General features: G+C 49.9%; 3 protein-coding genes across 14 annotated transcripts; 2 read left to right on the forward strand and 1 right to left on the reverse strand.

Annotated features, from left to right (window-relative positions):
• Positions 1-8757: 8757 nt before the first annotated feature.
• Positions 8758-15241, forward strand: LOC122392695 (elongin-C-like). Of its 11 annotated transcripts, none has more exons than XM_043387863.1 (4): positions 8758-8804; positions 13630-13672; positions 13958-14148; positions 14514-15241. In XM_043387863.1, the coding sequence occupies exons 2-4, from the start codon at positions 13649-13651 to the stop codon at positions 14653-14655; spliced, it is 357 nt and encodes a 118-aa protein (XP_043243798.1). In that variant the 5' UTR covers positions 8758-8804; positions 13630-13648; the 3' UTR covers positions 14656-15241. The 11 variants fall into 11 exon arrangements, with proteins under 11 accessions (XP_043243798.1, XP_043243796.1, XP_043243804.1 ...); XM_043387861.1 differs by lacking the exon at positions 8758-8804 and adding an exon at positions 9053-9108; XM_043387869.1 differs by lacking the exon at positions 8758-8804 and adding an exon at positions 9089-9324.
• Positions 15242-15484: 243 nt separating this feature from the next.
• LOC122392696 (adhesion G protein-coupled receptor L1-like) lies at positions 15485-55363 on the reverse strand. Of its 2 annotated transcripts, none has more exons than XM_043387874.1 (19): positions 54029-55363; positions 52899-53039; positions 52231-52485; positions 42449-42783; positions 41647-41772; positions 41033-41181; positions 40626-40802; positions 39541-39771; positions 39085-39202; positions 38518-38612; positions 38101-38346; positions 37740-37838; positions 37421-37484; positions 36835-37044; positions 19189-19308; positions 18697-18818; positions 18125-18270; positions 17622-17781; positions 15485-16822 (listed from the first exon to the last, which is right to left on the reverse strand). In XM_043387874.1, exons 1-19 carry the CDS (start codon positions 54999-55001, stop codon positions 16780-16782), a joined length of 3810 nt encoding a protein of 1269 aa, XP_043243809.1. In that variant the 5' UTR covers positions 55002-55363; the 3' UTR covers positions 15485-16779. The 2 variants fall into 2 exon arrangements, with proteins under 2 accessions (XP_043243809.1, XP_043243808.1); XM_043387873.1 differs by having other exon boundaries at positions 52228-52485.
• Positions 44927-47168, forward strand: LOC122392697 (macrophage mannose receptor 1-like). Its single transcript, XM_043387875.1, has 2 exons — positions 44927-46040; positions 46430-47168. The coding sequence occupies exons 1-2, from the start codon at positions 45026-45028 to the stop codon at positions 46936-46938; spliced, it is 1524 nt and encodes a 507-aa protein (XP_043243810.1). The 5' UTR covers positions 44927-45025; the 3' UTR covers positions 46939-47168.
• Positions 55364-63166: the final 7803 nt, after the last annotated feature.

Below are 63166 nucleotides of genomic sequence, written 5' to 3' on the forward strand. Positions count from 1 at the left end.
CAACGATACAGATCGACTGATATGCATTACGCATTACGGCATTTTCTGGTCAAGACATGACCTGGAAATGAGGTAAAATTGTCGAAATGACTTTTTGTGGTCAATTCAAAGTTTATTTGACGCGTATTGACGATAGGAGCACGTTTATCTGCATTTTTCCGGCGTAAAATCTCATGGAAATCCGTTGAATAAAGTTTAGGTCTGCGGAGTCGGAGTCGGAGTCGATCGGCGTCGACAGTTTTGCCCGGATTCAGAGTCTTAACCCGCGCGGGGCTGGGGGGGTAAATTTCACCCCCCCTCGCGAATTTTTGCGATATCTCAAAAACGGCGGCGCGCAGCGCCGCCAAACTTTCAGTACCTTTTCTTACATCAATTTGACACGTTCCCTGAAAATTTGAGCGAAATCCGTCGGAAAATTTTTGAGAAATTGACGTTTTAGTGACGTCATGTTCGCCATTTTCGCCTCAAAAACGGCAAACGTTCAAACGCCGCTAACATCTTCATTTTTAAAGGAATCAAGACGTAACAAAAAAGGTTATACGTAATTTTACTTTTTCTATCAAATGGCTATCTCGGTTTTTTAAAAAATTTGGATTTTGGCCTAAATTTTTTCAAAAAACTGATTTTTTTGGGAAAATCATTATAAAATCCAAAATTTTGAGTCTATCGAAAAAACCGGAATATATGTCAGAGAAGTGGTCTATGTGCACCTACATACCAAATTTTAGAAGAATCGGTTCAAAAATGTGGGAGTTATTCAAAATTTTATGACGTCACGACACACAAATTTTTTGAAAAATGACTTTTTTGGAAGTTCTAGACCTCGTACGGAAACAAAAATAGCACCATTCGATTCGTCGTGAAAAACTGCATCAGATAGATACCTTTTTAGGCCATAACAACCAATTTCAAAATTTGACCTCACTTGACCTGACCTTGACCTGACCTCGACCTGAAATTCATCCAGAGGTGGTCCATATCACTTATTGAGTGTGCTTATTGAATTCTATGAGTAAAATGACCCATAAAACATGTGTCGCACATGCCCTTTTCTATATTTTGTTTTTTGGTGACCTGACCTGACCTGACCTGACCTTGACCTTGACCTCTGAATGATATTGTATGCAACGAATATTGTCTTGGTAGCCTAAGAACACGTTTTGGGCGATCAGTCTCAGTCCATGACTCCATTCTTCGGCAACTACGGTGCAAGGCCGATACTGTAGAAACTTGCAATTTGTACCCTTGACCTGACCTTGACCTTGACCTCAAACTTTAAATTAAGTACATTTTTTTAGTAGTTCGTGATGAGAGCTTTCGATTGGCGTTTGAATTTTCCAAATCGGACCATTAGTTCGGGAGATAACAGGGGAGGGTAAAATTTACCCCCCCCCCCAGCCCCGCGCGTTCGGCTGGAGACCCCAGCCCCGCGCGGGTTAATCGACATGTCATTGTTCAAATTTGTGGTCTTCGTCTGCTTGCGGAAAAATATTACGTTCGGTGACCTTTCCAAGACCGATGTTTAAGCTGAGTTCCTGTTCATCTTCCTGTTTTGGACGAGCTTTTGAGTAAGAAAAGCAAAAGGGTGTGGCTGCACCCGAAACTGCTTTTATTCACAGACAATAACGGGTGCGTATTATTTAGGCCAGGGTTCATAATGTCCAGGGCATGATGTGTCCAGTGCTCGAAATGGCCAGTGCCTTGAATTGGCCAGTGTTCATATTGTCCAGGGATTACATGGTCCAAATGTGGCCAACTGGCTGCAGATAGGGTAAATTCAAAGAGACCAGGGTTCATAATGTCCAGGGCACGATGTGTCCAGTGCTCGAAATGGCCAGGGTTCATAATGTCCAGGGCACGATGTGTCCAGTGTTCGAAATGGCCACGGTTCATAATGCCCAGGGCACGATATGTCCAGTGTTCAAAATGGCCAGTGCCTTGAATGGGCCAGAGTTCATAGTGTCCAGGGATTACATAGTCCACCCAACCCAACCAAACCTAACCTATCCTAACCTAACCTAACCTAACCTAACCTAACCTAACATAACCTAACCTAACCTAACCTAACCTAAGGTAATGATGTTTGCCTACCGGGGATAAGGAAATAGTTTCTCGCATGAATAGATTGCAAGCAATAGTAAATCAAATATTTTTAGGTTAAGTGGTTATGCATCAGGCTTCAGGCCTTCGGCCTGAAGCCAGATACATAACCACTTAACCTAAAAATATTTGATTTACTATTGCCTATAATCTCTCCTAAGGCATTGCCTTCGGCACTGCACTGCTTCGCATTGAGCTGGTTCCGTGTTTAGTGACTATGTAATCCCTGGACACCATGAACTCTGGCCTATTCAAGGCACTGGCCATTTTGAACACTGGACACATCGTGCCCTGGACATTATGAACTCTGGCCATTTTGAACACTGGACACATCGTGCCCTGGACATTATGAACCCTGGCCATTTCGAACACTGGACACATCGTGCCCTGGACATTATGAACCCTGGCCTCTTTGAATATACCCTATCTGCAGCCAGTTGGCCGCATTTGGACCATGCAATCCCTGGACATTATGAACTCTGGCCCATTTAAGGCACTGGCCATTTCGACACTGGGCATAACGTACCCTGGACATTATGAACCCTGGCCAGAATGAATGCTCCCCGTTATTTATACATAACCACAGTTCTGACCGGGGTCGGAGTCGGAGTCGATTTTGGAAACCAGAGCCGGAGTCAGTCGGAGTCACCGAAAATCAATCGACTCCGCAGACCTGGCAGGGTCGCGGAGTCGAAGTCGGAAATAGAGTCGGCTGGAGTCGATAGGTAATGTACATATGCCCGCAGTCGGAGTCGAAGTTGGTTTTTGGAAGCCGGAGTCGGAGTCGGAGTCGGAGTCAGAGTCACCGAAAATCCATCGACTGCGCAGCCCTGGACTTATAACGGTACCGGAATGAGCTGCTGTTGCAGAATGTCAAGTGTGTTCACACGATTTTCAGACACCAGAATCTGCATCTTAGATCGTGAAATGGTCATTTCATGGCTCTTCTTCAGGTTTCTAGTCAAGATCTGGTAGCCAGCGGTTCCTTAACCCGCGCACCGACGGGGGTCTGCGCCAACTTCGCAACGACGGGGGGGGGGGGGGCGGATGACCGCCCCCCCTGAGATCTCGAGAACGAAGCAAGATAGCGACAAGCGGTAAACGGCATCGGATATGCACGGCAAAGATCTACAATTTTTACTATGGTCATTTTCAGGTCAGGTCAAAGATGACGTCACAGGGGTCGAAAAAGTCAAAATGGCGGCGCTAGATATGGAGAGAGTTTTCTCGAATAACTTTCGAATTAGTCAAGATAGGAACAAACTAAGGGCATCATCGTGATCCTCTCGTCAATCCGCATCGAATGATATATATGTTGACCTCGAAAGGTCAAGGTCAAAGGTTGACCTCAGGTCACGTGACCTCGAGGTCATCATGTATATCATTCGATGCGTCTTGACGAGCTGAACACAATGAGACCATCCACGCGTCTTTATCTTGTTCCTGTACGGAGTTATTGGCCAAAAACCTTTGGTGACCTTTGATGACGTCACATGACCTCACAGCTGCCCAACAGCAAAACAGACCTCAAGGTAGTGAAGGTTGATCGTATATGAAGTCATGTAAAGTATATGGGGCCATTCCGACCCGTTTTAGTGGTAAAAACAGGGAGTTGATTTTTCCCCCATTGACTTATAATGGGGAGGTCGCGAAATTGACCTGACCTTAGGTCACCGATATCAAAATTCCGAGATATACAAATTGTAGCTACTAATGACCTAATAATATCCTGCGACTTTCAAAGGCCTCCGACATCTACTGTAGCTGTGGCACGGTGACAAAGTTGCAAAAAAGTGACTTGAGGTTGGGTCATTCAAATTGACCTGGTGACCTGACCTTAAAAGGTAGGAAGTTCAAACTTGCACACCATGTGTAAAATTGATGAGGTTATAGTCATACCAAATTTCGCGTAGCGCCGCGGTTTTCCCGCTATTCGCGAAAAACCTCAGGGGGGGAGGGGGGCGGATATCCGCCCCCCCCCCCGTCGGTGCGCGGGTTAAATTTCCCAGGCATCTTCTGGTTCTCTGGCGCCTCAGGTCTCTTGATTTCTCAACCTGTCGGCTGTCTCAACCGTTCACGGTTTTCTGAAGGCTTCTGAGTGGCGGCTCTTCCACCAGCTATATAGCTAAGCTGGTTGTTTCGTGATTCTTGACATATCGCTTAACTTCTGATTCTCAGACAATTTATGATCGATCACACTTAGATCACAAGGATGCTTCTACCGGGATAAAAACAGATATCTCTGTGTATCATTCACTTTACCACCAGGGACTGGCGACTTGCATTCTGTATAACATAATAAGTCTTTATTCTTATTTCTTTACGCGCTGAAATTAAAGGGACCCTCTCACCTTCAAAAAAGTTAATGAATTGGCATGAAAGTGATGTCGCTCGGTTCAGAAAGAGCAAAAACGAATATCTACCAAATTTCATCGAAAAATATTCACCGGTTTTCAAGATATTAGACTTTTACTTTTGTTTACTTTTTGGGATCTCCGCTGTTCCTAGCGACTTTATTTGAAAGTGCGGCATTTGTTGCGCGCAAAGTAGCATATACCACCGCGTGCTACAAAACGTTTTAGTCAAACATTTAAAAATCGTTAGATATCTGCGATGACGTCACACATTCAGAGGGTATTCCTATGCATTAGCCCCTCTGAATCAAAATGCTGCAATTTTGAAATTCAATATTTCCGAATTAAGGCATTTCTCGATGTTGTGAGTGCCGAAACCGGTAATTGTGAGCCAGGGACCCCATTTTGGCTATCTCAACTCAAATCTAATGTTAAGGTGGGAGGGTCCCTTTAACCACCTGTGTCTGGAAGTTGGAACCATGATATGATAAAGTAAAATTAATACATACTTTACGGTGCGTTCACTGGGGATTAACCGTGCGTTAATTCGAAGGTAGCCGTGCACCAATTTAAATTGGTGCACGCGCGTGCAGTGATGACTTTCTCGACTGAAGTTTTTCGGAAGGGTCATTGACTTTATTCTAAGAATTCCATAAAAGGCCCTTTTAGTGTCATGGAGTAGGGGAGAGCGGGGCCAGTTGAACCACTTTTTATATATTGACATGCACAGCGAGATCTAGTTGTCATATCGAAAAATGCACAAAACCATGAAAAAATATGCTCTTTTGGCTTCATTTTAAGGTATGTAAAATTATGTTTCAAACATATTTTGCTGCCAAACGCATGCTTATAAAACAGCTCTACGCCCGTTTCAAATGACCCCGATGCGAGGGTCAATTGAACCAGCCCATGGGGTCAATTGCACCTATCCTTAACAATGGGATGTTTTCCTCTTTAAGGCCACTTTCTTAAGGAGATATTTTGTCCGGTTTACTTTTCCAAATGCTACATTCAATAGGTCGTTGGAAAGCTAAAAGTGCAAAGTTCCTCATAATAGGTGACATAAAGTACATAGACTATGGTAAAATGGGCGGATGAGGAAAATGAGAAATATCTCAGGCTATAGTGTGCTTTCAAGCAAAAGGCTGGAGAAAAAGGGGTCAAAAATTGAGCTCTTATTAAACTACTATTTCAGTTTAAAAGCTCATTTCAAAGGTGGACTCTTTCCTTTAATGTTTACAGCCCCTGAGCAATAACCATTGCAAAGGTCACCGGGGTCCATTGAAACGGATTGTGGCCCTGTTTCAACTGACCCTCAGAGAAGCGTTTCAATTGACCCCATCCGCTCCCGCCATCTCGCACGCGCCGTAAAGCACATGTCAAACGAGCTGGAGGGACGGCATCATGCTGAATGAAGGGCCAAATAAGGTGTTATTCCCCAGCCAGGAGTTCTTCTTTCAGCAAACAAAGGTATATGATATATCACAAAATATTCATAAAAACGATTTCTCCCAAACGCCCCTCAAAAACACAAAAACAGGTGTCAAATCAAAATTACCGTCCGTTTGCCGCCCAAACGCCGTTGACAAATGAAGTGGTCGAGCGCGGATGCGCAGTGGTGTCGGCAACGCCATATGTTGCATACTGTTGAAAATAAAGCCATGTTTCATCTGACCCCGTGTTTCAACTGGCCCCGCTCTCCCCTAAGTTTAATTTTAATTCCAATTCGCACCGTTAAGCATGTATTAATTAGTTTAACACATGGTTTCCGTGCATAAATGGTTTTAACGCACTCGTGGATGGAATGGAGCACTTGTGCGTTAATGCACTCGTTTCACTCGTGCATTAACACACTCGTGCTCCAACCCATCCACGTCGTGCGTTAAAACCATTTACACACGGGAAACCATGTGTTAATATATAATATTGTGCCAAAGCTAGATAAATTAGATGAGCCCCGAAATACAGGAAAATTTCCAAAGAGCTTGTTTTACCCTATTTCATAACAAAACTATCTGCAAATACGAGATAGCGTCCCCAGTAAACATGCCGACGTCGGCCCGACGTCGGCCGACGTCGGGGTGACGTCGGCAACTCGGCATGGGCATGCCGACGTCGGCCCGACGTCGGTCCAACCTCGGCACGACGTCGGCTGGATGTCGGATATGCCCGCATGTTCCGACGTTCAGCCGAGGTCCAGCCGACGTCGGGCCGACGTCGGACCGAGATCAATTGCTGAGGTCCAGCCGACGTCGGGCCGACGTCGGGGCGACGTCGGACCGACATCGGCCGCTGTTTTGACCGTTAAGTAATATAAAATACATGTTTCGTGTTTCATAAAGAGCTTCTGTATTCAAAATATCCTCAGGAAACTCAAATCTTCCTCCACGCCGCAACCCCCTGATCCGGACTGGACGGGAAACTTTATCCCATTTGGGATTGCCCGTAAGCCGAGCTCACCCGTAGCCGGGTGCGGTGAGTGCTTGGGGGCTGCTCGGCCTATCCTTTGGTCAGGCTCAGCCCCGGCAACTCACCAGGGCCGGGCCCAGTTCACTATATAGAAAGGCCAGTCGGCAAGTGTCACTTTGCCAAAGTGCCACTTATCAAAGGGACACTTTGGGAAACGTTGGTGCAGGTGTGTAAGAGTGGCTATATGAATCCAATTCCATTGTGGGGTCGCCCTTTCCAATAAGTGTCACGTAACAGCAATGGGACCAGGGACTCTATATGAACTGGACCCAGGGTGCTCGCCAAGAAGACCAAAGTCTCCATCCTATGATCCTTCTGGCTCTGAAATGGTCTTGTCAGACCGAAAGGGCATAACCCAACAAAACAAACCAAATTCGTTAGCTGGTTGCGTGGTGTAGTGGTTAGCGCACTAACCTCGCGTTCGATTGACACGGGGTTCGAATCCCATCGCCGGATGATGCTTTTGGCGTGTTGTCCCAGTAAACATGCCGACGTCGGCGACTGGGGGGCTCGAATCCCGCCGCCGGTTGATATTTTGGGCGCGTTGTCCCAATAAACATGCCGACGTCGGCCCCGTCGGTCCAACGACCAACAATCTCGTCAACCTCGGCAAACGATCTCGGCCCGACGTCGGCTCGACGTCGGCTGGACTTCGGCTGGACGTCGGAACATGCGGGCATATCCGACGTCCAGCCGATGTCGGGCCGAGGTTGAACCGACGTTGGGCCGACGTCGGGCCAAGCCTCGGCCCGACGTCGGGCCGACGTCGTCATGTTTACTGGGTCCATAGCAACCGCCCATAGCAACGTGTTTGTCTGGACCGCGCATCTTGAAACTAAAGTAGATACTGAAGAAATAGTATGTAGTGCTCTAGCGAGGAACATCTTGATATATGTAGTTAGGATTTCAAATGACCTTTTCCTCGATAATTAATTGGAAATTCAATAAAAAGTAAATATTATATTGTTTGGCAAATTTTCGAACAACAGTTCATTCTCAAGCCACATGAAACAATTGACAACGAAGTTTTATAACTGCCGCCAAGCTACATTTTTTGAATTCTCACACGTGATGTACAAGGTGGTCTTAAAATCAGAAAACTGAACTTAATCGATCATATCCCAAGCTGTTCCGAATCCACCTATTCACATATACATACATAGATGACCATCAAAAGTAATATGCGAGCACAAAATCACATAAATATATACATGGCTCGTTTTGGTCGTGGTCGTGATGAATAGATCGCGTAGCATTAAAAAAAGGTGACAGCAATGACAATATAAACACTTTGGAAGTCTCGTAGCAGATTATGTCGTATAAAGTTCGGTTCGGTACAATCATACAAATGCATACAACTAATATGCGAGCACTCTCAATTCCCATACATGAATATGGTTCGTCTTGGTCGTAGTCGTGCTAAATAGCTGATCGTGTCGCATTAAAAAAAAAGAGAAGACAACAACAATAACAATACAAACACTTCGAAAGTCTCGTAACAGATCGTGTCGTAAAAGGTAGGTAAATTTGCCAAACAATATAATATTTACTTTTTATTGAATTTCCAATTAATTATCGAGGAAAAGGTCATTTGAAATCCTAACTACATATAAAGTAGATACTGGATAAGTCGACTAGAGTTTGGTCAAAACTACATTGAATTTGATTTCGAAATGGCTTTTTGTGAATCAAATATGAAGTGACTTATTATTTCCTTTCAAATTTTCATACTATTAGAAAACATGCTTGTTTGCTCTATATTTGTAAAGAAACAACTGCAAGGACGAAATATCACGACAAATTCTAGTACCTTGTTGGTAGGAAACTTCGTCCAACCTTATGTTTTAGGGCCTTGGTTTTACTGGTGATAGCAAGGCAAAAGTAAATTATTCATTCTTCAGCTTCAGCCCATGTCCGTGTCGAAAATGATGGATCTCGATTCTCGACGGATAGTATGATCATGGATGAAGGAGAACCTTTTATCCATGGTTCTTTCATCCATGGTATGACTATTTCTAATCTCAGCAAAAAGATCAATTTGTCCTTCCTATGACGCAATTTAAAACGCAATATCTAAGATGCCTCTCTCATTACCCATCGTCTTGATTTTAGTCAATGTTGAACGCGGCAAAAGCAACGCTCTTGTGATTTCTGTGAAGCGTTGCGTGCCGTGTTGACGACAATTGTGAGAGTTCTCGTTGGAAGGGTTTATTTTTATTTGTGTGGTGTGACCACTCATTCGGCATACATAATTGCAATATTTTGCCTTCATTGTTATTTATAAATTCCTTGGTGTATAAATATTATTTGTATGTTCAAGAAGTAGATAGAGCTCAGACAAAGAAGAGATTATGACCCGACTGGAAAAAATGCCTCCACTACGCTGAAGTTCTCGGCGGAGGTGATGCGCCGAAATTTCGGCGCAAGGGGGTTTATGCGCCGAAATTATTTTACCAAGCCATGCTTCATGCGCCGAAAATTTTCAAGGCTTACTGATGGCTGCAGGCTGTAGCCACGCACTTTTCGTCGAGGGGGGGGGGGCTGGCGTGTGTATGTGGCTGTCTTCCAGTGACTACTGTCTACAGACGGTTGTTGGCATGGTCGACGGGATCGGGCAGACAATAGAAATCAGCAGGCCATGCGGGACCGAGCACCAGCGTTCGCTATCACAAAATCTCCTGACTCACAAACTCACTGGCATGTTCCATAATGTAACCTTTATTTTGTTGCCCGGCTCTGATCAGCAGTAGTGCCCAACCGGTGACTGACACCTGACGGGGCCTTCAACAGGCGTGGTGCAAGCACGGCCGATGGGATCGGGCAGATACCAGGCCACGCGGGACCGATTGCCAGCGTCCGCTCGCAAACCACACGCCGGAAATACAGGAATCACAACGGTCAATACGCACACGATAGCATACGTTATCTGAACTAGGGAATCCAACAATCCATAACCTCACTCTCGACCGGTGAACTGTTCCCGCCGTGGGAGAGTCACAATCAGGTTCACTGAACATGACTTAAATACCCTGAGACGAACACGAGACAAGATAAGTGATATTTAAGATGTTTAACTCCCGAAGACATTTAATCCTCGCCGGCCGAGGGGGGTTGGTGCCACCCCCTGACGGTTTTTTCGCGATTTACGCCGAAGTACGCCGAAAATTTCGGCGCAAGCCGTCGATTTATGCCGAAGTACGCCGAAAATTTTCGGCGCAAACGCCCAACTACGCTCGAGTTCTCGACGAAAGCGTGCATTTTTTCCAGTCGGGGATTATGACAAATGCATTACTGCTACTATCATACTGCTAACTTGCTGCTAACTTGGTTTGTCTGCTGCTCAATAACAAATTAAGGCTACAAATTAACCAAGAAGAGGCGCACCATAGGCCAGTTTTACCAACAAAAATAGTGACCTGCTGGAATTCTTTGTCTAGAGGCCGCTTCACATACCTACCAATATGGAGCGTAAACGCACTGGGCATAGTATCGGATAGGGCTTTACCGTTTACATATATGAAGCAGTCTTTAGGCAAAAAACCCGGCAGGCAGCTATTTTTCTGTCAGTAAAACTGGCCTCTGGTCTGGTCACCAGAGATGTCAATTTAGGTTGTAACTTGGGTAGTCACAAAGCAAGCATCTCGGTTGTTTTTTTGCAACTGAGGTGAGTAGCCATACCCAGAGATGCTTTCCAATCAAAGCAAACCAAACCTAACCAAACCTGACCTTACATTACCTATGACCTAAAACCTACAACCTACAACCTAAAACCTAAAACCTACAACCTACAACCTAAAACCTACAACCCAAAAGCTGCCCCCCAAAACCTAAAACCTTAAACCTTTAACCTACAACCTAACCTACAGTGCCTTTCTTTGGTTGCAAAAAACAAGTTTGATGCCTGTTTTAGTACTATTGTAACTTTTAGGTAAGTTTGTAGGTTGCAGGTAGTGGGTGTTAAGTTGTAGGTTCTAGGTTGTTGTATGTTATAGTTTGTAGGTTGTATGTTAGGTTAGGTCAGGTTACATTAGGTTAGGTTAGTTTTGGTTTGGTTGGTTTGGTTTGGTTAGAAAGAAGCATCTCTGGGTATAACTATAGCTCCTCTCCTTAGTTGCAAAAACAAGTGTGCAGCCTGCTTTAAGACTACCCAAAGAAGAAACCCAAAATTTGTAGATGTTGTCAGCATTATAAAACTTTTTTGGGTCTTTAAGTCTCTCCAGTCGGCAGTCACACTTTATAGGTATTCATAAGACATCATCAAAGTGCCTGAAGGCACTAGCAGACAGGAGGCTTGGACACTGGGGATTGGAGAACTTCCCCAATCCCATACCCCAAAATAGTTCCTCATGATTGTAAAAGCTCATCAGCTTTGATTCCTTATGCACTACTGAGCAATTGAAAACAAACTTTTATTAATATAAATTGTTTAGTTCTCATGTTTTTGCAAAAAAATTGATATTGTCAATTTTGGGCATTGCACCAAATAACCCTTTCCCCAATCAGCAGGTGGCTGAAGGAAAATTAAGTTCATGAGCACTGACCTGAGTGACTACCAAACATGCTACCTACAATTATCAGGCCAGTTTAACTAGCAGAGAAAATGCACATGCAGGTTTTTTTGCCTTCAGTGACTGTGAGATTAGTCCTGCGGCTGCGACAAAAAAATAAAATAAATAACCACTGATGTTAAACCCATTATCAAACAGCCCAACTCATATATTTTGCATTATTAAATAGTACCTAGTTATTCATAGCATTGATGACTTTGGTTATACTTTTGGAATATTTTAAATACTAGGAGCTGTTAATTTTTTATGTTTGTACAACAGTTCTCAGGTCAAAAAAGGTTTTACAATGTGCCTACATGCTGCAATGGAGAAGGCAACAGCATTTCAACAAGTTGCACTTTATGATACTGATGCAATGATCAATTATACCTAATTTCATAATAATCTAGCAAGTGTAAGAGATGGTGATTTAGAAAACGAATGTAGATTGTATGTCTTTGCTGCATGCACCTGCATAATGCAATGCATTATATTCTGTGCATACTTTGATCATTTGATGATCATTTTTACAAGTTGCATTGTCAAGCAGTCTGAGCATATTGATAAGTGTAAACTGGGAAGGAATTCAGAGATATGCGGGAAGATGGTTATGGTAGTGTCAACAGTAGAAGTCTAGAAACGTCAAACAGCTTACCTTCTAGAGAGATCAATCCTAATTAGCTTGACTTAAAAAAAGATGAGTTAGCCTACAGCAAAGCAATGTGAATAAACCTACCTTGCATTGCATTTTGTGATCATATTAATCTGTAACCTCAGTAAACCTATGTTGCCTTGCTGGGCCCAGTTGGCAATATGTTGCTGCATTCAATTGGTGACAAGTGTTACCGTAAAATAGGGTGTTAAGGGACAGTGGGGTGCTAAGGGACAGTTGCATAGGAAAAAATTTGAGTCATATTAACTTCCAAATTTGAAAAGGTTCAATAAAAACTTCAGTGTGGTACCTAGTTGACACTGTTTTGTTCTTGACCATAGGAGAAAATGGTATGGTTTTTGATGCAAGTGATTTGGTTCAAAAATGGATTTGAAAATCATGCTACATTTTCACAAAATTGAAACATCTCCAAAACTCTGTGTGTACCACATAAACTAGTGGGTGTACAGGGAAAATGAATGCATAGGTGTATTGTCACATGTATTGCACATGTTTCCTGAAAAACTTGTGCAAATCCACCCATTCATTCATCATCCTCTTCCTCTTTTCCAGATACATGCATATTTTGAGGCCGATGTGGGGTGCTAAGGGACAGGGAAGAAAAATAAAAAATAATATCTAAACATAATTTCATTAAGTTTTCCTTCAGTAGGCATGGGAAACACCAAATTCCACATAAAATGCTGGCAAGTTCATGCTTTTATTGCATCACATCTTAAGATATGTAACAAAACATCTCAACACTCTCTTTTACAATGATGGGTCAATGGACTGGAGACTGATGTAGGTAGGTAAATGTTATGTCATCATAAAAAGGCTAAAATAAAGAGGGCAACATAATGACAAGTGACTAGCTTAAAAATGGGTTTTTATTGATGACAGAATGGTACTTTTTGGTTCTGTTTACCTTATAATAAGCACATTTTCCAGAAGCGTAAACTGCATTACACGTTATTGGTTATTGGCCATTAGTGGTGAATGAACCTGACTTGTTTGTGACAGAATATGCAAAACATTTCAATAAATAAATTGTGTGCCCTTCCACACCCCAATTGTGGGCATTTGATGACCATTGCTTGGAATAATATAGGTGTCCCTTAACACCCCACATTGGGGTGCTAAGGGACAGTGATGAAAAATAATAAAAAATAATGTGCAGGTATAAATCTAAAAACTTTAATGTGGCAGGCATGTAAAGCACCAAATTCCACATAAAATGCTGACAATTTGATGCTTCTATCTCCAACCCTTCTTGAGTTATATAACAAAACACCTCAAAACTGTCCCTTAACACCCCGTTTTACGGTATACTATATGCTATTCAGCGCATAATTTTACATTGACATACCTGACATACTGACTCATAATATCGGAGAGGGCAATTTTTATGTTTTATGGAACATGCCCACTCAATTTAATTTAATGTGCCTATTGAGGTCATAATGGTAGCCCTTGCATTATTTTGAAACAAACTTGTCTTTTTTAGGCGACACAAAGGAATAATCATGAGTGACGGAGCTGAGAAAATGGTGAGTTTTAAAGTTTTGCTGATTACTAACGTTTTACATTTTACAGCACTTTTTTCACTGCTAAATTAAAAATGGTTGAATTTCAGTACAAATAGATGTTACTTGACTCAATCCTCTTGGGTTTGGTGTGGCCTTTTCAGTTGATTGGCCAGCTGGCATTTTCTAACCATGGGGGCCAAATAGCCTAGCAAAATACTGAACAGTCATTGTTCCATCGGTTTCCAAACAGCATGTGCTTTCTATATATTGTGTTCCACCTCCCTGAGCTGCGCCGCTGTCTGCCAGGACGAGGACCCGCAGTACGGCGGCTGCGAGGGCCCGGACGCCACCTACGTCAAACTGCGCTCCTCCGACAATCACGAGTTCATCGTGAAGCGCGAGCACGCGCTCACCTCGGGCACTATCAGGAACATGCTCAGTGGACCCGGGCAGTTCAAAGAGAACGAAACCAACGAGGTCACCTTCAAGGAGATCCCGTAAGTGTCAACGTGTAATGTGTATTGGTTATGAAGTTTCGACAAATCTTTCGACGAAATTCTGGTCAAAGTTCGATATCAATTTTCCACACCGCTGTACAACGCAAGTGTATTACGCAAAGTGCCCAGCTTTGTACACAGAGTGGGTTTTGAAAGCCTTACAACTTCCACCTGTTTTACTGTGTTTAACGATTTGTATTACTATTGTTTTACTATGTTTGATCAAGGTATTAAAATGTGTAGAGGTGTTTCAAAAATCATCCAAGTGTAATTTCGTGGTATTATTCCACATTCCACATCACTGCCTCCGTAGGGTTTATTGCCGTGCATCCGGTACTCCTGCTGATACAGAGCAACCTTTTCAGGTCGCACGTGCTTCAGATGGTCTGCATGTACTTCACGTACAAGGTACGTTACACCAACAGCTCCACAGAGATCCCCGACTTCCAGATCGACCCCAAGGTAGCGCTGGAGTTGCTGATGGCTGCCAACTTCCTCTACTGCTAGGTCCGGCGCGTGTGGGCGTACTTACCTCGGGGGCGCGACTTCGGGACGCCGGGGAGTGGGGACAGCCGCCCGCGGGGTCCCACTGGGTGAGGGATATTCCCGGGCCGGTGAGCCGCACCGGTGGGTGTCCGGCCGTGACAGGTCTGCTGAATCGTGTGATGCGATGCGTGATTGGCTATAGAGATGGTGCCGTGAACGAGTCCGCGCTAGGTCGTGTTTGAGATGCCCGTGTAGAGAAGTAGTTGGTTGTGTTTATAGCTCGTTGATAAAACACGTGCACCGTTGAGGACTCCGTGGTGTTTGTCCTCAATGTCTGGGTTTCTTGGTTGTAGTGGTCGTGTTTATGGTACTTCATATTTTGATGCATAGGTCGCGCTCTGACTTTCCATATTTGGTGACTCGTGGTCTTGTCCGCAAAATTCTGGCGCTGATAATTTCTTCTTGGCATTAGCCTTACCACCAATACGCTTTCATAGGACCTCGAACATAGGAACGAGTGTTTAGGTGTTCGGCGCGTTTCACACGATATGCCAACTGCACGCCGAATGCTTATTTACCTAACTGAAAATAAAGTAATATCGTTTGATTCCTTTTGTGTCGATGTGGGTAAATAGGCGGTACAGACCGAGATATTGACCTTATCAAAATCCATTACCGTCGTGTTAAGAAGTTTCTTTGTTGAATGATTTTCTTCGGAGGGAGACCATAAGGCCGATGTGGCTATTGACTGCCGATTAGTCTTACATTTGTCGGTGCTGATCCGATTGCGACAACTTCAAACGTTACATACCGCGTCAGCTAGACATAGCTCCGTCCTTATGTCACCACATTTGATTCATTGGGTGATGTATTCCGATTCTTAACCTTAGGTGATAACAGAGGATAGAGTGTAATCGATCGCATTCACAGGTCATCTCAACATCAGCTGGCACGCCCCGAAATGTCGAGGCAGTATGTAACAAAAACACTGATTTGGCAGTAGATGGTACAGCTGCCATCGGGTGAGTTGGGCGTTGTTCCATGTAAGCTGTCCGGAACTACGGACGAGTGTCATGAGTTGACTCACGTCATCGGACGCGACGGATCGTCTGTGTTCAATCTATCTTGGGATCAGGTATCCCTATTTTTTCGAACACGAGTTGACCTGCCTCAATTAGAGGCGTTGTTTATCTACGAACAATACTTTAAGCTCTTACTCGTAGTCAATCACTTGCGTAATACGGATATCTTATATTTCACCGTCCTTATTCGCATGCTGAGATCCCGTGGCGCCACATTGACTCGCCATAAAGCTGGACACTCAAGCTTGTAAATACTCAAGGCGGCTCGTACACGGTACGTTGAAGGCTCGCACAAACGACACATTTGACAATACAACCAGTTGCTTAGTTATAGTATCATGACGACTAGTCATTCAGTTAACGTAATGCTGAACTTCGCGAGCCTTTCCTCCTGGCTCATCATTCAGCAACATTGGCCTTCTTCCTCTCGGCTTCACTGCGGTCTCGGTCACGCAGCAGTCTCGCGACGGTTCTTTTTCAGCGGCTGGCATCCGTCGCAGTACTTCGGTGCTCTGTTCCGGTACACCCCATTCGGGCCTCCCTGAGGCAGTCCATCTGTGTCCAGAACTGGCGGCTCCTGGCACTGGAACACACCTCGGCCGACCCTCCCGACTCGAGGCCGGTCGTCGGAGCGCGGGCTCAGGGCGCTCAGAGACCGGCCCCCTCCGGATGCCACAGGTCCCGATCGTGCATAATGTTCCGTCTCTGCATAATGTTCCATCTCTGTGGTCTATCGAGGCGGAAGCACTAATACACTGTCCATAATCCGAAGCAGTTACCGGGTCTTAGGTTCGTCTTTCACGCTCGGTGGTGATTGAAAACTCGATGTCTCATGCTCGTGCTCACTCAATGCCACTGGAACAGCTGTAAAGGCGGTAGATGACGCCAGAATAGCTATTTTGGCGGCCATCAAACAGGTCACCGCTGCAGATGTGGGTGTTGGTTATCCGCTGCGAACAGAGCTGCCCGCTCAGAATGAGGTTGGTATTGGCTGATGTTTTCCGACAGGCTCGGGACGGTCCGTCGGAGCTCAGAGCCGGGTCTGATACCACCTCTGACCGGCTCAGTGGGCCTTCCCGTGCCGCAGAGCCGCCACGCTGTGACTCCTGCCGATCAGACGGAGATGAGTCACGTTGAGTGAGTGAGCGGGAGGTCACGAAGGAAGTGATCTTTCCGTCCTTCTACTTCTAGTATATCTATCACAGATGGCATGAAATTCCACAACCTCGAAGGGAAATAGGGCGTGATTACTGAGAGGTTCACGATTGAGAGGTTCACGATTTCACTGCCTGCATTTCAGATTTCGGTAAGGGCTACAGCCTACAATGCTTATTTCTGACCCCAATTATGCATGTAGATCCGCACCGTGTTTTATTCTGATTAGAGGTGGCAAAAGATGAAAATTTTGGGAACCAGACTCGAACCAGACCCGGCTAGACATTTCTGGAACCAGTCAGACCCGGTCTTAGTTGGAATCGGAACCAGTTGGACCCGTTCCCCAAAAGTCAATTAATACAAACTACTTGTAGGTATCATTAGCTGCATCAAGTAAAACAGCCTATTTCCCACTGGGAATACTCACGAGCTATTGTGTGCAAAGAAACATTCACTTCATTCACTTCATATTTTGCAATAATGTGTAGTGTGCAATATGTATAGTTTATAGAAGGACCCGATTGGACCCGTCAGAAAATTTCCAGGAACCGGTCTGGACCCATATGGGTCCAGACTGGTTCTTTGGACCGGGTCCTCGGGTCCACATTTTGCCACCTCTAATTCTGATCCAGTCCTACTCGTGGATATTCACGTTGCGGTACCTCAAGTGCTCCTTGAAGATCGATCGAGAGAACTCTGAGGCACATCCAGTCATGTCCCCCCCCCCCATCCGTGGCCTCTCAGCCCTACCTGTAGATCTCCACGCCGTCGTGGTGCGCGGGGTGGTGTGCGCGCGCGCCCTGTGAGCCGCGGCCCGGCACCGGGACGGGCCCGTGGCGCGGCGACCCGGCGCCGTCCGTCTCCTCCGAGATGTCCGGCAGCGGCGCCCACGGCTCGTCCGGCTGGAACGCTGGCAGCGCGACGGAGAGGGAGGTCAGGGGGCGGCCTGTCTTGGACTGGCACAGCTGCTGCTAGTGTAGCTGGGTCCGGACTCATTGAACCTTGTGAAGTGCCTACTTCTTATATGGTGCGATTGTAACATTTGGCTCATATCATTGACCTGACAAGATTTGGACAGACATTTCCGTTTTGGCTTCAGCTTTCGGGGTCATGAAATCGGATCACTGCATCATATACTTTGTTAGGGCTTCGATTATTGTTGAGCAATTTATAAATGATACCAGAAGTTCGGTTCATGTACCTATTTATTGAAGACGAAAGTTTGAAACTGGACCCGTCGTACTCATACTGACCCAGATTGACCCTGCCGCGGAGACTGCTGGAGCTGGTCTGTGTGTCGCTCGAGAAGCCCCTGGTCAGTGACGGCAGACCCTTCCTGCTGGCCGACCGAGCCGACACCTTGCAGCTGCCCGAGCCCGATGACGAGCTGCTCCTCTCACTGTGGACACGGCGGAGCGGTCAGACTGACCGGGGCAGCATCGACAGACAGCGGCGGGGCCAACGGGGAAGTCATTAGGTCACTGGGAAGTCGGCGATCGAGAGATATCTCTCTAACGAGCAGTGAGCGGAAGCTGTATGAAATGTAGCGGTATCGAATAGGTTCTACAGCAAATCGTCAGTTGTTATCGGAGATACTCCAATCAGAGTTCTCAGGATAGTAAACTATGTCCGTTTATTGACTGTTGGGTGACTCAAGATAATTTCCAATTGACCAGACCGTGGCCAGTCAGTAACTATTCAGGTCGGTTGGGAAGTCAGGTAGGAAGCTGTTGACGGCTGACTCGATGTTACTCTTGACTGACCTGGCCATAGTCAGGTGGGAAACTATCGACTGCTGGGTGACTCGAGGTTACTCCTGACTGACCTGGCCGGTGACGAGTCGGGCGACTCGCTGTTGGCCGGTGAGGCCGAGTTGGACAGCGTCGTGACGCACGTGTCGTGTGACATTCGTGACTGCCGGTACTCCTGCTTCTTTCTCTCGGCAATCTGAAACGACGGAAAACGTTATCGACAGTCTGCGTTGGCTCGACTTCGGGGTTCCGATATTCGGTTCTGCGATACGACCCGGAACACCGCAACGAAGCCCAGCTTTGCAAATCCAAGGTGCGTTGGCGTTTGGCCTAGTGACCGTCGTATCATTTCGCCGCCAAAGTTCGCTCCATAAGCTTGTGATTGAATTCAGACATCGTTTGAATTACGATAATCAATTCAATAGTTCGTAGATCAAGGGAAACAATCTGAATTGGCTACCTCTGTACTTTGAACCCATCAGCTGAAAACTCACCTGACTACCATTTGGTGTCTGAACTCGCCTTCATTGAGGACTGAACTCCCACCATCTGATGGCTGAACTTACCACCATCTGGCCGTACACGCTGTTCATCATGGTGCTGCGCTTGGCCGTGCTGAACCGGCCCAGCAGAATCTGTCGCGTCTTCTCCCGCAGGACGCAGTGGAAGATGAAGATCAGCAGGCCCTGTCGGCAGGCGGAACAGATATCTTTCAGAACATATGTGGAAACTGATGCTTATGGGACCTGTCCCATGTCTTCCCAGTCGTCAACTTATTGAATCGCAGTAGCTTTATAACAATGGACAGCGATTGGCAGTCAGTATTACCTGGAGCTGTCCGTTTCCGCTCGGTCTTTTCAGCTTGTCAGCAGGTGCCCACTCAGATCCCTTCACCCACTGTGTTTCACCACTTCTCCTCCCGACACTAGCGGTGCTGGCACTGCACGCACTCCACGTTCCACACACACCGCCGTTCCGACATGCACTCACACCGGGGCCGCACTGCACACACTGACGGCGCGGTTCTCCGCCGCACGTGAGGCGGCGCGACGTTTGGAGGTCACTCCCCCTGGCCTGTGACGCAATTCAGCCCGGATGGGCGGCCGGCGGGGCGGGGCGGAACTGCGCTTCTCTCCGTTTGGCGCCTGGGTCCGGTGGGACCTGGGTTTCCCTGTATAGTCTCTCTTGAAAGTATCGCGTCCTGGGCTGCGGCGGCTCAGCGAACTATTCCATTCAGTTTGAGGACCCCAGCAGTGAGGTCATGGCCTGTATCATAAAAAGTACGCTGTAACACGATTTTACGCCAGCGGTAGAAGGAAAACTGCTATATGACGCAGGCACCAGCGGCCGACAACTGGGTCAAAACAGGTGGAGGTCGGCCGAAGGTCATGCTCGTATCGCTCTCCCTTGACCCCGTCCCCCGCCCCAGGCGGATACCGGTGCCTCTTGGGCTCACTAGCCGGGCGCTCATTGGTCTGCCTTAGTGGGCGCCAATCAATCAGTGTGCGTGACGCGTAAAATCACAACGAAGAAAAGTTCCGCCATAACCCTACTGTGATGAGGCCTTCTGAATGACGTAAACACTAAACCCCAGGTCATGGGGGGGGGGGGTTTGGCATCAAATAATCTTTTAAAAAGAACGCGGCTGAACAGCATTCTTTTCTTTTTGTCGCCGTTCACTAACCGGCTAAAAAAAGAGAACTACAAATCTAGGACTAAATGGCTCGAGAGCGAATTGGCAAATTGGCTAGAGAGAGAATTTCGCGGGTGCATGTGCAAGCACGGATGCATTCTGTTAGCGGGTGCAACTGATGATTTTTTGGGTATTTGGGCAGGGGTTTCCAGATTTTACCAAAAAAGGCCAATCGTGCCGATGACTGGTCAAATTGCTAACTTTGCAATGAAACAAATCTCAACAAATCCTCTGCGAGTAGGGTGGCTTCCATTGACCACATGCTTACTGCCAAGTGCCATCACAAGTTACCGGATGGCGACTGCCACCTCCCCCTATCCCTCCGTAGTCCGCAACCACTCCCCTCGGCCCGGCCCGCTGCGCTGGCTGCCTCCGCGTGTCAGGCTTCGGTCAGTGCTACCAGCGGCTCTCAAACTTTTCCGCTCAACCGCGGCTGGGACAGGTGGCGCCTTCCCTCAGAGTCGCGATACTTTCAAGAGAGACTATACCACACTAGAGAGATCCGAGACGCCGCGCCGGTCTGCCGCGCGCGGTGTGAACTGACACAGTGACAGCGGCGCGCAGCTGTCTCGACGCAGTCGGCGGCGATATCGCTCAGTTCTGGCCCGCCAGCGCAATGTATCTTATCTGAAGTCGTAAAAGCGGAAAGTGAAATGAGGCCACAAATGGCGTTACTCTCGAATTGCAGTGTGGCTCCGATTGCACGCGCAGATAGCGAGGTACTTAGGGGGCCGACGGAACTCCGAAAGTATCTCTTGTCGTCGGGATAAGAACGGGTGCTTCTGTTGACTGCACTTTGGATGCCCGTGGGCTCATAGCCGGCGGCAAACGGTTGAAGGGCTATGGTTGAAACTTGAAAACTGCAAGTGAATGACTGCGTTTGACTCATATCCTGGATTGAAAGCGAGTATCGGGTATCGGTGCCTTTCCTTTTTTTTAGTTGATGGTATTTAAAGGCTCAAGGTTGATACCGTTCATAAGATATCAAAGACGTTTTTCTCCTCAGCCGTTTGGATAACCTGGCCATTTATTCTCATTGCTAGAAGCCCTCTTCATATAATTTGCATTCCGTATGGAAGCTACAGTGCCAGTTCATACCTGTGGGCGCTGCACCAGCGCCCCCTCGACTGCTTACGGGCGCTTCACCAGCGCCACACTAGACTGCTGCTGAGTCGGCGTTTGTATTTACTCGCGGTAGATGTCGCGACCAGTAACTATGCGTATGTTCCCACGGCCGCTTATATACTTTCTAATTCATTTACGAATTCATAGTGTCACCATTTATTGTTGTATATTAATTTATTTCATATGTAAATCGAAGAAGTGTTTTTATCTCGCAAACCAGCTTTCTCTTGTATTTCAGGAATGTTTTATATGATCGCCCAACTCGGTGCTCGCTCTCGGCGTCTTCCTCTATTCGGTGACGGCTGTGCACCTCGTGCGTGAAAAGAATACAAATATTCAGCGGCCCGAAGGACATTTAACAGCGAGCACGCGAACGAACTTAAATCGTAGCGACAGACACTCTATTCCGCTACAGTGGTGACCCGACGTGTGATAAGTGCGCTATCAGTGACAAAAGGTGAATCGCCGCGCGCCATTATGCCCGACGAGAACGGCCCAACAGACGCGTCCGCGGCCGGAGCCGCCGCCGCTCCACCGCCACCAGCACCAGCGCTGGCCACGGCCAGCCGGCCGGTCGCCTCCCTGCGGCTGCCACCATTCTCCATGGAGGAGACAGAGCTGTGGTTGTCGCAGGTCGAGTGTGCGCTGGGAGTGGCCGGCATCACAGACGACCTGACCCGCTACCAGGTGCTGGTGGTGAACCTCCCCACCGAGGTCGCCATCCAAGTGCGAGATGTAATCAGCAGCCCGTCGCCCTCCTACACGGCCCTCACCACCGCCCTGCGAGACCGTCTGGCCCAGTCACGAGCATCAAGACTGGAGGCGCTCCTCCGCCACCAGCAGCTGGGAGACCAGCGGCCGTCCGAGCTCCTACGCCGCATGCAAGGGGAGCTGGCCATGGCAGGGGTAGCTCCTGCTGACAATGGGCTACTGAGGACGCTGTATAAGCAGCGCCTCCCCCAGTCAGCCCGTGCCGCGCTCTCCCTGCTGCCAGAAGATATCCCGCTTGCTGACCTGGCTAGTGCAGCAGACAGATTTATGGAGGCAAATGCTGCTGCCGCTCCAGCGCCCAGCGTCTGCACGGTTCAGCAGCCCCAGCTCCCTGTGCCCAACCAGTCAGCTCTGGACCAGCTGACAGCATCAGTCGCTGCCCTCACAGCTGCAGTCGGCCAGATGAGAACCGACATGGAGGCCATGCGGCATGACCGGCGGCACCACAGAGGCCGCTCCAACAGCCGTCAATTCAGGACGAGGTCGCCATCAGCCCAGAGACCCCGCCAACAGAGTCAACTCTGCTACTTCCACCAGCGGTTCGGGGCAGCAGCACGTAAGTGTGCAGAGCCATGCTCGTGGACACCAGCCCAGCAGGGAAACGGCCAGGCCTGAAGGGAGCAGCGCCTGATCCCTCGGGCCGGCCACAACTGGCGCGCCTCCTCCATGTGAGCGACGGCTCGCTCACCCTGATGGTCGACACAGGCGCCCAGGTGAGCATCCTGCCGCCAGCCAGTGTTCCTGCCAGCTCCAGCCTGGAACCGGCTACAGGACCCAGCCTCAGAGCTGCCAACGGGTCTTCCATCACCACACATGGCCAGGCCAGGATCCAGCTGGAGCTGGGGGGACACAAGTTCCCCTGGACATTCATCGTAGCAGACACCACCACAGCCATCTTGGGGGCCGACTTCCTGCAGCACCACCAGCTGTCCATCGATATGGCAGCTGGCACTCTGCGCCTGCCTTCTGGAGCTGTGGTGGCATCGGCAGCCAGTCAACCAGCTGAGACACCAGCAGGCATCCAGGGCCTTCGCCTGGTCCAACCGCAACTGGAGGACCTCTGGAAAGCCTTCCCAGACATCACCACTCCTCCTGCAGGCCCAGCAAAGGTCCGCCACACTACCCGGCACCACATTCAGACCACAGGGCCGCCACAAGTGTCCAGGCCCCGCAGACTGGCCCAGGACAAGCTGACTGCGGCCAAAGCTGAGGTAGCTAAGCTCCTGGCTGACGGCACCTTCAGACCCTCCAAGTCCAGCTGGGCAGCACCTATTCACATGGAGCCGAAGGACCAGCCTGGTCAGTACCGTCTGTGCGGAGACTACAGACGCCTTAACAAGGTAACAATTCCTGACCGCTATCCTCTTCCTCACCTCCAGGACTTCTCTTCCAACCTCCATGGCTGCACCATCTTCTCCAAGCTGGACCTCAAGCGCGCCTTCCATCAAATTCCTGTCGAACCATCCGATATCCCCAAAACAGCCCTCACTACTCCATTCGGCCTCTATGAAGCACAAATGATGCCGTTCGGTCTCAGGAACGCTGCCCAGACCTGCCAACGCCTGATGGATGAGATATTCCGGGACCTGACTGGCTGCTTTGCCTATGTGGACGATATCCTGGTCGCCAGCGAGACTGCATCTCTCCACCAAGAGCACCTCCACGCAGTCTTCTCACGCCTCTCCCAGTACGGCATCAAGGTCAACAGGTCCAAGTGTCTGCTTGGAGTGGCTGAGCTCGACTTCCTCGGCCACCACGTCTCTGCAGCTGGCATCTCGCCCCGCCCCACCAAAGTCAGAGAGATCACCAACTTCCCCACTCCCCAGACTGAGAAGCAGCTGAGGAAGTACATTGGCATGGTGACTTTCTACCATCGCTTCCTGCGTCGAGCAGCTGACCACCTGCAGCCACTGTACAGCCTGCTCACTCTCAAGTCCACCTCACGACAGGACCGCCCCCTGGTGTGGACGGAGGAGGCCTCCAAGGCCTTCCAGCAGAGCAAGGATGCGGTCTCCTCTGCTGTACTGCTCACCCACCAAGTGCCCAGCGCGCCTATCAGCATCCAGGCGGACGCCTCAGACACAGGCGTGGGAGCTGTCCTGCAGCAGTTCGTGTCCGGTGCCTGGCAGCCGCTCGGCTTCTTCTCCCGCGGCCTGAGGAAGCCAGAAACAAGGTATAGCACCTTCGGCAGGGAGCTGCTGGCCGTCTACCTGGCCATCAAGCACTTCAGGCACGCCGTGGAGGGCCGCCAGCTGGTGATCTTCACCGATCACAAGCCGCTGACGCACGCCATCGCCTCCGCCTCGGACGGCCACTCACCGCGCGAGTCGCGGCAGCTCGACTACATCCTGCAGTTCACCTCTGACGTCAGACACGTCCCCGGCATCGACAACGCCGCAGCGGACGCGCTCTCCCGAGCCACCATCTGCCTGCTGAACAGCCCCAGCCCGTCTGTCGACGACTTCGACGCGCTAGCCGCCTGTCAGCAGGAGGACGAGGAGCTGGTCCGCTTCCGCTCAACTGAGCACGGACTGCAGCTGCGCGACGCTCGCCTCCCCAGCGGCCGCACCCTGGTGGTCGACGAGTCGCAGGCTGCGCCCCGACCGTGGATTCCGGCGCCGCTCCGACGGGCGTACTTCCGGCACGTCCACGAACTGGCACACCCGGGCGTGCGCGCAACAGTCGAGCTCGTCACCCGGCGGTTCGTCTGGCCATCAGTGAAGAAGGACGCCGCCCTCTGGGCCCGCAGCTGCGTCCCGTGCCAGCGAAACAAGATCCACCGGCACACCTCGGCTCCGCCCGCCCCCTTCCCTCCCCCTGCCGACAGGTTTCGTCACGTGCACGCCGACCTGGTCGGACCCCTGCCGCCGTCCGAGGGCTACGCCTACCTCCTGACGGTGGTGGACAGATACAGCCGGTGGCCGGAGGCTATCCCTCTCCGCGGCATCACGGCTCGGGAGGTAGCCCGTGCGCTCATCTCTGGTTGGATCGCTCGGTTCGGTGTTCCGGCAGAAATCACCACTGACCGCGGCAGCCAGTTTGAGTCGGCGCTCTGGGCTGAGCTGTCCGCCCTGCTCGGCTGCTCCCGGCGCCGGACCACGGCGTACCACCCACAGAGCAACGGCATGGTGGAACGCCTACATCGGCAGATCAAGGCCGCGCTGCGCGCCGCCGCTCCCGCCCGCTGGACGGAGGCCCTCCCGGTCGTCCTGCTCGGCATCCGCTCGGCACTCAAGCAGGACATCGGCTGCAGCACAGCGGAGCTCGTGTACGGCACGCCGCTACGCCTGCCGGGCGAGCTGATCGCACCGCCGACCGCGGCGCCGCCCACGCCGGCCTCCTTCGCAGCCAGCCTGCAGCACACCATGGCAGCACTGCGGCCAACGGCGCCCCGTTCAACATCGGCGAGACCGTACGTGCCGAGGGCCCTAACCGACGCCACGCACGTCTTCGTCCGGCACGACGCGGTCAAACCGCCGCTCGCCCCGCCGTACGACGGCCCCTACCGGATCCTAGCGCGCTCGCCAAAGACGGTGACTGTGGACCGCGGCGGCCGACCGGACGTGGTGTCGCTCGATCGGGTGAAGCCGGCCCACCTGGACTACGCCGCGCCGGCCCCGCCCCCGCCTACCGCCGCCCGCCCGCAGCGCACAGCGGCCGCGGCCCGACACTCAGCGCCGGAGCTCTTCGTCGCACCGCCAAGAGGACCGATCAGCCCCGAAACCGGACCTCCAGCTGACGGACCGCCGCAGCCAAATGACGCTACTCCAGCGCCACCCGTGGCCGCATCGCCAGCGCCCGGTCGGCTGGCCCAGCACCGCGGCGCCGTGCCGACCCCGGCTGCCGACCCGATCCCCATTTTACGAACTGCGTCCGGCCGTGCGGTCCGGCCGCCGCATCGGTACCGCCACGTCACGTTCGCTGACGCCAGGTGACGTGTCTAGGGAGGGAGCCATTGTGGGCGCTGCACCAGCGCCCCCTCGACTGCTTACGGGCGCTTCACCAGCGCCACACTAGACTGCTGCTGAGTCGGCGTTTGTATTTACTCGCGGTAGATGTCGCGACCAGTAACTATGCGTATGTTCCCACGGCCGCTTATATACTTTCTAATTCATTTACGAATTCATAGTGTCACCATTTATTGTTGTATATTAATTTATTTCATATGTAAATCGAAGAAGTGTTTTTATCTCGCAAACCAGCTTTCTCTTGTATTTCAGGAATGTTTTATATGATCGCCCAACTCGGTGCTCGCTCTCGGCGTCTTCCTCTATTCGGTGACGGCTGTGCACCTCGTGCGTGAAAAGAATACAAATATTCAGCGGCCCGAAGGACATTTAACAGCGAGCACGCGAACGAACTTAAATCGTAGCGACAGACACTCTATTCCGCTACATACCTACAAATACGCGGAATGATGTCACACGTTTGAATACGCGGAATGATGTCACACGTTTGACGTTATAGATGACTTAGTTTTTGAGGGATTAGCCCTGACATTGGATCGAGTGAAACGAGACGTCAGTCATGACCAAATCATTGTAACTATCAGTTTATTTACTCCCTTTCCTCGTAGATCGGGATCTGCGGAGTGTTGTGTGCGTTTCCTCCTCAGGGTGGCTAGAGTGGGCATTTCCCTATTCGTAATACATTCGTTGTTTGGCACCCACCAACCAAAAATATGGAATTAAAACTCGCATAGTGGCAAAAGCGCTGTAAGACGGTCTAGGGAACTCCACGGATCAGCATTACGTGTTATGGTGATGTCAAAGCTAGCATCGACACCATTCTTACTGGCTTTTCCAGACGAATGAGGTCGGACCTGTCATGTGCTGATATCACCAAGGAAGTAAGCAATCCTCACGGAAAATAGGCTAAAAATGAACTTGAACAATGCATAGGTGCAGCTCCATACACGTATATACGTGATATTAACATGCAGAATGCATTAATTTATACGTTAAGGTAAGCCTAAGCTCTAACTTATTATCATGTTCAGAGGCTCGGCGGTAAAATGAGATTCGCCTGAGAGGCGAAGTTCATTCCATTGTTGACTGTTGTCGTGGTCACGGCCTCGAGGATTGCAGGGGACCTCTGAGTCAGTCGAAGTTATCGGACATGGCCATTGGCCATGGGTCGGCCAGTGCCCGACTGGCTCGCCCTCGGCCTTGAACGCGACGCCCAGCCACCGGCTGGCTGCCGGCCAACGTCGCCCAGCTTCCCAGGAGCTTCCTTCTCGGGGGCGGCACAGCTGCAGCGCCCAGGGCATATTTTAAGGATTTTTCACTGCGTCCCAAAGGTGGCATAGGGCACACGCTTTGATCGGAAAGGGCACATTGCAAGCGAAAAAGTATATAATGCAAGTGAGATAATGTACAGATACATTGTGTACTGTGCTGGTGGAGGGGCGCTGCAAGCGGGATATTGGGAGCGGGCTGTGATTGCTTTTGCCAGTCTCGAAATTCGCCCAGTCGTAGTGCGTTCTTTATCCGCATTCAAAAGGCGGACCGGCGATTTAATGACATTTACATTGTTGTTAGTCACTCGTTTTCCTGAACGGCGTTGGGCGTGTTTGACCTCCCTTGACGCACCAAATTGTACCTATGCTTAGAGAATAAAAATGAATATGCACATGATTGATACATACGCCTCTTCATGCGTTTTTCACCCTTATCAATCGATTCAAAATAGAAATTGACGTGTGAAACATTGCCAATTTGCATTGAAGATACCATGTGTTTGAAATAATTAGATTACGTAAGGTCAAACAGTACCCACCTAAGTTGTGACAAGAAATCATCGGATTTTAAAGCCACATAAAAATTCCATCATAGATTAATGCTTTGGATGAACGGATGCTCTGGAATTGGATGCTTTGGATTTCGCTTCCTTACTGCATATCATGTAATTTAACCCAAACTTTTCCCAATGGAAGTTCCTTTGTTTAATTATTATGCCCAGAAATGTGTCGATTTTGTGCCATTTCCGGGCGCTTTGGGGGGGGGGGGAGCATGGCCCCGTGGCCCCCTCTATATCCTCCTATGGCCAGACGGCCATGACGGCCCTGATCTGACCGTATGCCATCAAATGTCAAACTTCGCAATGATGCGATACTTTTTTTCGGAAAACGTGCATGTATCTCAAAAACTATGATAGCTAGGAGGGCGCAATCGATAGGAGAAAAGCAATCGATATATCTTGAACAGCTCTTTCGTCAATATTTCGTCAGAATTAAGTTCAGATCAACGGTTAAGGCTCCATAGCCAAAAACGGGTAAAATTACAATTTTGTCAATATAGGTTTCATGAAAAGCTTTTGAACTAAAAAAGGTAGAGAATTTTCGTTTGCACGATCGTTCTTCTCTCATTTTTACCTCGAAATGTCAAGGTCAGAACTTGACCTCACATTAAGGTCATTTCGTGACCAAGATAGATCATGTCGCATATCAGTCGATGCGTTTCGATGAGGTACCTCAAAACAATGATACAATCCACTGTGCATGCAATAGCCCTGTAGGGCCGGATTTTGGGCCAGGCTCCGGGCCTGCGGGCTCCAACTTGACATCTCTAAACAGGACTTTAGGGAAGGGCAGGACACAGAGTCTGAGCCCTAAGGACAGGGCAGGCACAGGCCATGAAGCTAAGATAAGACGGATACTTGAGGGCTGGGTAGGATGCAGGGTCCGAGGGCAAGGCAAGGCGCGGGTGTGAGTCTATCATTACACAAGGCCGGAGAGTAGTGCAAGACACAGGGCCTTAGAACACCTGATGGTCAACACACCTGATGGCAGGGCAACACGCAGGATCTTAGAGCAGGGCAAGAAATAGTACCTAAAGGTAGAGCAAGACATAAGACACAGGTATGGCACAAGGCCCGAAACACCGCCCACGTCTTGTCATACCTTCGGGCCCCGAAGGTATGACAAGACGTGGGCGGTGTTTCACGGACGCTGCTATCAAATTCCGCGAGCTGACGTCATACTTGTGGTAGTGTTTGAGCAATGGGCCTGTTGATGTCTCCATGGGAACCCAATTTGACACGTGTAATAGCAGCGTGCTGCTATCACCGGTGAAACAGGGCCAGGGTATGGGGCCTGAGGGCAGGGCAAGGCTCAGGGCATGAAGGCAGAACAAAGCACAGGTTCTGAGGACAGGTAAGGGCACGGGGCATGAGGACGGGAAACGGCTTTGGATCTGAGGGCGGGAGACACCACAGGGCCTGATGACAGGGCAGGGCACAGCGCCTGAGAGCGGGCATGGGACACGAGACCTTAGGGCAATGCAGAATACAGGGCTTGAGGGCAGAGTAGGACACAGGGTCTGATGGCATGGGACGGCACAAGGCCTGACGACAGGGCAGAGCACAGCAACTTAGGGCGAGGCAGGGCACGGGCCTGAGGGCGATACAACGCATGAGGCTTAATGGCAGAATAGGGCACAGGGTCTAAACTCTAAGGGCAGGGCAATGCACATGAGGCCTGGAAGCAGAACATGACAGGACAGGGCCTGAGGCAGGGCGAGGCATTAGGCTCGAGGATGGGCGCGGGGCCGGGGCATGAGGACATGGGAAGGCACAAGGCCTGATGGCAGGGCAGGGCACAGTACCTGAAGACAAGGCAGCGGCACGGGGTCTGATGGTAGGACGTGTCACAAGGCTTGAGGGCAGAGAAGGGCAGGGGCCCCAAACTAGGGTAGGGCAGGGCACGGGGCCAAAAGACGGGAAGGCAGCGCATCAAATTTCCAGGCAGAATATATAAAGTATCGTGTTTGAGGGCAGGGCAGAGCGGGGCACAGGGCTTGAATGCAGAGCAGGGCACAGGGCCTGAAGAAAGGGCAGGGCAAGGTACAAGACCTAAGGACAGGGCACTGGGCAGGGCACATATCCTAGGGGTATAGTAGGGAAGAACATAATAAGGTGTATGACCAAGGGTAGGGCAGGGCACAAGGACTGGAGAGGGCATGTATGTGCTTAGGTACATAGTAAATCAGGGCACAAAGCAATCGGAAAGCCAACATCTTTTACACAGTAAAAGACCGAGGCATGTTACTTATTTTTGCTCGCACTTTGCGGCTGAAACCGTGGCATTTCAGTGTGGGACGCAGTGGTCCAAATTTCGCGAGGGCTACGTCCCAAAGGCAGGGGGCTGCGTCCCAAAATGGGACGCAGTCAGTATGTTAAAATATGCCCTGGCAGCGCCCATCAGTTGCGTTAATTAATTGCTGCTCCCGGATAGGCAAAGTTCTGCCGGTGTAGATGGAACTGGGTCCGAACAGCTTTGAGGACGTTACAGACACCGGTTACCGAGAGGAGGATGGATCTCCCCTTCCGGCCTCCCCACAAACCCCAGCGACCAACTACCTATCGAGAGGGTCGCATTCTGGCCTCTAAGGAGGCAGTCGGTAGTCGGTAATCGGGAGGTACTCTGGGGAGGCAGTGAAGTAGTAAGAGCTAATCGAACTTATTTACACTTTCTAACGTTTAACTTGTTGATTATGTAAAAATGTTGTTCAGACGTTTGTTTTGAGATGAATTCGATTAGACGTTGCTAAAATGTTCAAAGTAAATGTTTTCTAACGCTGAGCTTCTGTCGGTGAATAGGTCTTGCACAAAAGCAATACCTTTTACATGTGAAAATGCTTGATCAGTGAATGAAAGAAGCAGAAAATAAAAGGAACTCAGATCAAGAAAATGCGTCATAAACTCATAGAGGTCACATTTTGAGGAGCTGGATAGTTGGTACACGGGATAAGATAAGATAAAAAACTTTCAACTTAGAATTAAATGTAGGTATTCTACCGCGATGTAACACCATAGCTAAAAACATTGGTTAAGCTAAGCATACCTGGGGGCTAGGCATAAACACAAATATCAGCTTATTTACTTCCTGGCTTCACAAGTGTTCTGTCGGAGTTCAGATGCACACGTCCACGCTCGAGATGTATTACCGGAAGAAGAAGTCCTTACCGCAGCTTTGCCGTGTACAGAAATACAATTTCACAAAAGGAAGAGACTACTAAATTCCTAGCTACATAGCACGACACAACACGTTCCCCTCCCACAAGGTTTGCCGCCTCATGTCGCAGTCTAAGCAATTTTCGTTCACACAGCGCCACCTAGTCATTAGCACAGCGCCACCTACGCGGATCGCACAGCACTGCACGTACTACGTTCCCTGCACACACAAAGTACTATCTACTTGAGTACGTGATCCTATCACGGACTGTAGCGGTTTGGTTCACGGCGCTCACGCATGCCCCGCCCCAGAGCACGTGGGGTTGGAGTTTGCGGTGGGGTAGGACTGGACGCGGTTAGGCGCGGTGGGATAGGATCGTGTCCCTGCTCCGGATACCAAATATCCTCACCGTCGTCGGTCGACTCCAATCCAGCCGTCTTCGCCGCAGCCGCTGCTAGACGCCGAGCGTGGACCTTTTGGCCGTCAGCCAGCCTATAGGTCACCGGCCCGAGCTGTGCCGTGATTCGGAGCGGAGGACCAAACTTCCGTTTCCAGCCGAATGGAGCCCTCACGCGCACCCGGTCTCCCAGCTTCCAGCTGGGCAGCTCTCCTGCTCGCTCATTGCTCCTGGCGAGGTACCGGTCCTGGTACGCCTGGAAATGTGATCTGATTTGCCCCCCGTCAACCCCCGAGGGGTGAGCGTCAGCTCCGCCCGGCACCCCCAGCTTGGTGCGCATATCACGGCCACGCATCGCCTTGAACGGAGACACCCCAGTCGCTGGATGGACTGTGGACCGATATGTCTGCAGGAATGCCCTGACGTACTGAGTCCGTGACTGTCCTGAGATCCGAGCAGACTCGATGGCGTCCTTCACCGTCCGGTTGAACCTCTCCACCAGTCCGCAGGTCTGTGGAGAGTAGGGTGAGCTGTGGACCAGCTTGATTCCCTGAGCTGAGCAGAACTCCTGGAACTGCTGTGAAGTAAATATTGACCCATTATCACATAACAGCTCCTGCGGAATGCCTTCTCTGCCAATCACCGCCTGAAGGAACTCGATCGCGGCGGATGACGTCACTTCGGACATGAACGCCACCTCCGGCCACCTGCTGAACCCGTCTACTAGCACCAGCCCGTAGCGTTCAGCTGCTGGTCCTTTCAGCGGTCCGATAGCGTCCAGGACCACCTTAGACCACGGGCCTGCCGGCATGGCTACCCGCTGGAGCGGCGGCCTGCACGGCTTGGCTGACTTCCCATGCAAGCTGCACAGCGCGCAGTTATGCAGGAGTGACTCAATCGCCGCGTCCATGCCCGGCCACCAGTAGCGCTCCCTGAGCCGCTGTTTGGTTCTCACCACCCCTGGATGGGTCTCGTGAGCCAGCTGCATGAGTCGGTCACGCAGAGCCACTGGGACAACGCACCTGTCGCCCCTGAACACCAGTTCACCCTGACACGAGAGTTCAGACCTCACCTGGAAGTACGGTCGCATTCCCTGGTCTGACTTCATCTGGCCACTCCAGCGTCCAGTCTGGAGGGCTTCCCGAACCTGCGTCAGCACCGCATCAGAATCTGAAGCATGGCGCAGTTCACTTTCAGTCACTGCACCTGTCTGATCTGAGATGACAGCAACATCGACCGCATCGTCATCATCCCAGTGGTCGTCAGTCACCGGCATGCGAGACAGACCATCTGCCACTGGGTTCTCCTGCGTCCGTATGTGCTCGATATCGAACGAGTAGTCGAGCAGCCGTGCTTCCCAACGAGCGATACGACGACCGACTCTGTTAGAACCTTTGAGACCAAACACACTCGTAAGTGCCTGGTTGTCCGTTCGGAGCGTGAACCGCCGTCCCCAAAGGAACGGACGCCACTTCTCGACCGCGTACACGCACCCCAACGCCTCCTTTTCAACTACTGAATAGTTAAGCTCGGCCTTCGAGAACTTTTTAGAAGTGTAGGCCACTACCACTTCTTCACCATCGGCTCTGAGCTGACTGAGGTAGGCCCCACAGCCGACGTCTGAGGCATCAGTGGTCACCAGCGTGCGTAGAGCAGGGTCAAACAGTGCCAGACTACTTGAGTTGGCCACCTCCCCTTTCAGTTCCCTCACCGCCTTAGCCTCTGACTCACCCCATGACCAGTTCTCAGCAGCCAGTGCTTCTCTTAGCACGGCTGTCTTCTCAGTGTACTGAGGCACGAACCTGGCGTAGAAGCCCAGTGAGCCGAGGAGTGATCGGAGTTCCTTGTGGGATGCCGGATCTGGCATCTCCAGCAGCGGCCTGACCCGCTCTGGATCCACTGTCAGCTTGCCTGCCGACACCTTCAGCCCGAGGAAGCTGATCTCTGTCTGGGCCCTCAGACACTTCTCTTGGTTGACCTGCACCTGGTGTGCCTGGAAAACAGCTTCCACCCGCTTCAGTGCTTGGTCATGTTCATCCTTTGTGGCACCGTGAACAACCACATCATCAAGGTACACAAGCACCCCTGGGATCCCTTTCAGCATGTCCTCCATGATCCTCTGGAAGCACGGACCACTGGAGGCAAGGCCCATTGGCACCCGACAGTACCTGAACAAACCCTCATGGGTTATGAAAGCCGTCAAGTTTCTGGAGTCAGGATGCAGCTCCACCTGGTGGTAAGCATCCTTGAGGTCCAGGACGGTGTAGATGCTGCTACCCTGTAGGGCATGCAACAACTCGTCCATGTGTGGCAAGGGGTACCCATCTGTTACCACTGCCCTGTTCACCTGTCTGAGGTCTAGGCACAACCTCACCTTGCCAGTCCTCTTTCTGCCGACCACGATGGGCGACACCCACGGACTGGCCTGCACCCGTTCGATGATGCCCTCGGCCTCCATCTCTGCCAGTTTGCTTGACACTTCATCTCGGACTGAGAAGGGCAGCCTGCGCAGAGCCTGCTGGACTGGCCGAACGGTCGGATCGACTGTAACCCTGTGGACGTATCCGTCAATAGCAGGTTTGGATGGGCAGGTTTTTTGGTTCAGGGTGCACACTTCCCCATTGACAACATTTACCCCTAGCAACCCCATCAAATCCAGTCCCATGATCGGTGTTCCTTTGGGCACTACATACACTGGCACCTGTCTACCTAGTTGAGTTACGTACACATCTGTCATGCCCAGCACATTCAGCTCCGAGCCCCCATAGCCACACAACTTTTTCTCAGGTGCACGAAGCTCCGTGTCCTGACCGAGCGCACTGTGAGGCACAAGTGTAACTGGTGAGCCTGTGTCTACCAGAAACTTGACACATGTTCCACCTAGCTCTACCTCTTTGGTCAGGCTCGTGCTCTTAGGGAGCTTTGAGTTGATTGACATTATGGACACTGTCCTGACTGACCTAGGACCTTTGCAGACACTGGCTAGGTGATCTTTCTTGCCACACTTATGACAGGTCTTACCCTTGGCAGGACACACTGGGTCACGAGGGTAATGGTCACCTGCCATACCACAGCAGAAGCACTTGAAGTCTGGCCCTGGTTGTCCTTTGGGTTGACCTCCAGCTCCAGGTCCTCTCCGCTGCTGCTGCGGCTGGCCAGGGCCCTGCTTCGGACGAGCCCCGACCGCTGGCTGAGTCCGGTGCTGCTGCCCCTGCTGACGCCTGTGCTGTGCCGTTGGTCCCTGCCTCTGCCGCAGATGGTTGGCAGCGACTTCTTCTGCGTTGGCTGGTCCTGCCATGCTCTGGGCCTCCTGCTTGGAGCGTTCGTACGCCTCAGACACAGCCAGCACTGAGGCGAGTGTCAGTCTTGAGTCCTGGAGGAATCTCTCCCTCAGCCTGTCGTGGATGGTTGCCTCTACCACTTGGTCTCTGATCATCTCGTCTGCCATATCTCGAAAGGCACAGTTGGCAGCGAGACCCCTAAGGTCTGCTACGAAATCTGCTGTGCTCTCACCTTCTCTTTGGCGCCTTTGTCTGAACTTGAATCTTTCAGCAATCGGATTCACTTGCTGTTCAAAATGTCCTTCCAGTTTCCGCATGGTGAAATCCAGTTCTGTTTCACCGTCCAGTCTTTCCATATCTGGGATAGTCTGATATATTCTTTGACCTTCCTGGCCAAGGCAGTGTAGCAATACTGCTTTTTGACGTTCAGCGGAGAACTCCCTGCCTCCAATCGCCAGCAGATAGGTATCGAAGGCGAACCGCCATTGCCTGAACGCCACGGGAGGACGACCCGGGTGCGCCAGGAACGCCGCAGGCGCTGAAATACCTTCCATGAAGTGGACACCGCAAGTTCTCACGTAAAAATTTTAGCACTCAAATCGTAGCAAGAACAATTTGGATACTTGATTTGTGCTTCGTGAGTTAATTTCACATCTTCGTCGCCATGTTCTGTCGGAGTTCAGATGCACACGTCCACGCTCGAGATGTATTACCGGAAGAAGAAGTCCTTACCGCAGCTTTGCCGTGTACAGAAATACAATTTCACAAAAGGAAGAGACTACTAAATTCCTAGCTACATAGCACGACACAACAACAAGTCCATTCGATTCATGAATGCGCCCTCGAACAAAGCCACCGTCCGGCATGCCGTGAAGTGTTGGTGCCAGTATCGACCCCCTATCGACCCCACCGACGTTTGTGTACCTGGCGGCGTCAGTGGTAGAATGTCCACGGCGAGCGACTACCCTGGCCAGTGGCCACTGCAGGGATCCCGCTGAGTAGGGTGGTGCTTCTGCACCAGTTTCCGAGTCACTGCACAGTGCCAATACGTTACTGACCGCAGCCCTGGCGCGGGTACACTGACGGGACCGGACACCGCCGACACGCGCCAACCGCGTGCTATGGACCAGGCCGCGCACTGCTGATGGCGCCTCCATGGGGACCGGACACGATAGAGGTGCAGGTTTTTAGAGCAGCCCCAAACCGGTTTTTGATGTGATAGACTCGACGTCACTGTTTTACTACTAAACATCGGCGCCGAGCCAAAAGCTGGAACTTCCTTGTGATGCACTATATTGTCCTTGAAGATGGACCAGGAATACCGAGATGCCGTGAGGCGTTGTCTTGTCGCCAGGCTCAGCGAGACTTATGTAGTATGCAATACGTGTCGGTTTGCTCAGGGTGATCCTTCCGTGTGACACTGGGCCTGCTAGCAGGTATAGGTACCGGTGACTATCGCTACACGGGAACGGGACACGCGGATACGAACAGTGGCCTCGGCCTGTGCAATGCCGCACTCCGACCGAAGGAGACTGACGTGCATTATGGATGCTCAGATAGCATCAGATGCTCGGATCCCAGAACATGAGGCGCTATACATATTGTCTAGACGGGCCAGCAGTATCGGAACTCCGCGAGAGACTACGCATCGAAAAAGAGTGACGTGCCTTATCAATGCGAGACAGCATCGGATGCTCGGGTTCCAAATTGGATTCATATTCATTTATCCGTTTCACCGTCTTCTTTCCAAACAAAAGTAGTCTCTCAAGTCTTGCGGTCGTCGTCTGAAGCTGATCTGACGCCCATCGTTAGCGGAACACTATAGATATTGTATTGTAACGACATATAGAAGCCACTCATGCTGCATCCTTTGTGTATGTGGAGATTGTGGACTGTACACGAGGGCACATATTGCAAAAGTATGTACATATCTTCCGAAACAAGACCCGCCTGGAGCTCACCAGTCACCAAGAACTGATCTTCCTGACTCACCTGTGAGCAGTTAAGAGCAGTGAAGATGTAGTCGAAGACGCTGGACCCGTCCACGTAGATGTATCCGATCGCCCACTGGACGCCGAGCAGGCAGGAGAGTGAGAACCAGCCCTTCAGCCAGCGCTTCAGCTTCTCCTTCTTGGCTCTGAGCTTGTTGACCTTCAGCGAGGCGGCTGACCGGTACGCCAGGATCAGCACGAACATGTTCATCTGCCGGAGACGGGGACAGAGGCAATGACATCCGCTACCGGCACGATGTCAGTTACCGTTTCGACCAGTCGTGAGGAACTCTAGCCCGGTGGCCTGATATGGGACCGGTGCCGCCACCTACACACTGGTGGCGATACTGACTAGAGCTATTGCTGCCAGCGACCTCACACGGTGTACGGGCGATTTGTTTATGGATTCTTGGTTATAGGTTACCAGCCCGTAGACGGAAGACACTACACGCTACTTTGAAAGGCTTTGTCCAAATCGACCGAGCAAAAATATACAAGCCAAGAATGAATTTTTTAAAAAGGACATGGATTAAAGGCACTTTCGGCGCATCCATTTGAACGTCAGGAAGTATGCAAGCAATACTTACGATCAGCACCACGGCGATCGGACCGTTGTAGAACCAGATGAAGTACGGAACCGTTAGCCAACAGCTGCAACGAATAGGTTGGTGGAGTTTGAATCACATTTTGAATCAAGTGAATAATTACCGCGGTGAGCTGAAGCTTAGATAATGAATGATACATTTTGAAGGTTTTGTTTTCTGCATCCGTTTCTACTTCTATAATACTATAAGGTCGTAACGAATCGCATCGTACCAGGTTTAACATTGTTGCCTCTCCGTATTGACACAATTGGCGTGAAACTGAGCTGCTGACGGTAGCTGACGTAGCTGACGGCCGACTCACAATTCATCCCTGACGTAGGCATACTGGTCGGCGGCCAGCGCCACGGTGTTGGTAACGATGATAATCAGGGCCGGCAGCAGGTAGCCGTACATGTAGTACCTGTAAGTGGTGAAAGGACGGGCCGTAAAACCGAATCTAAGTATACTTTACGGTAGAAGCTCATAGGGAAAAGCACATCGCTGGACGCTGATTAGTGATTAGGTTCTCAGCTAAGCATTAAATAACTATTTGTAGAGTGCGGAGCTTGCGTGTCATATGGGTTACAAGTTTCTTTTAGAGGTTGAATTTTCTTCAAAAGCTTCACTGCACCGTGCTGCGGTAAGTTTACTATCAAGCGGTGTCCAACCGGCAACCAACCCACCTAGTCATCGAGTTGCTCCTGGGCTCGAAGACGTGTCGCAGCACCTTGTACAGGTGAATGCCCTCGACCATAGTCCAGGCGAACACGGCCAGGAAGCTGTAGTGGATGGCCATGCCGGCGACGGTGCAGGCCGCCGGCTCCAGATAGACCAGTCGCCGATCCATCACGGTGAGCAGCAGCGTCAGCCCGACGGCGTACGTGGCGCACAGGTGGCGAGTGATGGTGGTGCGCGTGCACCGCAGAGACCTGGCGCAGAGTGTCGGAAGGGCGCACATTAGGCCCATAGGTTCATGCTAAAAAGACGGCGTATAGTTCTGAGGACCACGTTTCAAAGATTATTCAAAGAATTCGGCACCAGAAAGAACCAAAGCACTCGCTAATGGTTCGCTAATGTTGATAATGGCTGAGTTTCTTTACCTGTTGCACGTGAAAATAATCCAGGTGATGACGAGTCCGATCAGTGACAGTGAGCCCAGCACCCAGGTCAGCATGTTCAGGGACTCGGGTGTTCCCTGAGAAGCAGAGGAACGATAATGAGGCGTGTGAAGTTTGAGGTCTGAGACATCTGAAACTTGTCCAGCTGAATTGCAGGATGGACTTGACCTTCCAAGCTCTAAATCTGCTCCATTTCGGCTTTGCGTTAGTAAAGCTTCATCCATATTATAAATAGATTCGGTGAACGCTATTCAGTGAGGTAACATCAGTGCTGATCGGCCATCGCATTATCACACATTGTTTGCCCAAACATTTCGATAGCCAAGTTCTGTCCCGGACCTAACAACTGTTTCGATCCCTTGCTGTGTTGATTTCATTACAGACACTCGACAGCTCTTGCGATCAGGGGGGTCGCCACGGATCTTTGAGTGTGTGTGTGTGGGGGGGGGGGGGGGGTCGGGTTGGTCGGCTTCCCAGGTGTGTGCGAGTACCGGGTGACACGAGCTATGTTTACCAGGCCACCTCACCCGGAACTCACTGCGCACTCACCACGTATTCGTGATAGTCCATGAGAATGGCGAAGCTGGTGAGATGTTCGCAGACGCAAGAGGCGTGGTGTTTGCTGGAGGCACTCGTCTCGAGTCGACAGCCATCGGTTCTCCATTCACTGCGGAAGAAATGGGATTACGACTGTTTCGATCTCTTGCTGTGTTGATTTTATTATTTTATGTGATTATTTGATTATGATTTTTATTATTATTTTATTTTATTTTTATTTGACACTCGACAGCTCTTGTGATATTTGTTATCGCTATCGCTTATTAGGCTAGGACCTTTCAACTCGTGGGTTTTTATGAGGTACGTAGTCATTTCAGGATTTTACCAGCCTAACCAGTAGGAGACGGTCTGTCAGGCGGCCCACTGCAGCGTTTTATTCCAGTAGGCGCACACATCCGGTCAGGCGGCTCTCCTAAGTGAGCGCGGAGGGCCCGTCAGGAAGCTCACCTTAGTGTCTCGTTCCAGTAGGCGCAGACGGCCGTGCCTCTGACGGCCGAGGGCTCCTCGCCAGGGTGCAGGTGTCTCCACACCTCTGTCTGTGCCGGCTCCCGCTCTGTCAGGGAGTACTGCAGGTGAAGCTGCGCACCCATGAGACCGGGCAGTTGCACCCGGGCGTCCCCGTCGCCGAGCGAGAAACTCAGCACAGGGGAGTTCAGACGCTTCCCGACGTCGTCCATACTGCGGAAACGGGGTCGGAAAACGTGAGCTGCGAGTGCATGGGAATTTCATGAGTTGAGCTTGAACAGAAACAAAGATACCATTTGTCCACTGCCAAGTGTCCACTCTAAGGGATCCCGAGATGTGAGACTCGATAGTCGCAACAACGTGTCCCTTGTCTGCGGCTGGTGCTTCCAGAAACGCAGTGTTGATACGAGATCGATTGGATGATGTGGGATTTCCGAGTTTTGCTGTTACGATTCGAAGTAGTAAACACCGAACACACACGGCGGAGTTCTTGGTAGGGCGCCACAATTCACAGCTATCTGTCGTATCGAGTCGTGAGATCAGCCACACCACACAGGCACCGCGCCCGCTGCCGTGGATGTTTGACTGCGTTTTTATGAATTACCCATAAATTTCATTGTCATTCGTAGGAATGATCACATTTCGTGGCGTCATAAATATGTTTCGTCAGGATTAGAATTATCGATAGTGCGATAACAAACGTGACAATTAATCGGCAATGCTGGATTGCGCAGGAACCCAATGGAATCACCGACATAGTTTTGTCCACTCAGTTTTTATTTTGAACAGCCTTAGTCATGGACTCATGGCATGAGAAACAGCGAAACGTTAGGATAGTCCGATGGCTGTGGCCAGATGAAACAGTTGGCGTTTATTAACAGCTTTAACACTAAGTTTAAAGCTACCTCGCCTGTTACAGATACATAAACTGTGAGCAAATCCTTGTCCCAGGTCCAGACTGATAGCGTTCAACCGAGACATTGAACTTCGTATAGCGGGGTTTAACGTGTTTGTCAGTCCCTTATCGGGTACTGCATTTGTTCTGAGCCGCACTCGAGCAATCTCACCTGTTATTGGCGGGCGAGAGCATGAGCTCCATCAGCCGGGTGTGGTACAGGACGCCCACCTGTGCCAGCCGGTCTGACCTCAGGTCAGCGGCGACCTGTGCGGCGTACCCGACGGGCAGCCAGATCCAGCTGGACGCCGCCGACTCACTCGGGAAACGGAACCCGCCGCTGCTGTTCCTGGGGGAACGGAGGGGCACGAAATGGGTTATAGCATTCCATTATGTCGGATAATTTGTTGAACACTGCATTGAGGATCATTTCTCCATTTTGTCAGGCTCTTTTTCGAGTGAAGGAGGGACAAGAAAATCCAAATAATTGATTGCAAAAACGACGAACAATGCCCTGCACTGAAAACTGAAAGCGGCGATGTCGCATGACCGACAAATTCCGTTAGCTCTCGAACTGACCTGTTCACGGAACTGGCTGACAGCGTCAGCGACGCCTGGGATGTCTCTATCACATCGTCATAGCCGGCCACGGCAGTGCTGTTTGCCAGCATGAACCCGGCCGCTTCCGTGCTGGCCATCAGCTTGGTGGAGGTCTCCTCCATCTGACTCTGTTTCAGAGGGGACGCGAGATAAACGGTGCTTATCAAAACTACCGAAAAGTCGATCGTGGGCCAACAGTAGCGAGCAGTTCAATGGGGCGGAATATGAACGGCAGAGCACTCGTATTGAACAGGTTAACCACGATAAGGCGGAATAAAACCCTATCTGAACAGCTATCGCGCACTGCTGTTTGTCAGCATCGCGATAGAAGCCTCGGTAACAAGTTGGCACATTCGGGCTTCGGCGTATCTCAAGAGTCTCTTGACCGAGAGCAGCGCCCACAACAGCTCGTTTGAAACCTTATGTTCTTGTTTAAAAAGACATGACAACCTGAATGGCAAAACGAAACTGCTGGAGTGTGTTTGAGATTCGGTAGCAGCCGAATAAGCCGTGGTCACATCCTATCCGACCCGACGGCCTGGAAGGTCAGGAGAGGTGAGGTGAGGTGAGGTCAGGTCAGGTCAGGTCAGTACCTGTGTCATGTTGTTCCAGGCATCTGTGGCACGGAGCAGGGTGTCCACCAGCTGTACAAAGTCCACGGTGAACTGCCGGTCATTGTCGAGCCTCTCGTCGGGAGGCAGGCCGTAACTCTCGTTCAACTAAAAACGTGCATAGACGCGAGCCATTGTTAGTGGAACCTATACCTAAATGCAGCATTCGCACACTTATAGCCAATTCACTACCCCGCGTTCGATGTCTCTTGGACGACGAAAGATTCTACGTCATCCGGCCAATCACGTTCCATGACCGCAGCCGAGCCCCCGCTGACCTTGAACGGGATTGGCCGGACGACGAAGAATCTTCGTCGTCCGAGTGATATCGAACACGGGCTACATCTGCCGGCACTACCCTCATTTTGTTTTGCTTTTTGCAGCACAAGAGTCTGATAGGCGATAGCGCTGTCATAAATATGTCTTACGTAGGTCGACAAGCGATTATATCAATGCGATCAAACCGCGCAGGGTCGATTTTCAAAGTCAGGCACTCGTGCTCGAATTGAGCACGATTTATTGTCTATTGTGAAAATGAATGCATTAAAGGTTCAGTAGGTAGGTATATGCTAATAGCAAGGAAGCCACTCATGCAACCATCTATCTGCTCACTTGTGACATGAAATCAGTAAACAGCTGCACGTCATGAAGGCACACTATCGTTTACCTAATGTTTTTTAGGTTACAATATAAATGCGAGTTGCTTTAGTCATATCAATATGACTTCAATATGAATAGTGTCGCTGCTTTTTATTATTGATCTGAGCACAAAATGGCATCTTACCTGAGCATCTATAATGGTATCCAGCTGATCAACCGTCTCGATAATGTCTGACTCGGTGATGTTGGACGATGTCGTTCCATTCAAGTTGTCGATGAGGTCATTGATGACGTCGTCTGGTGATGGCGGTCGGGGCTCGGGCGTGGTTGATGTTGCAGTGGATGGCGTGGTGTCCGGAGTTGTTGACGCCAGATCCGTGGTTGTGGGAGAAGATGTCGTCGATGGTCGGGGCTCGGGTGTGGTTGATGTAGCGGCGGTTGTGGATGACGTGGTGTCCGCAGTTGTTGACGTCAGATCCGTAGTTGTGGGAGAAGACGTCGTAGTTTCTGGTGTGGTCGCTGAAATCGGTACAAACGTAGCAATGTCGACATCTTTACATAGTACATATGCATGTAAAAAGCGGAAGAGGCTGAATATTCCCTCCATATGAAGGAAAATACGAATCAAGCTACACCTAACCCGCTAAACCGCGCATTTTATCCTCAACATAAGATGACCGCTGACCAGCGAGAGCGATGACCGCGGTTGAGGCCATTAGCCTTTGCTTATGCCACACCTATCGTTGAAATAAATGATAGGTAATTTGCGATGAATGGAACTATTTAATACTATTTCCAATTAAAGGGACCCTCCCACCTTCAAAAAAGTTTATGAATTGGCATGAAAGTGATGTCGCTCGGTTCAGAAAGAGCGAAAACGAATATCTACTAAATTTCACCGAAAAATATTCACCGGTTTTCAAGATATTAGACTTTTACTTTTGTTTACTTTTTTGGGATCTCCTCTGTTTCTAGCGACTTTATTTTAGAAGTGCGGCGTTTGCGGCAGATGTTGCGCGCAAATAGCATATACCAGCACGTGCTACAAAACGTTTTAGTCAAACATTTAAAAATCGTTAGATATCTGCGCTGACGTCACACATTCAGAGGGGTATTCCTAAGCATTAGCCCCTCTGAATCAAAATGCTGCAATTTTGAAATTCAATATTTCCGATTTAAGGCATTTCTCGATGTTGTGAGTGCCGAAACCGGTAATTATGAGCCAGGGACCCCATTTTGGCTATCTCAACTCAAATCTAATGTTAAGGTGGGAGGGTCCCTTTAACCCTCGCCGGACCTATTGGTTTTCTACATACGCGCCGGCCGAGGGGGGGGGGGGCGGGTACGACCCCCCCTCGCCGTTTCGCCCCTGGTGGAGCTAGCGCGTCGCGGAAAAAACGAGCGTGTGCGCCGTTACGAGACGCAGAGATTGGTACCCGATTTTAAGGTCCTAGGTCAACCGGTGACCTCTGAGGTCAGGTCAAGTGCCCCAGGGTACGGTTCAGTTTTTGGTGAATAACTTCGCAAAAAACGGCCGCAGAGCCGCGATTTTGGCGGCATCGTGTTCGCCTTGATCAGGCGCGTCGAATGATATACTTTTTGTCCGGGTCAGGTCAACTTGGGGTGTTGACCTCAGGTCAAGGTCAGGTCAGCACCCCCAGGTCACGAAGTTGGTCGAAAGAGGTCATGTCGCATATCATTCGATTCGGCAGGTCTTCCTGAGTCCATTGGTGGCTTTCCCGACTCGCTAGCTCAATTTGATCGGGAGTTATTGACGAAAAACTAATATGACCTTGATGACGTCATAAATGACGTCACGGAAGGTCAACATTGCAAAAGTGACGCATCTAACCTTGCAAGGAGTGCATCAAATCACGATTCTGTGTGCTTGAGATAGTTGGAGATCGTTCCCGGCGCCAGAATAGCAGTTTGAATTTTTCCCCATTGACTTATACCTAATGGTGAGGTCACGAAAATGACCTGACCTCATATGACCTTTAGGAAAAATCCGAGATATACAAGTTGTGAGACTCATAATGGATACTAGATCCTCCAAGTTTCATTTCCCTGTGACATCTCCTCTGGCAGTGAGGGCGTTGCGAAGTTGCGACATCTGAAGACCGTGCAGAGGTTCACTTATGACGTCATAGGTCAGTGACCTGACCTGACCCAAAAATGCGGTTGGTGTCAAAAGATGCGGCTTGGATCAAAGGTTAGGTATGCCAAGTTTCAGCTCTCTATCGCCAGCGTGTTCGGAGCTATCGCGAAAAAAACCCTATGGGGGGGGGCGGCACCCGCCCCCCCCCCTCGGCCGGCGAGGGCTAAGAGGAGTTTTTCATTTTAACGACATTCGTGGAGAAAGACCATCTAATGATATAAATTTTCTTAATTTTCGTAATCAGTCGATTTATTTTGCGACCTTTGAGCCAAATTTTACACAACATAATAATGCTAACACAAGTAGCAGTTCAGCGTACCCATATTATTGCACAATTTGTTTTTTTTTTTCACAAAAATATGCACAGTCTTAGTAGAAGGGATAACTAAATGCCTGGCTTAAACTTAGCAAAAAGCGAAACGAATCGGCCACATCAGCCCAATAAATGCCAATAAAGTAGGAAATGAACGAATTCCTCCTGGGAGAAGATCGAATTCAAAATCACGCTTTTTCACCAACGACACTATTTTTCAAGGGATTTCAAAGTCAAACCAAAACTTCCAAGAAATTATGCAGTCCGAGAACAAGCCAAAATAACTATTTATGCAACAAACATTTGCTCGTTTAAATGATGCCTGTTATGCGCTTGCGACTGGAAGACGTATCGCTTATAACGTTCGGTTTGTATTTCTCTCCAGCTTCTTTTCTTTGCAATGGGCGAGACTTACTCTTATGGACATGAGTAAGCACATTGGCATCGCCTTTCACAGTGAATGTCATGAGAAGAAATATTGCAAGAGGCAACCAAAAGTCATTCGGCTTCGATATGTTGAAGCGAATTGGCATCTTCATCTTCTCATCATATTGTCGATGGTGGGATTTTGTGTATCCGACTGTCCTGACGGTTGGAAATCTCACAAAGACTTCTGTTTCCGAATGACCGATGACAGAAGTGAAACGTTCAACTTTGCCGAAAGTCTCTGCCGTAAACTTCATCCTTCTGCTCATCTGGCTAGCATTCATAACGAGGAAGAAAATGAGGTGGCTTGGATCGCTACTCGCAATATCACCGCTTGGATTGGATTACAACTGGTTAAAGACAAGTGGCGATGGAGCGATCGCACATATTTCGACTATGCAAACTGGGTAGACGAGAAGGTGCCGGTAAGCAACACTACCGGATGTGTGCAGTTGACAATGTCAAAGAAGTGGCAAAATGGTATATCGTGCAAGAAAGATAAGAAGGCGGAAGAGGGCGCCGGTATCCAGGAGAAAATCACCAGTAAAATTCAAGTAAAGCAAAAAAGACCAAAACGCAGCGGATATTCTAGCATCCATCAAAACATACGAAAAAGAAGAGCTGCAAAGAAGAAGGGAAAAAAGAAAGAAGGTGGTAAGGGCAAAGGACAGCCGGCACTGTGCAAAGTGCCTCATATGGAGACATGTGGTGGTCCTGATTGGATCCGGGCCGGTGAATTTTGCTACAACTTCTCCACACCCGGCCAGGTCAAGACGTGGAACGACGCGGGCTCCTATTGTCTTCAAATGGACGCCCGGTTCGTGGCCATCTTCAACGCTCGGCAAAACGACGTCCTTCGTCGGCTTGCTCGGCTTGCAGGTAAGTGTTTGTGGGACGTGATTAACTGTCAGTTTTGCTGTCAGAATCGATTACCTGGTGGGTTTATTGTGGAGCATAAAGTTCTAATATACTCACTTATAAAAGTTTGAAGTAAGCTGCCTGCATCCTGCAAGACAATATTAGTACTCATACATATGTATTTCTTTCTGTTGCCTTTGTTGCGATATTAAAGGCAACAGACAGAAATAAATATGCGAAATTAGAGCTGTTGCGTGCCGCTCGCCGTAAATCGTAACAAAAGTAAAACTTCGGTCAAGCTTATACAGAATCGTTTACACAGGGACGCAATTGATGGTTTGTCCAAAATTATAAATGAACCAACATAAAACTCGTCATTTGTCACTCTAACGCTCCTCATCCATCAACAGGCAGTACCATTTGGCTCGGTCTTATTCATACCGACGACGGCTTCCACCGCTGGGCTGACGGCGCCATTATGAGCTACGAAAATTTCGGCAAACACGACAAGTACGACCCGAACCACAAGTGCGTCTACCTAGAGGACGAGACCGGCACGTGGCTACACGAGCAGTGCGAGAAAGAGCTCGACTTTGTCTGTATGCGTCCCAAGCTGCAGCTGTACGACTCCCGCACAGCCAACAACAGCCGGCCGCGCGCGACCGTCGAGATCTGGCGCAGGATCGAAGAGGCGCTGGTGCCCGCGCGAGGGCCGCCGCGACCCTCAACGACCACGACCACGACCGCGAAGCCGACGCCGGAGCTGCGCTCAGAAATGCGCGAGGAGGTTATTGAGGCTTCCGAGAAAATCACCGCCGGTGTGATGACGGACACGGGGAAGAAGCACGGAGCGCGCAGCCGGCGGGCGGCCGGCCGGCTCAAACGACTGGCAAAGAAGGTCCTCGGTCATGTGACCTGACCCGACCCCGCTGGGCAGGCTGCAGGCCCGGTGGATAATTGTTTGACATGTTGCGAAACATTGCAAAGATCAGGTTGACCCGCACGTTACTCGTCTTGCACGATTAAGATGATGAAGCGATTTGCCACCTGCGAAAAGTGTGCATGTGATGCTTGTTTGAATTATACGCGATTTTTGGTGCATATAAGGTTTCTCCTGGATAATTGCAGCATACAGCAGATACTGGCACAGCTGATGTTTATTACAATTACAAAGGAAGATTTCTCTCGACAGCAATCTCTTGAACTATCGAACTACCCTCGTATGACGCAGTTGGCGATTGAAGAGTTAAAACTGCGCCCATGACCAATAGCGGCGGAACGCCTTTAATTAAGCGGGGGGGGGGGGGACACTGCCGACTTTTGGTCCCATTCTTTCCATGCAACGTCCATTAGGACTAATGTTAAAATGGTAGAATTAAGGGGGGCCCGGTGCCCCGGTGCCCACCCCTCCCCCGTTCCGCCGCCTATGCCCATGACACCAAATTTATTTATTTCAGTTCAAGCAACGTCATAAATGGTTACTAAGAGTTTTCTGCAATCGCATAAACAAAATTAGAGTACCCAACGACCTAATTTGACCGGACCGGACCTGACAGACGACACACCTATGCCTAATACCACTTGTATATATATGGAGAGAAAAAAAAATTATTTTAGCACAAAAAGAAACAAGCGAGTGAAATCCCATTTCTAAAATGTAGAAAGCCCTGGTTTCTATGGCGCTCATGTCATTGACCTGACCTGAAGATAACCCATTCTGTTTAAAAATGTCCAAATCTCGGGCAACTTGGCTTCCAGAGACCCCTGAAGACTGGTGATGCAGGCTTTGAATTGGACAAACCAAGACCCAAAAATCTATTGCCATGGCAGTGGCAGATTATTGATGCCAGCTTTAGAATATTAATGTCAAATATCCGTCCAAAGTCCGGCATTTTCGTTGATTTTCCGGCCAAAAATGTTCAAGTCCGCCATTTACCCAAATATGTCCGAAAATTATGCAGTAATCAACACTAAAAAATGTACTTTAATTTGCTTATAAAGTAAGTAATTACGAGCGAGCGAGCGCAGCGAGCGAAGTGAGTCTTTTCAATATAACGGAAAAATCTCAGTATGAGCGGCCCGGCCCGGCCCGGCCCGGCCCGGCCTGTAACGCTTTTGAGAGGCTTATATCTCAGCAACCGCTGGACCGATTGGCCTGCGGTCTTTTTTGTTGGGTAGCCCAATCCCTTCTACCCCGTAATTGACTACTTTTGATACATCTCAGTGACCGTCGTGGCACGTGCCACGTGAAAAGACAAGGGTGTTCAAGCTGTTTTGCAAAAGTAGTGATTTTGAGAGGCTCATATCTCAGCAGCCGCTTGGGCGATTGACTTGCGGTAATTTTTGTAGGGTAGCAGCATCCCTTCTACCCAAAATAGGATACTCTCGATGCATGTGGGTCACCCCCAGTGCACGTGCAAAATACAACAATAAGAGGTGCCAAATTTGTTCCCATTTCAGTAACTCGGTAATTACTGGGGCGATTTCGCTGAAACTTGGCATACAGGTAGGCACCCACCAGGCAATGCATTCCCATGTGTTGCGGTTAAGGTGCTACTGCACGTGCGCACGTGCAGGGGGCGTTTCCAGATCTCGAGAACGGCTGGGCCGATTGCGCTCAAATTTGGTACACGGTTGGGGACCAGTTAGTAGGGTGCCGTGCAAAAGTCATTTTGGACCCCGTTTGCACGTGCGCACGTGCAGAATGCTGCTTCCAGATCTCAGGAACGGCTGGGCCGATTGCGTTCAAATTTGGCACACCGCTAGCGACCGGTTAGAAGGATGCTTTGCGCAAGCCCGTTGGAAGCACCCTCTCGCCCTTCCGCACGTGCAGGGCTCACTATCTCGCTCGCTCGTTCTTCGCCCAAAAGGCGTTTTACTGGTTTTACCAGCCGAAAAGTGTTCATTATGTTGAGAGCTTACCTAATACCTACCTAAGCTTTCCATTCGCCAATAAATGCTATGCACGATTACTTTATACAAATGCTGAACTGTAGCAAGCCATCGTTTAACCCGCGCCCCGTAGGGGGGGGGGGGCGAAACGGCCCCCTGTCCTTTTCCGTCGATATCTCCTAAACGATATCGATAAAAGATATCGCCACCAAACTTTCAGAACCCCTCCCAGCATCAATTTTACACATTGTGACCAAAAATTTTCCAGAGGCTATGACAGGTTGGCCACAAATGACGTCAGAATGACTCATGTTCTGCCATTTTCGACCGAAAAAAGACCTTCGCGAGAAGAGCTGTCAGGCCTACAGCTTTGAAAATACAGAATAATGATCAAGACATAAAAGGTGTAGAATTGACAGGGCTACAAAACTGCTGTCTCCGATTTTTGAAATTTTCGAATTTTGACCCCCAAAAATCAAAAAAGTAATTTGTTGGAAATATTAGCCAAAAAAATCCAAAAAGTTTTGAGTTTCAAAAAAAAAACGGAATATATGTGATAGTACCTACCGTCTTCTATCCACATACCAAATTTCAGATCGATATCTCGTTTTTTGGCCAAGTTATAGCGAAAAAAAACTGTTCAAAGATGATGACGTCAAATTTTCAAACTCAATTTTTGTCAATTCTATCTAGACCCCGTTGGGCAAAACATATTGTGACCTATATTTCATATTGTGACCCCCAGGTGACCCCCAGTGACCTGACCTCTGTGACCTGACCTGGTATCAGTGACCTCAGATAGCGAAGTATGTGTTTGACGAACAATGCACCATCGATGGTTTTCAAAACCTTACTAATTTACTCGATTTCACAACACATTTCTTGAAATACCTGTGAACGGTGAAAATCCGACCTTTGATCTGACCTGTGACGTCATTGGTTTGACCTAGGTCAATGAAATTTCGTCACAAGGTAGTTCTCTAGTGGGGCTATCGAACGCCGTTTGAATTTTGAAAATCGGCCGGTAAATTTCCGAGATCTTAGGGGGGGGCGAGACGGCCCCCCTACAGGTGGTAGGGTCCGCCGGTAGCCCTACGGGGCGCGGGTTAACCCGCGCCGGGCCGGTGCTCCGAGACTTCCGCGCCGGGCCGGGGGGGGGGGTCTGAACACTCCCCCCTTCTAACTCGGCTCCTGGGCCACGTAGCGACACGCGGTAAGCGGCAATCGAAAGAACGTCCAAAATAAGGACGAAAACACCTCGGTCATTTTTTGGGTCAGGTCAAAGGTCAGGTCACCAGAGGTCACCAAAGGTAAATTCTTGACTATTTCAACATTTTGGAAACTGCCGACGGCTATCTCGGAAACCGATAGAGCTACAGCGCCTCGGAAAAGCGCTTTCGATAGCCCTTTTACCGACCTTTCTTGAGTATTGCACTCAGATTTGACCTCAAGCCAACGGTTTAGCCTCCAGAGGGCAAAAACTCCGAAAATAGCCGTTTTTACGAAAAGTGTTTTTTCGGCAATTACTTTTGACTCAAAAGAGCCATGACATTACTTTTGCCAGCATCGTGTTTTTCTCGTCGAGACGCGTCGAATGAACTATATTTTGACCTTGAAAGGTCAACTTGAAAATTTGACCTCAGGTCAAGGTCATGACCTGACCGGAACAGGTTATGTTGCATATCAGTCGATCCGCAACGTCGAGCCAAACACACCTAAGGCGTTGTCATCGCTCTAGCACGCCTCTATCAGAAGTAATTAGCGAAAAACTGTTAGATTCTGTTCGTGACCTGAGATGACCTCGGGGACATAACGAGGGGTCATAGTTGCCATTTTCCGGTTCAGTGTGTCAATTTTACCTACATCTCGATGTTTGAGAGTGTCTAGAATAGCGTTCGCGCAAAACAGACGCTTTTCAATTTTCTCCCATTGACTTATAATGGAGAGGCCGCAAAATTGACCTGACCTTAGGTCACTGATATAAAAATTCCGAGATAAACATTTTATAGATAATGTTACTCTTATCAATCACTGAACGTATCAAGGCAATCGTTCAGTCCGTGTAGCTATGACAAGCATTCTTATTTTTTTCTGAGGTGAAGTCACTTGGCGTGACCTAGTGACCTGACGTTAGGCGACCTGGGTCTGAAAGTTTCACAACATGTGCGGCGCGATATCTGCGAAAAACCACAGGGGGGGGGGGTGTTCAAACCCCCCCCCCCGGCCCGGCGCGGGTTAATGTTGTCCAGTTTGTTACCTTTGTCCAACCAAGTCTGAATAGAACATTGGACAAAATCGGAAATCCGAATGTCCAGGTTCCGATTGGCACCAAGATAAAGTAAGGTTGAGAGAGTTTTTATCGATCGGAAATGATAGACGCTCTTTTAGGTAATTGAAGGGAGGCGACTTCTGTGAACTGAACGGTGTGCAGCGTGCAGATATTGATACTCTGCAACTACTCTGCAACTTTTATACTTGTTGTGTGTATTTTTGAATCGAGGGTATGCTTTAAATTGTTCTGCCTATTTGTTTATGAATTAAACAACATCGGTGCTGGCGAGATGATCGTTTTCTGGCACGTAAAGGCAGTATGTTCAAATTGCCTAACGGTATGGTAATTTGAACACACCGTGACTTGGTGGAGAAGTGAGGCTATGCTATTCATGGTATGCTCGGCTCGTCCAAAAATGAGACTTGCATGGTAAAAGCCAGTGAAATTTGCACTACTGAAACAGTTTTTGTTCATCCGGGGTTGAGCTGGAATTTGATACGACGGAAAGGACGTAAAAAATATGTTCAAATTACCCCACCCTACCCTACCGAACATATGTTCAACCCAAATTTCACCGAAACCACCAATGCCCATGTACCTAGCACTTTTCCTGAAGGGCAACAGCCCATGAGTGCTCGACAAACTACGATTGCTGGAAGCTAAGTGAGGTCATATCAGAGTGTCATTACGAGCCATGATAGGTGGCGAGTACCCAGCGACCTGTGCATAGATTGCCGATGCTGTGCCATAACTACTTGCTTGGCAACACGATGCAAGCGCGACAGATCTCACCAGAGTCCAGAACTGGTGCCAAAACGTACAAAGAAGAAGAAGAAGAAACTTTCCTACCAATTGTCTCCCCAACAAACCTTTGGTTTATTTGTGGTGACAGAACTGCCGAAAGTCAGAGAGGTTTTGCTTCGCATTGTATGATTTTCATTAATTATAATTCAAAGTTTTTATAATAGCTGAATACCCTACCAAGTATAAACCAAGAACGTGGCAAGCCGGACGGATAGCGCAGAGCATTTAGTTTGTACTCACATGAGGTGGTGGTTGCGGTGGGCAGCTCGCAGATGACGGCCACCGTGCTGGGCAGGCTGTCCGGTGGGTAGTAGCGCATTGTGGTGGTCTCGGCGCTGGCGCCCTGGATGTTCTCCCAGACGAGCACGTCGCCGGCTGTGGGCGTGCCGCTGGTGGTGCCGGCCAGCCAGCCGGCGGCCGGGTCACCGGGCCAGTCGGCCCACTGCACCGTGGAGCCGTCCGCCTGCACCGTGCCGCTGGTCACCACGTCATTCGTGTCTGAAAGGCGCGCGCACGGAGACGGGGCACAGACGTGTTACACGGCATATAGAGGTGTCTGACGGCACACAGACGTCATACAATATCGACGGCATGCAGACGACATTACCTGTCAAAATGCACACAAATGTGAGGCGGCGCAGAAATGCGGGGTCATAAGTAAGCGGGGTATGCGGGGTAAGCGGGGTCATCTGCCGCACTTGCAGCCATGCACGCTATTTATTTACTGCGCTTACGAGTTAATAAGTTAGTGACATTTATTTATTTCACTGTCGTACGTGTTACTGTTAGCCATTCCATTTAGTTATATCATTCGTTCGTGCATCTGTTACCAATTTTGGTCATGTCACTCCTTCAATCCAATCAATTCATTGGCATTTCATTCATTGCATTTTCTTTAGTCGCTTATTTACCTTGAAGGAAGCCCATGTCAACTAGCAGGATCTGAAACACGGAATCGCGCTCCTCCTTGGTCTCAACTGCCCAGGGCCGCCAGCCGCCGTTTGATAGTCGAGAGCACGCGTCGACCGCCTCCTGGTAGGTGCGAGGGTCGTCTGCCCGGGGGCGAATCAGATCAGTTGAGTGTGATGATTACGGAGCGAGCGAAGCGAGCGGAGTCTTTCCTTAGATTAACGGAAATTTCTGAGTATGAGCGGCCGGCCGGCCGGCCGGCCGGCCGGCCGGCCGGCCGTGCGGACGCTTTTGCGAGGCTTATATCTCAGCAACCACTTGACCGATTTACACGGGGTAATTTTTGTAGGGTAGCTTCATTCCTTCTACCAAGTATTGAACTATTCCCGATGCATGTGGGTGACCCCTTATGCACGTGCCACGTGCAAAACGAAGACGTGTCAGTTTTGTAATTGTTGCAATATCTCGGTAACTACTGGGCCGATTATGCTGAAAGTTGGCATGTAGGTAGGCACCCACTAGGCACTGCATATCCATGTGCCAGAGTTGGGGTGCTGCTGCACGTGCGCACGTGCAGGGGTCGTTTCCAGATCTCGAGAACGGCTGGACCGATGGCGCTCAAATTTGGTACACGGTTAGGGACCAGTTAGTGGGGTGCCGTGCACAAGTCAGTTGGGACCCATTTTGCACGTGCGCACGTGCAGGGTGCCGCTTCCAGATCTCGAGAACGGCTGGGCCGATTGTGCTCAAATTTGGCACATCGCTAGAGACCGGTTAGTAGGGTGCCGTGCACAAGTCAGTTGGAGGTACCCCCTCGAAATTTCGCACGTGCAAGGCCCACCCTCTCGCTCGCTCCGTTAGTCGCCCCATAAGGCGTTATACTGGTTTATCAGTTCAAAGCAGGCAGTAACTCGTAAAAAATACACCTAACACTATATGCTAAATATTGTTGCATTATATTTTATAACTTCATTTGGCGATTATTTATCCGTCATTTCATTCGATATTTAAAGTGTGTCAAAAATACGTTTTGCCAGTCGCTCGTACATTATAGCAGCCCGTCCTGAGAGTCATGTCCATTGTATTGCGGCCTCCCGGTCAGCCAGTGCCTGCCGGGTGGGCCGGTGTGTACCTGGTCGGGTCATGTCGCCGGTGACGGCCTCGGGTCGGTAGCAGCTGCCGCCGCCCACCTGGACGCCGCCGTCCGGACACGCCGAGTCCGTGAAGCCGCTCACCGACGACGAGAGGCCCGTCGAGCTGCGCGTCGTCACCGGCGTCGGCGTCGAGCCGGGGATGTCGTCCAGCAGGCGGTAGACGCTGAGCGCCGTGGCGCCGTCGGACGTCTTACCACCACACGTGGTGTCGTGAAGAACCTCGCCGGGGCGCTTGCACTGCTCCACGCACATGGCGGGGTCGAGCGACTTGCCAAAGAGGTCTTGGTCGCTGCAGTGGCACTCGTACAGCACAGAGTTGCCCTCGGACGGGCCGAGCGCCATGAACCCGCCGCCGAAGTTGACGCTGCACGTGTGCACGCACAGGTCCACCTGTTTGGCCGGCTCGTTGCTGCTGCCGGTGGAGAGGGCACACCGGTCGAACTGGAGATACACCGAGCCGACCTGGAAGCGCTCCGACACGGGGCTGGCCGGGGACGGCGGCCGCTCGGAGAGGAGTGCGGCGCCCCCCGCCGCCGGCTCAGTGACGGAGTACACGTGCAGGAGCTGCAGGCCGTCCGGCGCGGTACCGGAACAGTTGGCCGTCAGTTCCGCGGCGCTGACCGGCTGGTTCACACAGAAACACCAGCGCTGGCCGCTGACGGCCAGCAGCGACTCCTGCTGCTGGCAGACGGCGGCGCAGTCGACCCCGTCTGCTGGCGTGCTGAACGCCGCCCCCTGCAGCAGCTGGTCCTCCGCGGCCGTCCGACAGCCCAGCAGTCGAGATACGGTGTTGGAGGACGCCCTGGCGCTGGAGGACGCCCTGGCGCTGGAGCTGGTCATCAGCAGGACCGCCAGCAGCAGTGCTGGGCCCAGCAGACCCCTCCGCAGGGGTGGGGGCCAGTCGGCCGGCCGTCGAGGACCCGCCGATCGGTGCATCCTCCGCGGCAGCATGCGCCGTTCGGCTCAAACGTTCACAGCCACCGCTCCTGGTCAGCGCCTCTCGAACGGCAGACCAGTGCCGCGCCCTCGACGGGGCGGTGCTTCCGGCAGCTGGCCGCTCACTGATGTCGGCCGGGCTTCTGGCGGTGTCGATCATAGCCCTATCTTATCCGAACCGCCAGAGCCGCCAATGACAGCCTTATCGCGTCGGCAGCCAACACTGAGCTGATGTCAGCCGACAAATGTGACGCACACAAAGACGCAGTATACACACACTGGCCACCAATAACGGCCCGAGTGACGTCACTAGAATCACAACGGACCGGCCGACAGCACGATACCGGCGGTCGAACAACAGCGGGTGCACCACCTCGCACTGGTCCTGGAACATCTGCTTGTCGTTGACACTTTCGCTATCCCTCGCGGGTCGCGTGCCCGGGGGGCCGTTTTGCCCTCCCTAGTCGAGATTCGAGAACCACGCAACATAGCGACAAGCGGCAAACGGTGTTGGATAGCCCCATCAGGGAACTACCTTCTGACCAAATTTCATTGACCTAGGTCAAACTGATGACGTCACAGATCAGGTCAAAGGTCGAATTTTCGCCATTTACAGGCATTTCGAGAAATGCGTTGTAAAATCGAGTAAAATGCATTTCATTGAATATCATCGATGGGGAAATGTTCGTCAAACACATATTTTGCTATTTAAAGTCACTGATAACAGGTCATGTCACAGAGGTCAGGTCACTGAGGGTCACAATATGAAAATATCATGTGATGCTGGATGCATGTTTTATGGTCCATTTTATATGACAAATACGATTATGTGGGTCAGGCAGCCTTTGGGGTCAGTTCAGATTATGTTCTGGTCAAGGTCAGGTCAAGGTCAGGTCAAATTAGGTCAAATTTCAAAGTTGATATTTTGCATAAAATGGGTATCGATTCGATGCAGCTCGTCCCGGGGAATCCAATGGTGGTTTTTGTTTTGCGCTACGTGGTCTAGAATTGCTAAAAATTGAGTTAAAAAATTGACGTCATCAATTTTGAACAGTTTTTTCGCTATAACTTGGCCAAAAAGGGAGGTATCGAATATCGATCTAAAATTTGGCATCCTACCTAGGTATATCATAGACCACATATAGGCCGGAATCGCGATTCGGCGGCGTAATTATTTTTTCCAACCAAAGGAAGGCGCTATACGGAGAATATCCCATTGCGTCATTGAAAAGTGACTTACACCTCCGTCCGGCCAGCTGGTTGCGTGGGGTAGTGGTTAGCACACTCGCCTCGTGATCGAACAACTATGGTTAGGTGACTAGGTCCCCGCCGCCGGCCGAAATTTTTGGCGCGTTGCCCAGCCAGCAATTCGCTTGGGCTGAACTGTGGCAAGCGTCGGGCAGCTTGGGCTTAGCTTGGGTTTGCCCACTTTGATCAAAACCAATGTATTTTTTACTAGGGCTGAGCTGGGGCATGCCGCAGCTATGCCCACGTGCGGATAGCAGTAGCTCAGCCCGACATCTGCCCGCGCATCCAAAACAGGCTTAACTTGGGCGGAGCGCGGGCTGATCAAGCTGGCTGTGTCCTTCGGCTAACTGGAGTAAAGCCGAAGCTTAGCCATACTTGTTCGGCTGTTCGCGCATGCGCAGTTCTGCGCCAATCATGTGCAGCGTTTGTGACAGTCTGTGCGCTGTGCGACGAAACGACACACCGGTGTTGGGGCATTTGGTGGTTGATGTTTGGGCGCGTGTGACAGCGCGAAGAAGGGATAGTGCTCACTGCTCTTATCAAGTGGACTGGCATGGAGTTTTACGGTAGGTAAGTGTATTGAATGGTGCGCTTGATCGTATGTAAACGTCATGATTTTGACTGAGTTTGACGCCATCAAACATGAAGCTGAATAACTGTTTAGCCTGGCGACTTATACCCTCGCTCAGAAAAGCTGCATTCCGTGCCTTTATATCTTTGTGAAATACTAGCACTTCTGAACCAGGAAAATGAAATACAAAACACAAATATTTATCTACTTATCACCGACCACGCTCATTATCTGTCCGCATTTAAAATCAAATGAACATTTTATACGGATCAATGAGAAGTGTTTTTACAGTATTAATGCATCAATAAGTTATTTTTCAAGCAAACATGCAATGTAAACTAGATGCCGGCAGCGCTCTTGCGTTGCCTTGGGCCAGAATTGGAGGAAAGGTACTGAGGGCACACACCGGGCCAAACCACCGAAACACAGACTGAGATATATGGCCTTGGACTGAGCCAAGACTGAGCTTGGACTGAACCTGAAACTAACCGAAACATCCCAAAAATGTTTGGAAGCACGTGAGATTGGTGTGGACATCTACCTACAGTAAGATATGAATTAACTGCACGTGCATAGTTCATGTCCCCGGCACCCCAGTGCAGTCATTTTCTTAACATCCTGTAGCGTGTGTCTAGTTCTATCAGTGTACCGACTTTTGTGTCGCTAGCTCGACGTTTCCCGGGACCAGAGGATCCCTAGTCAAAACCGTCATCCGCCCCCCGCACGCGCAGCTTGCACCCCTCGGATATTATCTCGCCGGAATGTCATGACTCTATGTATTCTTCTTATGACCTGCAAGTTTTGAACCAGTTAGAGCTGCCGTTTACCCTGCAGGCGTGGCAACGTACGAAGGGGTGCAATCGGCTTGCACGTGCATAGCTCATGCACCACGGAGTTTAGCTCAACCAAATGTGCACTATTTTGGAGGCCTTGCCTGGGACTACCATTGAACCGATTTTGAGGTTGATAGCTCAAAATTTCTTTGAACCAGAGGACCTCACGTCAAAACGGTTTTCCGCCCCCAGCACGTGCAGCCTGCACCCCTCGCAGACGGTGACCCCCCTGGAAACTGGTTCAAGGTGTTACCGATGTGTCCCGCCAGTGTGGCTTTGCCCGTGACCTCGGATTGACCTGTAGCCTTGACAAAAAATTTCGTGTCACCGAAACTTTGAAACGGAATAGCATGTGCCATGAAGCACTGAGCGAACCGAGGCCAGCACCAAAAGTTTACCTCGCCGGAGACGAATCGAACGGTCCCACTTTCGTCCCCGATCGGTCCACCCATTTTGACTCCAGGTCCAAAAAAGCTTGGACAAACTCACTCACTGACAAACAGGCTCAGCCGAACTTTTTTTCAGCGACCCACCAATGGGAATTTCCGGATGCAAAAGCATGCTATCGCATGCTTTTGATCCTCCAATTCTGGATTAAACCAAATTAATCTCTTTTTCAGGTACGTACCATCAGAGCAAATGGTTCCAAAAAATGGAATAGTTAAACCAGGACCGGGTGGACGCCGCAGTCGCCCTCGCCAAGTGGTTTAGCGGAAACTGCCTGCTTATCCAGAATTGGATTTTTTTGCATCCGGAAATTCCCATTGGTGGGTCGCTGAAAAAAAAAGTTCGGCCGAGCCTGTTTGTCAGTATGTGAGTGAGTTTGTCCAAGCTTTTTTGGACCTGGAGTCAAAATGGGTGGACCGATCGGGACCAAAGTGGTACCGTTCGACTCGTCTCCGGCGAGGTAAACTTTTGGTGCTGGCGTCGGTTCGCTCAGTGATTCGTGGCACACGCTATTCCGCTTCAAAGTTTCGGTGACACGAATTTTTTGGTCAAGGCTTCAGGTCAACCCGAGGTCACGGACAAAGCCACACTGGCGGGACACATCGGTAACACCTTGAACCAGTTTCCAGGGGGGTCACCGTCTACGAGGGGTGCAGGCTGCACGTGCTGGAGGCGGAAAACCGTTTTGACGTGAGGTCCTCTGGCACAAAGAAATTTTGAGCTATCAACCTCAAAATCGGTTCAATGGTAGTCCCAGGCAAGGCCTCCAAAATAGTGCACATTTGGTTGAAATAAACTATTTGGTGCATGAGCTATGCACGTGCAAGCCGATTGCACTCCTTCGTACGTTGCCACGCCTGCAGGGTAAGCGGCAGCTCTAACTGGTTCAAAACTTGCAGGTCATAAGAAGAATACATTGAGTCATGACATTCCGGCGAGATAATATCCGAGGGGTGCAAGCAGCGCGTGCGGGGGGCGGATAACGGTTTTGACGAGGGATCCTCTGATCCCGGGAAACGTCGAGCTAGCGACACAAAAGTCGGTACACTGATACAGTGGCGCAGCCAGGGGGGGTGAAAGGGGTGAGATCTCACCCCCGTCTCTCATCCTAGGGGCCCACCGTCGATTCGAACTGTAACGTTATGCAGCCTGACAATTTTTTATCACTAATGTCAAGGTCCGTCATAGGACTGAAAAACAGTCTTCAGGCATGATAGCCCCCCCCCCCCTTTAGGATTTTTAGTCCCATTTTATTATTTAAGGGGGTACATCCAAGGCCCGATTGAACTAATCCAAGGCCTAGGAGGGCCCGTTCCATGGCATGAGAGGGCCATTTCAGGCCTGAGTGGGCCCATTTCAGGTCTGTGAGGGCCCATTTCAGGCCTGAAGGGGCCCAGTTGAAGCTTGAGAGGGCCCATTTCAGGCCCTAGAGGGCCTGTTTGAGGCTTGAGAGGGGCCCATTTCAGGTCTAAGAGGGCCCATTTGATGCCTGTGAGGGCCCATTTCAGGCTTGAGGGGGTCCATTTCAGGCCCTAGAGGGCATGTTTGAGGCCTGATAGGGCCCATTTCAGGTCTCAGAGGGGCCATTTCAGGCCTGAGGGGGCCCATTTCAAGCTTGAGAGGGCATGCCCTAGAGGGCCTGTTTGAGGCCAGAGAGGGCCCGTTTGAGGCCAGAGAGGGCCCGTTTGAGGCCTGAGAGGGGCCCATTTCAGGCATAAGAGGCACCATTTCAGACCTGAGAGGGCCCAGTTACGGTATGAGGGAGCCCTTTTTCGACATGATAGGGACCATTTCCGGGCTGAGGGGGCCCATTTCAGGTCAGAGAGGGCTAATGTCAGGCCTGAGAGGACCCATTTCAGGTCCTTGAGGTCCTATTTGAGGCCTGAGAGCCTGAGAGGGGCCCACTTCAGGTCTGAGAGGGCTAATGTTAGTCCTGAGAGGGCCCATTTCAGGTCCTAGAGGACCTAGTTGAGGTCTGAGAGGGTCCACTTCAGGCCTGAGAGGGGCCCATTTCAGGTCTGAGAGGGCCCAGTTCAGGCCTGAGAAGACTCATCCCAGGAATGAAAGGATCATCCTATCCTATGTGTGGGAGGGTCCACACCGGTCCACACCGGTCCATGATGGCTCCAAACTGACACCTGTGACCTGAGGCTCCTGCACCGGCTTTTGAGGGGCCCACCGACCTCTGATAGCCACCACGCAGGTCTCAAAAGACCATGTCGATTGTTGATATCTAAACCTCCAAGTCTTGGAAGGTCTGTGCTCTATGCAGATTCTTGATGGCTTTACGTGGGCTTGTAAACATCCCGAACTGGCTCTAGACTAGCTCGACAGCGCCCCGCAGAGCAGCGCCCCAGGTTTTCCAGTTTTACGCCCCTGAGGGGTGTTTGAATATTCCCTTCTAACCTGACTCCAGGGTCACGTAGCGACAAGTGCGGCGGTAGGCGGCTTTCTAAAGAGCGTCGAAAATCATGGAGAAATTACTTCAGTCATGTTGCAGTTTTTACTGTATGCCTGGCCTATTCAAATACATTAGCCAGAGGGGTGTGGTAATAACTGGTGTAAGCAAATTGACCACGGTCAAAAATGCATTACCAGAATGCATTAAGCCAACATTTTGGGATGGTCTCGTTCCTATGTCGGCTAAGAGCTTCGGTCCAGAAAATAAATTTATCGTTGGCATACAGTAAAATACATACCAAACTCGGCCGGTGATAAATTTTCAAGACCTCAGTCCTTACTGATTTTTGAACTCGGCCTTCGGCCTCGTTCAAAAATCCAGTAAGGACCTCGGTCTTGAAAATTTATTTACACCGGCCTCGTTCAGTATTATATAACACCAAAGCCCACGTCATCATGTTCATCGAAGGAGAAGTTTCGCCTATTTCGACACTCGAGGACATATATAAGCTAAAGCGCTGAAAGTGGGTTCGATAGCTCTCTAACGCGTGCAATCAGCCATGGGGGGGGGGCGTATCGGCCAAACCCGATCATAATTTAAGAAGGCTAGAAAGACGAGAAAAGCAACAGATAGCTGTAGGATGTTTCAGAATCGTAGAGCCAGAGGTCATTTTTCGATTATGTCATCGCTGAGGTCATTAAAGATGAAATTATGATGAAATTATGATAAACACAAAGACAAGATTACGACGAAAAAATTCATGTTTTTATATTTTCACAAATAATCGTATAACTCGTGAACCAAAGAGCTAAGAGCTTCGCGAAACAACTCATTCGATAGGCCTTTCAAAACGCTTTCGCTTTTAAGATTTGACCTCAATGCCTCATGCCAATGGTTTGGCAACAGAGCAGAGGGCAAAACCATCTAAATAGTCGCATTTTACCAAAATAGTTTTGCTAAGAATTTTTGCCAGAACTTTGGTGAGAAAAAATATGAGACATTTACTTTGTCATCATTCTCTTGTTAACATGCATCGAATGTTAACCTATAATTTCACATAAAAAGTTCAACTTCTAAATGTGACCGCAGATCGTTAGGTTAGGTTAGGTTAGGTTAGGTTAGGTTAGGTTAGGTTAGGTTATTGACAAGTTCATGATGGTCATCAACTGATCCGTATAGATGATTAACACCTTCAAGACAATTTCATTACTCTACCTCGTCTCCTATATCAAAAGTAATAGTCGAAAAACTGATGTTGAGCTCTTTTAAAAGCTTTTTGACCTAGCCCGACCATTTGAGTGGCCGCTGGCCATCAATTGCACGCTGTCCATCAAATATGAGCAGAATGGTCGTGTTTCTGTAAATATGCTGTTGTTTTTTACGTGCCTCTTCAGATCAAGAGATATTTGTCCTTTTCCCCGATTTGGCTGGTATGGTAATGATCAGGACAATGATCTGACCTTTCGTTGTTGGTAAGGGGCCCCATTAGGTTGAGGGGGGCCCACTTTGCTGGGGGGGCCCATCACGAACGTCTCTCACCCCCGTCGTCAGAGTTCTGGCTGCGCCACTGCACTGATAGAGCTAGACACACGCTACACGGTGTCATGAAAATGACTGCACTGGGGTGCCTGGTAGGGTAAGGGCGGGTAAGAGTACGCGGGCGATAAGAGTACGCATCAGCTGTTTCGGTTGCTTAGCAACGCGGGTTTGTCGAGTTCATGAAGTGACATGAAGCCGCCAGTGCGTGCATGTCACCAACGGAACGTGGGCGTTGAGCGGCGACGCTGTTGAGTTTAAAGGTAGACTGCCACCTTTTTTCCACAAAACGGTTTTCACTAGAGCTGAGCCACCTATGTCCCAGACTGAAGTCGGTTTTCCGAAATTCGAACCCGTTTGCGAGAAATCGGAGACCAAAGTTCAGTTTGATGCCATTTTTTTAGTCCAAGAAAACCGACATCTCTACTGTTTATCGATAACTTTGAAACATGAATTTTCTTATCTTTTGGTAAATATATGTCAAAACTTTGATTGTTTCGAGATCAGAGAAGAATTTTGGAGTGTCAAAATAAAAGTTAAACTTATATATTCAGTAGTTCATTTTTTCCAAAAAAGTGTGGGAAATGGGGTTTAACATGGGCCAGACCCATTCCAAATGAGCCATGATTTTTAAATGTTTTACGAACTTAACTGCAAAATAAATTAAACATGGCCAATTTCTTATGAAATCATATATTAGTAAATCATAAAATACCTTACTTTTTCAAATAAAATGTAATAATCTTATGACCTTGAAGTCTAGTGATGTGTAAACATTGTCGCTAGACATTAACCGATTGATAATTGTATGATAATCGACAATTTTTTTCGCGATTCACGTGATGATACTTTGTCAGGTGAATTCTAAAATTTTGTTTTGTCCAGGGAATAAATCATAGGCCGATCTGAGAAAACTTTTTGAAGGTGGCAGTCTTCCTTTAAGGCGATGAATATTATTTTCGAGCGTTATGATATTATTATGATATGGTACAATAATTTTGATACTTGGCAGTTGAGATAAGGTACAATTCCGTGATTGTTGTGGGAAACTTGTGAGGTTATGTGGGGAAATACTGTACAGTGCAATATTCTGTTTGCGAAGTTTTGCACAACGTTTCGGGGTTGTTTTGTGCGCGAATTGCAT

Source organism: Amphibalanus amphitrite, unplaced genomic scaffold (assembly GCF_019059575.1).
Source record: "Amphibalanus amphitrite isolate SeventyFive unplaced genomic scaffold, NRLGWU_Aamphi_draft 000497F_arrow, whole genome shotgun sequence".
NCBI classification, from domain to species: Eukaryota; Metazoa; Arthropoda; class Thecostraca; order Balanomorpha; family Balanidae; genus Amphibalanus; species Amphibalanus amphitrite.

Coding starts and splice junctions, on each gene's coding strand:
- LOC122392695 (XM_043387863.1), top strand. CDS start 13,649: ATGAGTGACGGAGCTGAGAAAATG. Junction 13,673..13,957: donor GTGACGGAGCTGAGAAAATG/GTGAGTTTTAAA, acceptor GCTGTCTGCCAG/GACGAGGACCCGCAGTACGG. Junction 14,149..14,513: donor GTCACCTTCAAGGAGATCCC/GTAAGTGTCAAC, acceptor CAACCTTTTCAG/GTCGCACGTGCTTCAGATGG.
- LOC122392697 (XM_043387875.1), top strand. CDS start 45,026: ATGCAACAAACATTTGCTCGTTTAAATGATGCCTGTTATGCGCTTGCG. Junction 46,041..46,429: donor TCGGCTTGCTCGGCTTGCAG/GTAAGTGTTTGT, acceptor ATCCATCAACAG/GCAGTACCATTTGGCTCGGT.
- LOC122392696 (XM_043387873.1), bottom strand. CDS start 55,001: ATGCTGCCGCGGAGGATGCACCGATCGGCGGGTCCTCGACGGCCGGCC. Junction 18,271..18,696: donor CCCGACTCGTCACCGGCCAG/GTCAGTCAGGAG, acceptor CCGTGTCCACAG/TGAGAGGAGCAGCTCGTCAT. Junction 16,823..17,621: donor GACGGCGTGGAGATCTACAG/GTAGGGCTGAGA, acceptor TCTGATCGGCAG/GAGTCACAGCGTGGCGGCTC.